The sequence below is a fragment of the Nicotiana tabacum genome, chromosome 3, assembly GCF_000715075.1.
Source record: "Nicotiana tabacum cultivar K326 chromosome 3, ASM71507v2, whole genome shotgun sequence".
Taxonomy (NCBI): domain Eukaryota; kingdom Viridiplantae; phylum Streptophyta; class Magnoliopsida; order Solanales; family Solanaceae; genus Nicotiana; species Nicotiana tabacum.
The window spans coordinates 161,722,614-161,793,835 of NC_134082.1; the positions used below are offsets into that span (position 1 = coordinate 161,722,614).

Below are 71,222 nucleotides of genomic sequence, written 5' to 3' on the forward strand. Positions count from 1 at the left end.
CTAACACATGTGGATATGGGTTGTAACACCCTCTCCCCTTAGGAACATTCGTCCTCGAATGTAAGGGTTCATGGGGAGTTTAAATCATCGTGGATTCCAATGGAAATTTCTGATCAATTTTCCCCTATAAAATGGTCACTAGCAAAACTTGCAAGCAATTAAGCCCAACATATGGCTTCACAAGGCTACACAAAGCATTATGGATATTTACATTATCTACATATCACCATTTTGTATTAAGGAGGAGTATTCTCAAATTATTGCTTACCTCATAGAGCCGTTTCACCTTCCAATGTATCATGTCTTCCACCAGCATCCTTGTTATCTTCATTTTGGAATAGGTAAGGGTATTTAGACTCCATCTCCTCTTCTGCTTCCCATGTCATTTCTTCCATATTTTTGTTCCTCCACAATACTTTGACGGAAGCTACATCTTTTGTTCTCAACTTGCGGACTTGTCGATCTAATATCGCCACTGGCACTTCTTCATATGATAGGTCCTCTGTAACTTGTACATATTTGATAGGGACGACTCGAGAAGGGTCTCCAATACATTTCCTCAACATAGATACATGGAATACCGGGTGGACAAATTCCAATTCGGATGGCAATTCTAACTCATAAGCAACCTGTCCAATTCGTCGAAGAATTTTATACGGCCCGATATACCTTGGACTCAACTTACCTTTCTTCCCAAAACGCATAATACCCTTCATTGGTGAGATCCTCAGGAATACCCAATCACCAACCTCAAACTCTAGATCACGACGTCGGACATCGGAATAGGATTTTTGCCTGCTTTGTGCCGTCCTCAATTGCTCCTGTATCACTTTCACCTTCTCAATAGCTTGGTGAATCAAATCTGGCCCATATAATTCTGTTTCACCGACTTCGAACCATCCAACTGGTGATCTACATCTCCTCCCGTATAGTGCCTCGTATGGGGCCATTTTAATACTGGAATGGTAGCTATTATTGTAGGCGAATTCTATGAGTGGAAGATGGTCATCCCAATTCCCCTTAAAATCTAGAACACATGCTCGTAGCATATCTTCCAGTGTCTGAATGGTACGTTCAGCCTGTCCGTCAGTCTGCGGATGAAATGCAGTGCTAAGATTTACTTGCGTGCCTAAACCCTTTTGGAAAGACCTCCAAAAGTTAGCCGTAAATTGAGCTCCTCAGTCTGATAATAGATATTGGCACACCATGAAGCCTAACAATCTCCTTGATATACAACTTCGCATAATCTTCAGCCGTGTAAGTTGTCTTAACTGGCAGGAAATGGGCACATTTTGTAAGTCGATCAATTATCACCCAGATGGAGTCAAACTTATGATAAGAGCGAGGTAATCCAATAATGAAGTCCATATTAATCACCTCCCACTTCCAGGTCGGAATCTCTATATTCTGAAGCAATCCACCGGGTTTCTGATGTTCTATCTTTACTTGTTGACAATTGGGACACTGGGCTACAAATTCTGCAATAGACTTCTTCATATTATCCCACCAATACTGCTCCTTGACATCATGATACATCTTTGTCGAGCTGGGATGGATGGAATATCGGGATTGATGAATCTCATTCATAATCTTCTCTCGCAACCCTGCCACATTAGGCACACACAATCGGCTCTGGCTCAGTGCCCCATCTTTTCCGATCTCAAAAGCCGTACTTTTACACTGTTGAATGCTTTCTCTTAATCGTACTAAGATAGGATCTTCATATTGCCGTGCTTTTACCTCGGCTACCAAAGATGATTCTGATGTATTCTGTACAGTAACACCTCCGTCATCAGAGTCTAACAATCTGATTCTCATATTGGCTAGCTGATGAAGCTCTTTAGTCAACCCCCATCTACCTGCCTCAATATGTACTAAGCTTCTCATTGATTTACAGCTGAGAGCGTCTGCCACAACATTGGCTTTACCGGGATGATACAATATCTCGACGTCGTAGTCTTTCAATAATTCAAGCCACCTACGCTGCCTCAAATTCAACTCTTTCTGCTTGAAAATGTATTGTAAACTCTTGTGATCTGTGTAGATGTCAACATGGACGCCATATAAGTAGTGTTGCCATATCTTCAAAGCATATATTACTGCAGCCAACTCCAAATAATGGGTTGGATAATTCTTTTCATGCTTCTTTAATTGTCTTGATGCATAAGCAATCATCTTCCCACGCTGCATCAATACACACCCCAAACCTATACTTGAGGCATCACAATATACCACATAACCTTTTGTTCCTTCAGGAAGAGTGAGCACTGGTGCGGATGTCAATCGATTCTTCAGATCCTGAAAACTACGTTCACAAGTGTCAGACCACTGGAACTTGGTAGCTTTCTATGTTAACTTAGTCAATGGTGATGATATAGAGGAAAACCCTTCCACAAACCGCCTATAATATCCTGCTAGCCTTAGGAAGCTGCAGACTTCTGATGGGGTTGTAGGTTTCGGCCAATTCTTTACTGCATCGATCTTCTGAGTGTCGACACTAATACCCTTATCAAATATCACATGGCCAAGGAATGCTACTGAGTTCAGCCAGAATTCACATTTAGAGAGCTTAGCATATAACTTACGATCCTGAAGCGTATGTAATACTATCCGCAAGTGGCCCGCATATTCCGCCTCCAAACGAGCATATACTAGAATGTCATCAATGAATACAATCACGAACACATCAAGATAGAGCCTAAATATAGTATTCATGAGATCCATAAAAGCTGTTGGGGCATTTGTTAGCCCGAACGACATCACTAAGAACTCAAAGTGCCCGTATCTTGTCCGGAAGGCCGTCTTTGGAATATCCTTCTCCTTAACCCTCACCTGATGATACCCTGAACATAAATTAATCTTGGAGAAATACTTGGCACCCTGGAGTTGGTCAAACAGGTCATCAATTCTTGGATGTGGATACTTGTTCTTTATAGTAGACTTATTCAACTGTCGATAGTCGATACACATCCATAACGACCCGTCTTTCTTCTGAACGAATAGGACTGGCGCACCCCAAAGTGAGGTGCTAGGCCTAATGAAGCCCTTATCCAGCAAGTCCTTCAACTGCACCTTCAACTCTCGCAACTCTGCTGGGGCCATTCTATATGGAGGGATAGAGATCGGTTGAGTGTCAGGCAACACATCAATGCTAAACTCAATCTCCTTTTCAGGAGGAAGGCCTAAGAGTTCATCTGGGAAAACATCTGGAAATTTGTTGACCACGGGGATTGATTGTAGAGTAGGCGGTTTCGCCTCCGTATCCCTAACGTGAACGAGATGATAAATGTAACCTTTTGAGATCATTTTCCTTGCCTTAAGATAGGAAATAAACCTACCTTTCGATGTAGCAATGTTCCCTTTCCATTCAATGACGGGTTCACCCGGAAATTGGAACCTAACCATCTTCGTACGGCAGTCAACATTTGCATAGCATGAGGCCAACCAGTCCATTCCCATTATCACATCAAAATCAACCATTTCTAACTCAAATAAATTTGTCGAGGTTTGACGACTACAAATCATCACAGTGCAACCTCTATATACCCTTCTAGCAATCACAGAATCTCCTATTGGAGTAGATACCGCAAGGGGTTTACTTATCAATTCAGGTTCAATGCCAAACTTATTAGCCACAAAGGGTGTAACATATGATAATGTAGATCCCAGATCAATCAGCGCATATACATCATAAGAAAACACATATATAATACCTGTAACAACATCTGGAGACGACTCGAGATCCTGTCGACCTACTAGAGCATAGGTTCGATTTTGAGCACCACTCGAACTCGGCACTGCACCTCTACCCCTACCACGACATGTCGATTGCTGAAAACCCCGTGCTGGAGGTCGAACTGATGAGGAAGAACCAGACACAGATCCAGTCGGCTGAGCCATACCATCACCTCCTCTGTTAGGACAATCCCGCATCATATGGTCAGGCTGTCCGTACGAATAGCACGCATCAGAACCTCGACGGCACAGTCCAAAGTGGGCCTTGCCGCACTGATCACAATGTGGTGTTGGGGGCCTCATCTGACTAGTATCCCTGTGATGTTGCGAGCCAGATGCCCGCGAACTCTGACCTGGACCAGAATAGGATCGATCATATTGAGGCCTCTGGAACTGTGGAGGAGCACTAGCTACAGGTGGCGCCGAACTCCTCAAAAATTGTGGCCTGACGCTGCCTCTAAAGTCATCAGAATACCCTGCAAATCTCGCCCTCTTATGCTGGCCCCTATCCTGCTCCCTAACTGCCCTCTGCTGGCGCTTACGATCCTCTAGGGTCTGGGCATAAGCTTGAATACGGGAAATATCCATGCCCTCCACCAAGGAGGCTATCGTACACTCATTTATCAGATGTGGTCCCAACCCATTCACGAACATATGCACCCTATCACTCATCTCGGCCACCATATGGGGAGCATACCTTGCCAAAGAATCAAACTGCATACTGTACTCTCGCACACTCATATTACCTTGTCTAAGGTTCAAGAACTTATCAGCTCTAGCTCGTCGTATCTCAACTAGCAAGTAGTGACGAAGAAAGGCCTCAGAAAATTCCTTCCACACAGCTGGAGGAGGGTTCGGACCCCTGGATCTCTCCCAACTATCATACCAGAGAACCGCTAAATCCCGTAGCCGATAAGAATCCAACTCTACTGCCTCTGTATCACTAACATGCATAACCCGAAGTGTACGATGAACCTGGTCAATAAAAGTTTGCGAGTCCTCTTTGGGGTCTGATCCGGTAAACACTGGAGGGTCTAAATCAATAAAATCACGAACTCTCGTACTAACTGGTTTCTTAGCAGCACCTGTATTCTGCCTTTGAGCCTGAGCAGCTACCAAGCTAGTCAATAACTGCAAAACACTCCGCATATCCTGGTCTGTAGTGCCAGACGGAGGAACTGGAGGTGTTGGGTGCCTCCTAATATCCTCTGAAGGAGACGGGGTAGATGAGGTATGAGACGGCATCTCACTATGAGCCTCACTTTGGCCTGCTCTGGCTTGGGGCACCTGACTGGTACCCTCTCCCGCAGCTGTATCAAGCCGTCTACTAATTGTTTGCTTCCTATTCGAAGGCATCGCTGAAAGAAAACAAGGTGAATATTATAGACAAACACTTACGACTCAACTCTACGCACGATCTAGATTCAGGAAGAAGGTAACAACCCTAGATGTCATGTAGCCTCCTGATTATAAATGTGGCGCGTTACACATCCATAATCAAGACTCTACTAGACATGGCTCATAGACAATCCCTAGGACAGACTTGCTCTGATACCAAGTTTGTCACGACCCAAACTGGAGGGCCATGACTAGCACCCGACCATACTTGCCGAGCACCAACGTACATTTCATCTAACCTTCATTATTATCTTTTAGGGTTGTCGAGATCAATATAAATAGTAGACCTGGATCATGGACAACCAGCAATAAAATATGACGGCATGAACATACATAGCAGGGGATGACCAGACAATCAAGAAACTACATATAAGGTATGAGCTACCACGCTACCATGAAAGACTATATAACAAAAACCAGCCGACAAGGCATACTAAACTATACATGAGTCGACACTTGTCTATGAGCCTCTAAATGAACATAAGTGCTAAAACATAGCCAAAACAGGGCCCCGACATACCCATAATGTCTATAACAAAAATGCATACCAAGATCAAGGCAAGTCCGGAGAAAGGATCTCGCCAATCACCACTGAACTGGACAACCTACTGTGGTGGGGGAGCTGCACTTACCTGTCTATCAGGACCTGCAGCACGACATGCAGCGTCCACAAATAAAAGGAAGTTAGTACAAATAAAGTACTGAGTATGTAAGGCAGGGAACCATAAATACGATCAGTAATGTAAGCAAGGATAGAGAATATACAACCTGTAACATCTTAGTACCTCTGAGGGCTACTGACATGAAATGCATAATACATATGTATAAATACATAAACCTTTAAAACATTCGCCTCTGTGGGCATCATCATCATCATATCGTACCCGGCCATAATAGGCTCGGTAAAAAAATGTACCCGGCCATCATAAGGCTCGGTAGAATCGTACCCGGCCATGTGGAGCTCGGTAAAACCCAACTGATCAGTGGTTGCACAATAGGTGTTGTACCCGGCCAACTATAGCGTAGCTCGGTAGAGTAAAATAGATACATATATATAATGCATGCTCGACTCATGGAATCACATTCTAAACCTTTCGGAGTGACGTAAGGTCGGTATCCTCTGTACACGTTATTAGGACTAACTCTTTACTATGAACCTTATAAGAATCAGGAAGTACCAACAACATTGATAACATAAGAATAAGAGAAGCAACATTAACATCAATCGTTCCATAAGAGGGAAAACAATGTAAGTACTGCTAGCTTCTAAGAGTAGAGTATCTTGGAAGCTCGTTCATTACATTATGTACAATCGGAGTCGTGCAAAATAAGGAAAGGGATAACCTCACATACCTTGTATATACTACCCCAATCTCAAGCTATGCAATTGTCAAAACTCCTTAGTCTACAATAAGAGAAACGATACTATCGTTATCATTTAAGCGTCATAACTATTATGTATCGACCACAACCTATTTTACGATGAAACGAACAGCACCTCCCCTATATATATGACTTCACACCATTTAAAACAATCACCAAATAGACCAAACAACATCAATAATAAACATATTGAGCCTCCCAAAATAGTCCACGCACAACCTAATCACTCCATACATACGACGACCACCGTAGTCGTGTCAAACGACACGAAAATGTTATGAATAACTATCATCCCACAACCCTACATATATATATATATGGTGTTTCTCCACACCCTTCCTCCTCCAAAACTCCACAAAACAGTAGTAAAATACGCAGCCCAACAGCAACACAAAACAGTCCACAAAACAATAACATTACTACCAAGCCTTTCGATATATATTTCACAAGTTCTAGTTTCAATGGCTTAGCCGCAACTTGGATAATATTAAATACATATAGAGTAAGAGGTTACTTACCTTTATACAGAAAGAACAACTCCAATTTGACCTTAAATTTCCATGAAATATTCCTCCAATGTTGCCACAACAACAAAAAAGCGAAACTAACGATCAATTAGTATTTTTCGGCACTAGAATCACTTTAGAAGGCTTGAAATCACCTAGGATTGATATTAAGAACATGAGGGAGTATTTACAGAACATAAACCCTTTAAAACAACCTCCCACACGAGCTGGAACGACACAAAAATGAGCAACAACAAGAAGAACAAGAGACTTACTAGCGCCACGGAATTCCCGACACTTGATTTGTGTTGTTTGCCCTTTTTGGGTCTTGAATCTTGAGAGAACCTTGAGAGGATGTTCCTAGGGTTCTAAAGTTTGAAAATAGTGAGAAGAAATGACTTAAAATGGGTTGGAGGCATCCTATATAGGTCCAAATATCTTAAACCGCCTTAGTGGGCCCCATAGAGAGGTGCTTGGCGCAGTCTCGCAAAAATGCGAATATCTCTCTACTCTGAGATCGTATCGATAAAAAGTTTAATGCGTTGGAACTAGACTCATAGATCTTTAATTTGGTTGGTAGATCACCCCGTAATTCCTCGTAAATTAGGAGAAAAGATTAGAAACATTTGACCTAATGTTTAAGTAAAATTATGAACCTAAGTTGTGACAACTTTTGTCGACTTTTGTTTCATAACTCGTTTGACTTCAAGACTTATGATACAGATATTATATGATTAAAATACCTTAATACATGACCTCTTGAGTGTATTAAGCACCGCTAGATTTACCTGAAAATACGAGTTACAACATCCTTGATTCATTTAACTTCTAATACTTGTTAATCACCCTTATACACTCTTGTATCACTTAAGACCAATAGGATTGACTTCTTATCATCTCAAAGATAATTCCTTATTGGATTTATGTTAACTAATATATGGCATGAACTAACACATGTGGATATGGGTTGTAACAATCTGGTTGTTCTTTAAGTATTTCAATTGAGTTCTTTTTTTTCCTGTTTTATTCTACTTGTGAATCTAGCATGTTGCTAGTCTAGAAAGGCATGTTTAGTTGACTTAATTGCCTATTTGCTTAAATTGCTTGAATTGCATTACATGAAGCATGTTAGGCTAGAAGTAAGTGTTTACTCGGTACGAAATTAACATTTAATTTAATATTCTTGTGTTGTTGCTCTATATTTAAAATTGGGACTACGGGACGGTATCCCGGGAGATCCCCTGTTCGTATTGATGACTTGGACTGAGATGCGGGATACCAAGAGATCCCTAGCACGTAAATTGAGGATACCGAGAGATCCTCGGGATACCAAGAGATCCCTGGCATATATTGAGGATACCGAGAGATCCTCGGGATACCAAGAGATCCCTGGCATATATTAAGGATACCAAGAGATTCTCGGGATACCAAGAGATCCCTAGTACATGTTGAGGATACTAAGAGATCCTCGGGATTCTTAGAGATCCTCGGGATTCTTAGAGATCCCCGGTTACTTCCCTTGTGGTTTGTTTTCATCTCTGTTTCTGTTATTGTACTCTTATTATCCTGTATACATTCTTACTATAGATTCTCAATTGCACTACTTATCTTATCCTGTCATCTTATATTTTATTTAACCTCAGTAGGGCCCCGACCTTCCTCGTCACTACCCAACCGAGGTTAGGCTTGGCACTTACTGAGTACCGCTGTAGTGTACTCATGCCTCTTCTGCGCATGTTTTTCATATGCAGATCCAGGTACCGCGGATCAGGCTTACTACCGTTAAGGGAGGCGACTACTTTAGAGACTCTGAGGTACATCTACCGCGTCCGCAGACCAAGGAGCCCCTTTCTATTTCTGCCTTTAGTCTTTAGCCCTTCTGTATTTTTCTGTTCTTATTAGACATTCCAGAGTTAGAGCTATGTAGTGTTCATCTCAGCTTGTGGATCCGTGAGTTTCCGGGTTTTGGAATAGTGTATCAGAGTATTGAGGAGTTGTGTGTGTGTGTTGAGCGGCATGTAAATATTGTTTCCTTCAATTATTTATGGCTGTTGACTATTTATTCCGCAAGTTTAGTTATTTTCCGCATTGTTAGGCTTACCTAGTCGTAGAGACTAGGTGCCGTCATGATAGTTCACGGAGGGCGAACTGGGGTCGTGACAAGTGTCACGTTCTTAGTCTTAAACTAAGTGCACGTGCGGCACTTAGCAACTCACTCACGATCTTGCATAACTTGCTCACATTCTTGCTATGCCAATTCAGCCCTACTACACTCATGATCGCTAAGAAATGTTAGAACACATGAGAATTGCCAAAAGAAGCTTTTGTATTAGAGAGAACTTGATTGTTTTGCTTGGTTAGTTAGTTTACAAATGAATGCCTCCTATTTATACTAATCACCTAGGGGTTAGTATGTAAATAATAATTATTCTACAAGTCCTTCCATATTTATAAATAAGTCCATTTTCTAGAATATTCTACATGTCTAGAAGATTCCAAAGACTTTCCTAGAAAATCCATAGGATTCTAAGGTCTTCCATGAGAAATCTCCATATTTCTCTAGAACCTTCCTACAAGTGCATAAATATCTAGAGCTTTCCAGGGAAATTCTCCATAGTTCTAGAATATTCTACCAAGATCTAGTCCCAAACTTATGTAACCCTTCCATATGGAAAAAATATATGCCAAGTGCCACCGACGTGGCATGATGGTGTGGCGGGTCATGACACTCTCCCCCACCCAATTTCGTGTCGCCCTCGCCACAAAACATCGACACATATGCGCACACCTCGCCTTGGCGTCGTTAGAGATCTTTGTCCATTAGCCATGATGCCCTATGAAGCGGTTCTCCTTCCCATTTCACAAGGCACTGGCTAGTAACTACCTTTCTTCTTATGCGTTTGTACTTTAGATGGCTAGCAATGCTGGCATCCATCCTCCGGCCCCCTCCTTGCTCTTGGTCTGAATCTTCTCATGAATCAACCAAGTCTAGCAGCTTCTCAAGCATCGAGTCCATGCTTCCACTCCTTATTTGGCTGCCCTCTGTGGTCCAGCCTTACTGGCAAACTTGAACCCTCTGCTTGGTGCATCGTCTGAGTCAAATAGCATGCCATCACTTTGTAACTCGCCATCCTCTTCAACTATGTTCGTCCAACTTTTCTTGCTGCCACCATACTTGCATGATGCCAAGATAGGCTTTGGAATCCCCTACTTTCGGCTTAGATTCCAAGCGCATCCCTCCAATACAGGCGGTTCCCCCTGTGTCATCCTTATGTGCTTGAGCAAAGTTACCTATCATTGTTGCAAGCTTCCTCAGCTCTGAGCATTCACTTGCCAGATGTGATCCTTCACAAAAGTAGTACTCTCTCTTAGGCACGTACTCCCTACCATTTTCCGGCCCCTTGCCGTTTCTCTTGGACCTATTTTCGTTATGGGATTGCCCCTTGCCATTACCCTTGTATACCTCGGCTATTCATTTCCCGTTGTCCTCATCATGATCTCCCTCATCCCTCGGCGTTGCCTTCTTTGGACTTGGCAGGCTCCATCTTGAAGTCAACAAGTGACTAGGCTACTCCGATGGCCCCATTCACGTTGGCTACTTGATGTCTTCTTAACTTCCGCTTCGCCCAATTTTGCAACCATCCATGAAGTATAAGAGGAAATCTTCCTTGGACAATGACGAGATTTGCAACATTAAGGTAGTGAACTCGCGCACATACTCCCGAATTGTGGCTACTGTCGGAGCTCCCTTAGCTTCCGCCAGTTTGCTACCTCGCATACAGCGCGTGCACCACCATACTGCTTTCGCTTAGGGACCTTCGCGTTGATCCCTTCTGCAAGTACCAAGCCCTTGGTAATTCCGGCCATAATTCCTTACAAAATTTCCTTCTAGCAATCTCTCGTATTCTTTCTAACATTCCTTAGTCATAACATGTGCTCTGATACCACGTTGTTACGTCCTTAGTCTTAAACTAAGTGCACGTGCGGCACTTGGCAACTCACGCACGATCTTGCATAACTTGCTCACGTTCTTGCTATACCAAGTCAGCTCTACTACACTCATGATGGTTAAGAAATGTTAGAACACATGAGAATTGCCAAAGGAAGCTTTTGTATTAGAGAGAACTTGATTGTTTTGCTTGGTTGGTTAGTTTACAAATGAATGCCTCCTATTTATACTAATCACCTAGGGGCTAGTATGTAAATAATAATTATTCTACAAGTCCTTCCATATTTACAAATAAGTCTATTTTCTAGAATATTCTGCATGCCTAGAAGATTCCAAGGACTTTCTTAAAAAATCTATAGGATTCTAAGGTCTTCTATGAGAAATCTCCATATTTCTCTAGAATCTTCCTACAAGTGCATAAATATCTAGAGTTTTCCAAGGAAATTTTCCATAGTTCTAGAATATTCTATCAAGATCTAGTCTCAAACTTATATAACCCTTTCATATAGCAAAAATATACGCCAAGTGACACCTACGTGACATGATGATATGACGGGTCATGACATCTGAAAAGTTGACGAGAAAAGAAAAATAGTGATATTGGGCAAATCAAGGACTAGTTAATAAGAGGATGAAAGTCAAGAAATAGTGTCAAAAGAAAGTGTCATCGTGGCATATATAGTCCATGATTAAGATGAGACATAAGTGTCTTTTACATAACAAATGTTTGATAGTTTTCTGTTATCCATAAGAAAACAATTGAAAGTGGAGTTAGATATGTTGTACCAACTGCCAAAGGACAAAGATGGAGACATCATTAAACCGATTCCCTGTGTTGCATGCAATTTTTTGGAATTAAATGTCATAATGTGGACAGTGATGGTTTTTGCAAAGGTTGCTTAACGTGGGTATGATTTGGTCAAACAAACTATGAGAAATTTGAGACAAGCGATAAAATGAAGTGGACAAGTAAGAACTAAAATTACATTTATTGTAGGAAAACCTTTCATGAGTATCAGTGGCCTGTAAGTTTAGTGGTAAAAGTGCCAACTTCTATTAATCACGACGAATAAATTTTTTTACTCTAGTGATAAAGTTATTATTTCGAGAGTTTTTAATTAATTTCTCCGGTTCACAGTAAGTAATTATTTCATCTTTTTATTTTGATCCAAAATAAGTGTCCCTTTACATAATCAAGAAATAATTAATTTTATTTTTCTAAAATTTGCCCTTATTTATATATTCCAATGTGTCAATGTAACAATCAATTAAGGTTAATTAGTGAATACATATTTTTCTCTTTAGAAGTTCGTAGTTCCTTAATGGGTGTGCCAAAATTAAAATAATCACTTATGGTGTACAGGAGGGTGTATAATTTTTTCATGTCTTTTAAATATTTTAACTTATTAATATTTGTAATTTTTCATATTCTTTATATAATTTCTTCACATATATATTCAATTTCAAAATACTATATTTTAATTCATATAAAAAACTAGATATGTGACGATTATGCTCCCAATAATCTCATATAAAATGGGACGAAGGACAATAACAACAATATACGAATATAATCTCACAAGTGAAGTTTGGGGAGAGTAAAGTATATGAAGACCTTACTTGTACCTTGTGGAGATAGAGAGACTATTTTCGATAAATACTTGGCCCACGAAAAGCATAATCACAACAATGTAAGAAATACGATAGTGGAAAAGTCATATAAAAAGGAAGCAGTAACAAAAAAAAAAAAGATAGCCGAAGAAAAAAAACCGCAATAATAATAGAAATTTAAGAACAAAAAAATATAAGAATGATACTAATACTAATGGTTTGAAAAAAATAGGGAAAAAGACCAAATATACCCATCTACTTTCGGATATTGTCTACAATTAACATTCGTTATACTATCCGGGCAAATTTATCCCTATCGTTATATTATTCGGTCAAATTTACCCCAACCATCACCAAACTCTTAAAAAGTATCCCTTGGTCCGTCAGATGACCCAGAATCCCCCAAATCATTTTAGTTAAGTCACTTATCATTCTTCTTGATCCACTATTTTCGAAATAATTGACACTTACATGCTTTTTTAATTGAAAAAAATAAGAAAAAATATTAAAATAATACAACAGTTAGCAAACAAAGTATAGTAAATTGAAGAATCTAAATTAAGTAGCTTGTCTAAATTCCAAAAGTATTTACAACATCTCAACTTTAATGAATTCGTTGCACCAAAGATATGACGACTTTGCAAGTATTAGTGATAGATGAAGGTCCTTGGAGACTTTACATTGTCGAATTCAACTTTGTTTTAATCAAATGTCTACTCATTGTGCACTCTTAAGTTAGTCGATCGAACTATATAATAATCATACAATAACAAAACATATTTAAATATACATGTACATACATGATGATCAGTTGCATATAATACACAATAAATAGACCCACCTAATTCTACGATATGTATGGTTTAAAAATAAATAAAAATTTAAATCAATTCCACACACATAATCACAAGAAGAGAAGTGAGTGCACTGGTAACTAAAAATATTCATGAATAATTTGTATAGTCCAGCTAGTACCTTTAGCATTCACATCAATAGTAATTTTTGAAAACAGTGGAGCAAGAAGAATAACAATTGATTTAATAAAGGAAAGTTAAGAGATTTGGGATTACTTAACAGATTAAGGGGTAAATATAAAAGTCTGCTGATGATAGGGTAATTTTTGCCGAATAATATAACAGCAGGGGTAAATTTGACCGAATAGTATAACGAAGGTTAAATATAGATAATATCCGAAAGTAAAGGGATATATTTGGCCATTTTCCAAAAAAATATGTTCGATTACCTAGTATTTCTATTGAACATAATATCATAAAATACAAATACTATTTTAGTTAAATACAAATATATATATATATATAAACGAAATTTGAATTAAAAGATAAGTTTGAATTTATAGATAAAGTTCTAAAATTTGAATTTAAATTAAAAATAAAATTTATCTTTTTTTAACATGTTATCATACTTAATTCGGTTAATGATCATATGCAATCATGTTATGAACTTTTGTTATTTTTTTCTAATTATTTAAATACTACTTCGTCTCTAAAAAAAAACTACTCCATATAACTATAAAATTCTTTCACATTTAAAATCCTATAAGTATAGTTCTTTGAAACGCTGTAGCTAAATTTGAATAAAATAAAATTCTTTTAAAATAAATGTAATATATAGGGTACACGTCTATGTTTATACAAATAACAAAAAAGAGTTTACAGAACCAAATAAATGTTTACTTACATAAATAATAAAGTAAACATATATGTTGGAGAAAGAAACATCACAAAATCAGTCAATATTAAAAAAAAAGTTATTTCTTTTTTCTTCTTGAAGAATATTTGTTTGAAGAGTCAATTTGCATAAACGGACATCAAACAAATAACAAAATTTTGGCTATACAATTGCTATTATTAATTTCAATTTAGCACATTCAAGGAATTGAAGGGTATAAGCCGAAACCGCTTCATGTAGCTGTAGTCAAGCAAATATTGCAAGGGTATAATATTTTTTTCGTTGAAGAATATTAGTTTTGAATCATTAGATTATGTGAAAGTTTTTTTTTCAAACTCAACAAGAGAGAAATTTGTTTCTAATTGATAGTTTCTATAGTGGCTTTTAAGTGTAACAAAGAGTATATATAAAGAAAAAATTGGTATGACGTGAAATATTTTTTTAAAATGTAAATAAATTATTTCAAAAAAAACTCTTTACTTTTTTAATTCAAAGATAATAAAAATATAAGATATTTTTGAACATTAGTAGAGAGTTTTAAAATTATTATAATAGAATTTATATCATGGATAAACTCAAAAAACCGAAATCTTATGGAATATTTATATAATATCCGGCCATATTTATTGTTTACTTTTTATAGCTAATATAAATAAATGATATACCGACAATATACGATTATACACATATTATATATGAATTATATATAAATTACACATCATTCCATTTTTTAATTTAAGTGGTCGGGTGAGCACCTATTTAGGTTGTGATTAGATAAAGCCAAAAGAAAAATATGGAATAATTTCAACCAAAGACTAAAAATATAATTAAAGTTCATATGTAGAAAGTTTTTATTAAAACTCATCCTTTTATAGTGAAATAAATTAATTTTTATAACAAAAGAAATAATGACATGAAAAATAAGATAAAAGAAAATAAATATTGAAAAAATGTTAGACAGGTATAAAATGAGAAATAAAAGATGACAACAAATTTTTTCTTATGTTCCATCTTTGTCGAGTATAAAAAATTTGAAAGTTAATCTCATCGATTTAATTTTTTTTTTTCAACTCAAATACATAGATTATAAGATAAGAATATCTTAGAATATTTTTTTTAGTTTACATTATATGTCGTTTTAAAAAAATCACTATTACTAACAAACTGATATGATATTTGAATTTGAATTGGAATGCAATTTGAGTAGTTTGCATTGAGGTTAAGCAAAGTATGGTGTCGAAAAATAAACTACTTGATAATTTTAAGACAATATATGCAATATTTTATAATAATAATAATCAACTAATTTAACATTTAAGGATTCAAAGAATAATTTTTTTATATATATAGGGTATTAAAAATTCAAATTCTAGGGCTAGAGATATCGATAAATTTAAAGTAGAGTCATACTGAAATAAATCCGGCCAAAGAATCATTTAAATTTTTAGATAACCGATTAAAGTGAATTTTAAATTAAGGATAATATCTTCACTTGCATCATTATAAAGATAATCATTATTATAATATGTATAAAGTTTTAAAAATTAAAATTTCAAAATAGAAATATTTTTTGAAAGATAAAATCATATCAAATAAGAGTGCAAGTCATAGTATAAGAGTCACGTCGTAATCAAAGAATCGTTTATATCGTGTCAACCTTTGTGTTTTGCCATAAATATGAGTTATTATTTCACTTTATGACTATTTTTAGGTTCCAATGACACCTATGAGAATAGTGCAAAAATAAAATTATCACTACGAGAATTGAGAAAATGTTAGAGTTTTTTCATGTAATGTTTCTTAATTAATATCTGACGATTATCTATAATTATTTATAAGGTTTAAATATTAAGGTTATTTACATATAATTCAAATAACTCAGATATTTAACATGGTTAATGTCAAATATCAAAATGGAGTAAAAATAATTCACTAGCTAAAGAATTATTTATATTTTTAGATAGCCAAATAAAATGATTTTTGAACTAAGAATAATATTTTCAATTACATTATTATAAAAATAATTATTATTGAAAAATAATGTTTTAGAAACTGAAATTTTAAGAAAGAAATATTTTTTAAGTCCTATCCAAAGAGTCATTCATTGTCTCAACATTTGATTGTTTTGCCATAAATATGAATTATTATTTTGCTTCCTGACTATTTTTAGGATCCAATGACACCGACAAGAATGATATCAAAAAAGAAAAATAGAAGAAATAGTTATTTTTTTTTATGTATTTATCTATATTTACTGAGAAAGTGTAAATTTTAAGATTATTTAAATACAATCCAAATAACTTAAATATTTGACATGATTAGTGTCCGCGTATCAACGCGGGTACTAATACTAGTTATTTCAGATATACTAGTTTTATGAGGTAATATTTTTGTCTCACAATTTTGTGGACCCAAAAATATAAAATTGAGGTTCACAAATTTATAAGATAAAAAAGAAATCTCATGTACCTAGTGTTAGTTGTACGAGACACAAAATAAAACTTGTGAATCAAAGGAAAAATATAGGACCCAGTGTGATGTGTACAGACCACACTCTCCCATGCTTCTACACAACACATCACTTCCCAATAAAAAGGACATAACACAATCTTAAAATAACTAGATTTGATAAATCCTTTTCACGTCCACAATGAAAAAAAAGATTCCTAATGCCTTTTTCGCGGGTAAAAGCTCATAATTTACTGACAAATCACGCCAAAAACGCCCTTCATTTCCCGCTATTTCTCCTTCCCCCCCCCCCCCCTCTTTTCTTGCCAAATTTTCTTTTTTTTCCAAAATATTGAAACTTTTAAACAAATAAATAATTATTAAATCTCAAAGAATGGAAGATAAAAATGTTAATTAATTAGTACTTAATATATTTTTCAAGTCTCAAGCATAGATTCAAAACAATGTAACATACCAATTGCACTTTTATATATGAGTCCTTACTTCTCATAGTATTATTTGGATCTAGATCTCTTTAGTTTGAAAAGAAAATGTATGTAATAATAACTCAAGGGTTTTACAAATATAATTTCTTAAATTTCAAATTACTATAATATATAATCTTTTTAATTGTCTCATCTTGATATTTTGTTGGTATAATTTACTTGGAAAAATTGGTTATAAAATTAATTTTTTTTAAATTTAAAATTTGATACTCAAACCCTATTTCTGAAATACAATGCTGTTAATTAGGAACACATTGCAAAAATCATATTGAGAAAGAAAGAATATAAAAATCTTTAAAAAATTATACAAATTTTGAAATAACTACTAGCAAATTGTTAATAAACTAGTTCCAAATTTCTAATTTCAAATTTTCATCTAAAACAATTCTAAAAAGAATATTCAAGTATTAGAAAATCCAAATAAAAATTCCAAAGAATAAAACGAGACATAATTATTGGGGTCTTTATTGAGTTTTCCAACAAAAATGTCCTTTTTAGGGAGAGAAGTTGAGAGTTGTAAGAGAGAGAGAGAGAGAGAGAGAAATTGGAAGAAGACAAATGCTGAGTGTGTCACTGCCATTTCTGGGGGTTTGAGGCTTCTCTTTCATTCATATAATCTCAAAAGCAACACTAGGGTTTTACACTTTTGGTTTTGGACCTTTCTTGAACTTCATTTGTAATGTTATCAAGATTTCTAAAGGGCTAAACACTTTGCTGGTCCATTCCATTTTCTTGTACTTTAATGCAGATTTTGAGTCCACCACTTGAGTGCATTTACAGTGCATTAAACAAGAGGGGAAGTTGGTGAATGCGAACAAATCTGAGGTTTCAACATAACTCAAAAAGGTGTAATCATTGCAAGTAGCTGAATTTATTCAGTAAATCTTTGAAAAAGACTGCTTCTTTTTTGGTTACTGAGCTTTCATTCTTGGTAAAAATGTGTGTTGTTATGTAAGAAAATGCTGAACTTGTTCTGTCTGCACTTTGTTTTTGTTACTCGTTGCCTCCTTTCAGCTACTATTTGTAGAAAAATTGCTCTTCTTGAATCTGTCTTGCATAACTGTTTTTAGACAGAATTTGGTTTTTGGTCCATATATTGTTGGTTGAAGGAGAATTCTTGTGATTTTGGGTTGAAGTTGGGTGCTTTTTGGCTGTTGTTTTACAGTTTTACTGCTTTGAACTGTAATGGTTGTTATTGAGGTTTAGTGGCATGGATATAAGTTTGTGAAAAGTGGTTTTCATATGTTGAGCTTCTACTTATAGTGAACCTCATACTTACAGCTGCCTCCTTTTGGATTTTTTTAAGCTTGGAAGTTTGAAGATTTTCTTGATTTTTGGGTGTGAGTTTGTCACTTTGTTTAGCAGAGCTTCTTCTGGTGTTATAATGAAGCTAATTAGGTACTTGATACTTGTGCTTTGTTTTGGTTCTGCTATGGGGCAGCTTCCTTCTCAGGACATTTTGACCCTTCTTGAGTTCAGGAAGGGTATAAAACATGATCCCACGGGTTATGTACTTCAGTCATGGAATGAGGAGTCGATTGATTTTAACGGTTGCCCTTCATCTTGGAACGGTATAATGTGCAATGGTGGTAATGTTGCAGCTGTTGTCCTTGATAACTTAGGTTTATCTGCTGATGCAGATTTGAGTGTGTTTGCTAACCTCACAATGCTTGTGAAACTCTCTATGGCTAACAATTCAATTGCTGGAAAAATGCCAAACAAAATTGGTGAATTCAAGAGCCTTGAGTATCTGGATATTTCAAACAATCTATTCACCTCCTCTTTACCACCAGAGATTGGAAAAGTAGGAAGCTTAAAGAATCTGTCATTAGCTGGGAACAACTTCTCTGGCCCAATCCCGGATACTATTTCAGAGCTCATGTCAATTGAATCTTTGGATTTGAGCCACAACTTTCTTTCTGGGCCACTTCCTTCATCTTTGACCCAGTTAAATAATTTGGTATACCTCAATCTATCTCTTAATGGATTTACAAAGAAAATCCCAAAAGGATTTGAGCTAATGGCTAACCTTGACGTTCTTGACTTGCATGGAAATATGCTTGATGGTACTTTGGATCCAGAGTTCTTAATGTTTACTACTGCTACTTATGTTGACTTAAGTGGAAATTTACTTGTCAGTTCTACCTCTCAACAGCAGAAATTTCTGCCGGGCATATCGGAGTCGGTAAAATACTTGAGTCTTAGCCATAATCAACTTACTGGGTCACTAGTAAGTGGCGGTGAAGCTCAGGCATTTGGGAACTTGAAAGTTCTGGATTTGAGCTACAATCAGCTGTCGGGGGAATTACCTGGCTTCAATTTTGTTTATGATCTTCAGGTCCTTAAGCTCAGCAACAATAGATTTTCCGGGTTCGTCCCAAATGATCTTTTGAAAGGAGATTCTTTGGTTCTCACAGAAATGGATTTAAGTGGAAACAACCTCACAGGTATATTCCAAACTGCTCTCATTTTGAAATACATGGCAAATATTGTACTAGTAATTCATTAACCTTGTGTTGAACTGAAGTTACAACAAAAAAGTAGTTTATTTGCTATCATTTAGTTAGTGTGCTTTACGCAGCCACTTCATTTTACAGGGTCAATAAGCATGATTACATCAACAACATTGCGTGTCCTTAACTTATCCTCCAATGCTCTTTCCGGTGAACTTCCAATGGTGACAGGAAGTACTGCAGTACTTGATCTCTCAAAGAACCAGTTAGATGGAAATCTAACTAGAATGCAGAAATGGGGGAATGTTGAATTTCTTGACCTCAGCCAAAACCGATTGACTGGAAACATTCCTGAGGTTACAGCACAGTTTCTGCGATTAAATCACCTAAACCTTTCTCACAATACCCTTACTGGAACTCTCCCAAAGGTTATCACACAGTTTCCTAAGATCACAGTCCTTGATCTCAGTTTCAACCAGTTGGATGGGCCTCTTCTCACTTCTCTGCTGACATTACCCACTATTGAAGAACTTCACCTACAAAACAATGCACTTGTTGAAAGTATTGATTTCCCTGCCCCCTCTGCTACTCCCAACCTCCGAGTTCTTGATCTTTCTCATAATCAGCTTGCTGGTTATTTTCCTGATGAGTTTGGCTCGTTGACCGCGCTTCAAGTACTTGATATAGCTGGAAATAATTTCTCTGGATCTCTGCCTACTTCGATTGGTCAAGTTAGTGCACTTACTTCTCTTGACATTTCGCAGAATCATTTTACTGGTCCACTGCCAAAGAATCTGCCTAATGGCCTCCAAAGCTTTAATGCATCACTCAATGACTTATCTGGTGTTGTTCCTGAAAATTTGAGAAAATTTCCGTTATCATCTTTCTATCCTGGAAACTCTGGACTTCAATTTCCAAATCCTCCATCAGGATCTGGCCAAGCTTCAGCAGAAAACCAGAAAACCAGATCACTTAAGACTATCATCAAGGTGGTAATAATAGTTGCTTGTGTAATTGCTCTTATTATTTTGGTGTTACTAGCCATTTTCATTTACTATATACGAGCGTCAAGGAAGCCTCATCCTCAAGTTACTAAAAAGGATGTTCATCACCAATCCCCATCACATCCTTCTGGCTTTAGTAGTAGGGAGGGTACAGGTGGTGTAGTCGTTTCAGCTGAAGACCTTATGACTTCACGAAAAGGATCATCAGAAATAATTAGTCCAGATGAGAAAATGGCTGCTATAACTGGTTTCTCCCCTTCGAAAGGTAGCCATTTCTCATGGTCACCAGAGTCTGGAGATTCGTATATTGCAGAAAACTTTGCAAGGTTAGATGTGAGGTCTCCAGATCGTCTTGCTGGAGAGCTGTACTTCCTTGATGATACAATCTCTTTTACACCCGAGGAACTATCTAGGGCTCCGGCTGAAGTCCTAGGCAGAAGCAGCCATGGTACATCTTACAGGGCAACGCTAGAGAACGGGTTGCTCCTGACTGTGAAATGGTTGAGAGAAGGAGTGGCAAAGCAGCGAAAGGATTTTGCAAAGGAGGCAAAAAAGTTTGCCAATATAAGGCATCCTAATGTAGTAGGATTAAGAGGTTACTACTGGGGTCCCACACAGCATGAGAAGCTCATTCTTTCGGATTATATATCTCCTGGAAGTCTTGCAAGTTTCCTCTATGGTAAGCTTCATGTGTTAGCTCTAAACTCTCATGTAATGTTTTGCTTTAAATCCACAGTAGAGGCTTTATCTCCCTCTTCTTTAATCTAGTCAGTTTTCTTTAGTTCCCATTTCATATTTCATATTTCATATGAGGCAATCTGATTGTGATATATCTGACTGTGATTATGGTTCGTATGTTTTTCCAATGTGCATTATAGTAGAGCATTTAACATTGCTATGTGATCCAGTGGCGGGATTTTACAAAAGAACCTCAAGTATTTAGTCCTTGGTTTGATGTGATAATATTTTAGCACGTCTAGAGCCCAATACATTTGTACTTACCTGTCTTTTGTTCACGTAATTTTTACACCAAGTTGTAATATGCCATATATTCTACTTGATGTTCACTATACAAGCTGTGAGGGATTTGCAATACAGTACTTACTATCTCTAGTAGCTAAATTTTTTGATATTTGAGTTCTTAATGGATCTGAAAAATGTGATGTTTGGCTTTTGTTTCCTGACTCACTTTGTTGGAAATCAGCTAGAATGTGATACATTTTTCTTGTATCATAATCCTTGTGTAGATCTCAATATTTATGTGGTCATTCTTGATATACTTCTCTAATGTGCTGCCCGTTTGTAGATCGACCGGGTAGAAAAGGCCCACCACTAACCTGGCCCCAAAGACTCAAAATATCAGTTGATGTTGCACGTGGTCTGAACTACCTCCATTTTGATCGTGAGGTGCCACATGGAAACCTTAAGGCAACCAACATCTTGTTGGATGGGCCAGACCTTAATGCACGAGTTGCGGATTACTGCCTTCACCGCCTCATGACTCAAGCCGGCACAATAGAACAGATTCTTGATGCTGGAGTGTTGGGTTATCGTGCCCCTGAGTTGGCTTCGTCGAAGAAGCCACTGCCTTCCTTCAAATCAGATGTATATGCTTTTGGAGTTATTTTGCTGGAGCTGCTAAGTGGGAAGTGTGCAGGTGATGTTGTCTCTGGCGAAGATGGTGGAGTAGACTTAACTGACTGGGTAAGGTTGAAGGTGGCAGAAGGTTGTGGCTCGGATTGTTTTGACAGTATGTTGTCGGCCGAGATCGGAAATCCAGCAATGGAGAAGCAAATGAAGGAGGTTCTTGGGATAGCTGTTCGATGCATTCGTTCTGTATCTGAGAGGCCAGGTATCAAGACTATATATGAGGACCTTTCATCTATATAGTTTGTAGTCGTTTTGGTTTTGGTGAACCATATGTTTTGCTCTTCTTTGGGAATCAAAAAGCTCATTGACCTCCCTTTTGAGTAGTAGAATTAGATCCACTTAGTGTGTGAATGGGGCTAGTTTTATTGACGGTTTGCTTGTTGTAAATTGGGGCATACTTAAATGTGTAAACAAACTTTTCTCCCCTTTTGGTCTATGAGCTTTCAGTCTTTGATCAGTTCTTTAGAGTAGATACTCTTACGGACAATTCAAAAGCAGAAAGGCTAAGTACTTTTGGCCTACTTTATTTTTTGAGGAGGACCTACTTTATTGTTAGCAAGATATGCATGTAGATGTACTATAATTTGAGGGTGAGAGTATGCATTGGTAGCTGTTTTCCTTAGTTTCAATTGTATAGTGCTAATTTAAAACTCAGGAGAGAATTATTCTTGAAACTCCCTCTTCTCATATGCCGTGGATGCTTTGCTGGAAATCATTTCCCTTCTTTCAACGCAAAAATTGAAGTAACTCGGATTATTTTCCAAACCTGAAGCACAGATCCTTTCCAAAAGCTCTAATATTCAGCTGACATATATGTTGCCGTGCAAAGCGGCCAGTGAGGCCGAGGACGTCGCCAACTCAGGTGGGGGAGAATGTCATGGGCGGCTTTCCAGCCGTGCCCCATGACCCCTTGGGCGCGCCCCGTGGCGTCCTAGCAAGCCTTCCAATGCCTAGCGCCACGGACGGCCCCGTGGTCTTGGCCGCGCCAAGTGACAAGCGCGCATGTGCCTCTGTCGCCCCACCGATATCCCTTGCCAGCGCCCAACCGCAGGCAGATGCCAACAGCGCCGCGCGTGCAGACCCTGATGCCAAAGAATATGCTGCTGACAACGGACCTGTTCCTGCTTGATAGCAAACTAAGTTTTTTTCATTGTAAATATAGAGTAGTTTTATTCCATGTACTTCCATTATGTTTCTCTAGCTTAATCAAGTCTAGTCTTGTAGCTTTGGATTATTTTTTTAAAGCATTATTAGGGGGATCAAGCAATCAAACTTTCTAGCAAGCAAACAATTCTCTGTACTGGTGTCTCTCCCCCTCGACACCGCGTTGCCTTTCTGTAATAGCTTTCATTAATGCAATCAAGCTTTCTTTCATTCTCAATTCTCATTCATGTTCTCTCAATTGCTCTTGACATTAGTTTTCCCGTACGACACTGTCAATCTAGTCTAGCGTACGGAGGGGACCTCTGTTGGCGGACAACAACTGCACTGACATCAGTTGCTTAGCCTTACGTCGCCCTTCCAAGGAATCTCAGGAAGGCGTCGCGTAACAATTGGTATCAGAGCCTAGGCTCGACATCGGACGAGGGAACGCATTGCCATTACCACCATTTTTGACCATGGTGAATCATGGGGACCGCATTGCGGCCCTTAAACAGACGGTTGATGGATTACTGTCCATCATGGATACGGTGCCTGAACTAAGAACCAACCTAGGGAAAAGGTTGGACGACCTGGACCGCAGGGTGCTCCAGGCCGAAGTTGACATAGAAAACATCAGTCGTGACTCCGAGGGAGACCGGCAAACGGCAGCCACAGAGGCAGCCGAAATTTTTGGCAAATTCGAGGGACTCCAACAGGAGCGTGCCGAGGATTTAGCTTACATGGCACAAGAGGCAGACAAGGTGACTGCCATGCAACAAACTATTGACGACTTGACAGACAAGCTCAATGTTGTCAATGCTGCTTTACAGGGCCTGCTGCGAGGCGGTGGAAACCAGATCGGGGGCGCTGCAAACCCCACTTCCGCGACACAAAAACTGAAAATTCCTGAGCCAAAGCCATATAGTGGAGCTAGGAATGCCAAGGAAGTGGAGAACTTCATCTTTGATGTCGAACAATATTTCGATGCTGTTGGGGGCCTAGAAGAAGCTAAGAAGGTAGCAACTGCTGCCATGTATCTTCAGGGTGATGCTAAACTCTGGTGGCGGGTGAAATACGAAGCCATCAAGGCCGGTGAAGATGCTCTCGAAACATGGGCAGAACTGAAGGCAGCCATACGCCTACAGTTCTTCCCCGAAAATGTTGAATACAATTCAAGGAGAAAGCTACGGGAGCTCCGCCAGACCAAATCCGTGCGGGACTACGTGCGGGAATTCTCCGCGCTCATGCTAAGCATACGCGACATGGGGGACAAAGACAAGCTCTTCACTTTCCTAGAAGGGCTGAAACCTTACGCCCGTATGGAGCTACAAAGACAACGGGTAGATACCCTGCCCAAGGCGATCCAAGCAGCTGAATGCCTTGGGGACTATCAAATGGAAGCTCGGAAGGATAGGCCTCAGCCGCCTGCCCGAGCGGGATTCAAAGGGGGCCAGTCTAGCAATGGTGGCCCTAGCAGAAGTGGGGGAGATCGGGGCTCAACCAAACCTAAGGCTCCCTCCACAGGCAGCAACAGTGCTGCGTCTAACAACAATGATCGGGGGAGGAAGCCTCCTTCAGGATGCCGTCATTGCGGCGGACCACATTGGAACAATGAGTGCCCACATGCACAGATGAATGCCCATCAGACTTTTGATGATGGGACGGATGACGATTCAGACGATGCGGATCAGACTGAACCAGTAGGTGCCTTCAATGCAATTGTTGGCTCCATTTCTGAGGCATTAGCAGAGACTAGTGCTGGTATCCGTAAGAAGAAGGACCCATGTCCAGTCACCAAGAAAGGGAAAAAGAAGGCGGATGATGAGACCCCTCTTAAGCACAAGAGGACCTTAATGTTCGTTGAGATGAAGGTGAATGGCAAGCCCATTCGGGCCATGGTAGACACGGGTGCTACCCACAACTACTTAGCCTCGACTCAGGTGGAGCGCCTTGGTCTAGTTGTAGGGAAAGGTAGAGGCCGTGTCAAGGCTATCAACTCACCTCCCCAGCCAGTGGGTGGAATAGCCAAAGAAGTACCGGTGAAGCTTGGCCCTTACGAAGGAAAATTCAACCTGCGCGTGGTGATCATAGATGACTTCGAGTTGATAGTTGGATTGGAATTCCTGAGGCAAACCAACACCATGCCTGTACCGTATGCTGACATGTTACTGATGATGGGAGCAAACGGGACCAAGCCCTGCATTATCCCTTGCATGCCCATGAAGATGGCCGTTGAAAACATCTCGGCCTTGCAGTTGAAGAAGGGGGTCAAAAGAAATGAACCCACGTTTCTGGCAACCCTCTGCATCGAAGATGTAGAACGCTCCTCGGGTCCCATTCCTGAACCCGTGAAGGAGCTACTACTAGAGTTTGAAGATGTCATGCCACAAGACATGCCAAAGCGACTACCGCCTAGGCGCACTGTGGACCATGAAATTGAGCTGGTGCCGGGCGCGAAGCCACCCACCCGGGCACCTTACAGAATGTCACAACCCGAACTCACCGAGCTTCGGAGACAATTGACGGAAATGCTAGACACAGGGATTATCGTGCCCTCCAAATCCCCATACGGGTCCCCTGTGCTATTCCAAAAGAAACATGATAGTAGTCTACGACTCTGTGTGGACTACCGGGCTCTAAACAAAATTACTGTGAAGAACAAGTACCCTATTCCGCTAATGGCAGACTTGTTCGATAGACTAGGTGGTGCGACAATGTTCACCAAAATAGACCTGAAGACAGGTTATTGGCAAGTTCGGATTGCAGAGGGTGATGAACACAAGACGACCTGTGTGACAAGATATGGGTCGTACGATTTCCTGGTTATGCCATTCGGCTTGACTAACGCCCCAGCTATGTTTTGCACTTTGATGAACCAAGTCTTCCGAGAGTACATTGATGAATTCGTGGTGGTCTACTTGGATGACATTGTGGTATATAGCCAAACATTGGAGGAACACCTGATGCACTTGCGGAAGGTCCTAGCTTGATTGCGGGAGCATGAACTATATGCGAAGCTATCTAAGTGCTCCTTTGCTCAAAAGCAAATTGACTTCCTCGGACATGTCATCGAGGAACGGCGAATCAAGATGGACCAGTAGAAGATTCAGGCAATCACAGATTGGCCGCTGCCTAAGGATATCCACGCCTTGAGGGCGTTCCTTGGTCTATGCAATTTCTATCGGCGATTCGTGAAAGACTACTCCCTCATTGCAGTACCATTGACAGAACTCCTCAAGAAGGTCACACCTTGGGAATGGGGACCCAAGCGAGCGGAGGCCTTCAATGCATTGAAAGCGGCTATGTCTAGTAGCCCCGTCTTGGCCCTTCCTGATCTGGCCAAGCCATTCGAAGTACAAACAGATGCATCTGACTATGCCCTCGGTGGAGTCCTGCTACAAGAAGAGCATCATGTAGCGTACGAGAGTCGGAAGCTAAAAGATGCAGAGCGGCGCTATGCCGCCCATGAGAAAGAATTATTGGTTGTCGTCCACTGCTTGCGCCTCTGAAGGCACTATCTGCTCGGAACCCCGTTCGTGGTCAAGACAGACAACACATCTGTTAGACATTTCATGACCCAGCCGAAGTTGAATGGTCGACAGGCCAGGTGGCAGGTACTCCTAGCTGAATTCCACTTCAACCTGGAGTACCGAAGTGGGAAGACCAATCATGTTGCTGATGCGCTCAGTCGAAGACCTGATCTAGCATCGGTGTGCCTACTCGCCACCCTAAGGGGGAGCGAAGTAGTCACCTCCATCAAGGACCAGATACAGGATTTACTCATCAAAGACCCTGCTGCACAATATTTGGTTGATTTGGTAGGACAGGGCAAGACTCGCCAGTTCTACATGGAAGATGATTTTCTAAAAGTGAAAAGGAACCGACTTTACGTTCCTAAAGGAGGAGATCTATGAAGGACTCTTCTGGCGGAATGTCATGATACTCTGTGGGCCGGCCATCCCGGTGAAGAACGCACCATGGCGTTACTTCGCCGTGCATATTATTGGCCTCAAATGGCCGATGACGTTGCTCAGTATGTGAAGACTTGTCTAGTATGCCAGAAGGACAAGTCAGACCACTTAAAACAGGTGGGACTCTTGGAACCACTAGCTGTCCCAAAGAGACCTTGGGAAAGTGTTTCCCCGGATTTCATCACCGGATTGCCCAAGGTCGGAGATCTAACAACTATCTTGGTAATGGTAGATCGGTTTTCCAAATATGCTACCTTTATTGCTGCCCCACAATATATATCAGTAGAAGATACAGCTCGACTCTTCTTCTCTCATGTCGTCAAATATTGGGGCCTACCCAAAGACATTGTTAGTGATCGTGACTCACGCTTCACTAGCAACTTTTGGACCCAACTCTTTAAGTGCCTTGGGTCGAAGCTGAGTCACAGCTCAAGTTTTCATCCGCAATCTGATGGCCAGACGGAGCGGTTCAATGGTATGTTGGAGGAATATCTCCGTCATTTTGTAACCGGATCGCAGAAGAATTGGGTGAAGCTTCTGGATGCTGCTCAACTGTGTTTCAATTCACAAAAGAGCTCTAGTACAAACAAAAGCGCTTTTGAAATTGTTACCGGACAGCAACCGCTACTCCCACACACAGTCAATGCACCAAATATGTCTAAATCTCCTTGAGCTGCTAGCTTCTCTAAAGAGTGGAAACAAAATTTGGAGATAGTGCGGAGCTATCTTGTCAAGGCTCAAAAGCGGATGAAGAGGCATGCTGATCAGAATCGTCGCTTTGTTGAATACCAAGTAGGAGACAAAGTGATGGTCAAAATTCCAAAGCGTTATTTATTTGCTGGGGTCCATGACCCTCGCCTATTGCAAAAATACATTGGACCCTTGTCCATTGAAAGACGCATTGGGAAAGTTGCATACCGGGTGGATACCCCAGCTTGGTGGAAAATTCATCCTGTCTTCCATGTCAGCCTCCTGAAACCTTTTCGGGAAGACACGGAGGATCCTTCAAGGAGCCAGCTCACAATACCCAGTATTCGAGGGCCCAATTCAACCGGGAAAAGGCGTGTTGAAGCTATCCTTGATGATAGAGTGATTCATGCCTCAAGGAAAGATCACCAAGAGTTCTTGGTGAAATGGCAGGGCTGTGATGCAGAGGAGAACACTTGGGAGAGGGGAACAAACCTCAAAGCCTACAAGAGCCTAATTGAAGATTATCTTGCAAGTAAGGCGCCGAGGACGTCGCCAACTCAGGTGGGGGAGAATGTCATGGGCGGCTTTCCAGCCGTGCCCCATGACCCCTTGGGCGCGCCCCGTGGCGTCCTAGCAAGCCTTCCAATGCCTAGCGCCACGGACGGCCCCGTGGTCTTGGTCGCGCCAAGTGACAAGCGCGCATGTGCCTCTGTCGCCCCACCGATATCCCTCGCCAGTGCCCAACAACAGGCAGATGCCAACAGCGCCGCGCGCGCAGACCCTGATGCCAAAGAATATGCTGCTGACAACGGACCTGTTTCTGCCTGATAGCAAACTAAGTCTTTTTCATTGTAAATATAGAGTAGTTTTATTCCATGTACTTCCATTATGTTTCTCTAGCTTAATCAAGTCTATTCTTGTAGCTTTGGATTATTTTTTTTAAGCATTATTAGGGGGATCAAGCAATCAAACTTTCTAGCAAGCAAACAATTCTCTGTACTGGTGTCTCTCCCCCTCGACACCGCGTTGCCTTTCTGTAATAGCTTTCATTAATGCAATCAAGCTTTCTTTCATTCTCAATTCTCATTCATGTTCTCTCAATTGCTCTTGACATTGGTTTTCCCGTATGACACTGACAATCTAGTCTAGCGTACGGAGGGGACCTCAGTTGGCGGACAACAACTGCACTGACATCAGTTGCTTAGCCTTACGTCGCCCTTCCAAGGAATCTCAGGAAGGCGCCGCGTAACAGATAATATGCTCAAATTGACAATGACAACTTAAATGAAGTAGTGAGTATTCTTATAGCGGATCATAACACGGTTGGGACTGAGGCGTAGTAGTTGTTATAGCTCCCCTATTTTTATTTTTATTTTTTTTTGTTGGTTTTTTTCCTCCTTTTTAAAAATAAATAAATAATAGATGTTCATTGCACTGCTGCATGAGGCAACTAGTAACTTTCAAGACAAGTGAGAATCTAAGATGTTCATTGTAATTGTTGCATGTGACATCTAGTAGCTTTAAAGACAAGTGAGAATCTAATTGTAAATTGTCTCAATTGCCGCATACACAGCCACAAATCATGCTTCAATCTCAAAACGTCACAACATTTGCCTCAAAACTTACAAACCACTGAAAAGCACCTCCAAGGGAACACAAAATAGGGTATTCTTATCAAATGGGGCTCGTATCTTAGGTACTTACTGCCGGATGCCACAATGCACATTGGCTTTTCTTGTTAAAGTAAGTACACTTTTTCCAGAAAAATTCTGTTGCACAGTAATAGCATCATTACGCAAACCTAAGGTGGAAACGGAATGTTACAAGAACCTATGGTTGCCACCAGTTACAATGCTTTTAACTATGCAAGTAGAAGGGTGGGATAGAGGTCTGAATTTAAACAACAGCAACTCTTAAAGTACATGTAAATACATCGCAAGATACACAAATTTTACTGTTGCAACTTTGACATTGTATGTTCGTTCAACCTGAATCCAGCCATCTCTGCCTCCTTGCGGATATCTTCACACTTGGCCAGCCTTCCAGAAGCCATATAAATTTTAATCAAGCTGCAGTATATATCAAATGTTGGACGAAAACCTGCTTCCTTAAGTTTAGAGAAATAGCGTATAGCCCTTGGGACATCGTTCAAACCAACAAAGAGCTTAATCACTACACGATAAGCTGGAAGATCAAAAAGGCAATTTGAAGCCTCCATTTCCCATAGCATGGCTAACGCCTCCCTATATTTGTTTGCTGAATAACGACAGTGAATCAGAGTAGTATACATAACTACACTTGGATTGCCACCAGATTTCCTGAACCAATCATATAGTCCCTCCACAATCTCGAATCTTCCCAGCCTAATGCAAATTTTCATAATAGCTGTACAGTCTTGTGGAGTCAAATCCAGATCATCTCGCACAGCAAGCTCCTCTAACAATGCCAAGACAAGTGTGCTTTTATCAGGATCCTTACCAAGCTCCAATATTAGCTTAGCATACACCCCAGTACCAAGCACTCTATTACATCCCTTAGCTATTGAGAGAAGCTTCAATGCAAGCTTCAGGCTTCCTCCTTTGATGAAACCCCTTAACATTGCTTCATACACACTCCGACTAGCCAAGCCAGTGAACTTATCCAAATCAAAAGGCACTTTTAACTCGTTTGACCCTGCCAAAACTTCAATTGTAGAAGCAAGAACGTGATCATCCGGGAAAAGATGGGGTTGTTTTTTCACCCAACAGAATGTTTGCAGAGCTCTCTCAGGAAGGCCCAAGTAACCCAACTCTCGGATTGTCAACGATAATGATCCTTTTCGAAGAAATGGACCCCACTTACTGAGAACCTTTGATACATTTTCTTCTGTTGAGAGGCTCTGAATTTCTTTGGCCAAACCAATCAAGAAAGTGGGATTCTTGTACACTTGCTTTGATATGGATTGCCTTGAAACATTTGAGAATCTTTTTGGTGTAGGAAGTCCTAAAGGTCGAATCTTGTAAGGAAGGGGCAGAGGCAGAGGCCTTTCTCTATTCAATTTACCGGGTTTCTGAGGGATCCTCCCTTTGAAAAGAGATGAAATTGCTTCCATCTCATCCGACTCCCATATAGTCTCTTCTACTTCCACTTCCAATTCTTCATCAATTTCCTCATCAGCAGTAGTGAAAGTGTCAATAGTTGGCTGCTGGGTAATCTCGTCAGCATCCTCGTACAAGATCCTTTTGAAGCTATAGTCCATGTCAGGTGGAAGCTTGGATCGTCGAGGATTGCTGAGGTTCTTTGGGAGTTTTCTGTGGTTAGTTCTGTTACTACAAACAGCCATAAAAACAACTATTTCCCCTCTTCTTCCAAGACTTGAAGAAGGTGTTCCAGAAGCAGCTGTACTGGTACTACAACTCTGTGAGATGGGATGTGTAGATGAAGACCAAGGAAGGGTCTCATGGGTGGTCGAAAACATGCAACAACTCCGGCTGAGCATTTGGTCGAACAGCTGGTGGACACAGGACTAGTGGAACCTCCAAGAATCACATAAATGTAGCGAAGGATATGCAGAATAAGGGCTGACAAAGTGCCATTCTGTGTATTCTAGCCGGCTTTGATTAACAGATTAGGCGAGCAAATGGAGCACAGTTAAGGACTGAGAAGGCATTGGACGAGGGAGAAAAGACAAGGTTGAGGAAATCTTTTATCGGTGATGTACATTTATCTTCTTGCTGTTTTCTGTTAAAAAGAAAAAGAAGGGAGGAATTTTTTCCCCCTCATTCCAAATTTACACTTGTTAATTGTTTCTGACATGTCTGCCCTTCGGTAGGGGTAAGGTCGGCGTACATATTACCCTCCGAAATTATATTGGGTCGTCGTTGTTGTTTTCACATGAAATGTATGTAGTATATTACATGGAAATTATCAATTATGTCTATTTTTAAGTAGTTTATTACAAAATTGGTCAATCTATAATATATTATTAATGTTAGCCAAATAACTATTTGTGTGAGTTTTACTAGAATAAATTGGGTATATCTTAAGAAGATTGAATCTAAGTTTTGGGATGATTTGGTGGAATTTTGAGGTGATTTGAATTGAAATAATATTGTACTGTGCTTTTGTATTTGATTGGGTGAACCAAATGCCGAAAGAAAAGTTTAATTCGCCAAACTCTAGAGCAATTACTTTTTTAGGCGGGTAGCTACGGGACAACACTACATGATAGCGCTATAGACTAAAATTTACCCAAACGGCCAGACCATAACCTCTCCCTCATTTTCACCCTTCATCTTCCCCCTCAATTTCTAAAATGAATTGGCAATGAATTTGAACTCTTAATAAAGTGATATTATTAGTGGAAGCCAAATATTTTGAAAGATACCAAAAGAATACAAAGGATATCATGTGAGTCGAAGTGAAAAATCAATTCGAAATAAAAGAAAAAATATGTAACTTGATTGCCACTTCTATTTTAACGTCCATTATTTTTGTTACATGAGAGAAGGACATTAAACATCAAATTTACATTTATTGTACGTAAAATTATTCTCTCCTTTTCTTTGGGGGCCAAAGATTATTCAGCTTGAATGCTTGCGTCCCCTATTTTCCATCAAATAACCAATGCAATCATCAATAAGACTTCTATTTCTATTGCTATCTCCAAACAAACCTCTCATTTGTCTTGCATTGGCTCTCAATGTCTCTCCCTCTTCACTCACCACTGCAAACTTGACAGTTTCAGCCACTGATTCACTAGTAAACAATCCATCATTTTCATTTCTTGGTATCTCTACACCAACCCCTTTACCTTGCAACAACCTAGTATTCAAACCTTGGTCATTCATCACTGGAAACATAATCAAAACCCACCCGAAACAAAGCGCTTCTATGACCGAATTCCATCCACAGTGAGTCAAGAATCCCCCTATAGATGAATGACTTAATATCTTTGTCTGTGGAACCCAACCTCTATAAATTACACCTCTGTTTTTAACTCTCTCTTCATAACCATTAGGAAGCATTTGTGACTCTTCTTGATTCATTCTTGGCTGATTCCTTATTACCCAAAAGAAAGGCAATCCACACTTTTCTAACCCTAGAGCTAACTCATTCAGCTCTTTTTGACTCAATGTTGCTTCAGTTCCAAGTGCAACATACACCACAGAATTTTGGTTTTGCATATCTAGCCATTTTTTGATACTTAGCCATGTTGTATCATTGCTGCCGCGGCCCAAATCTTCTATAGATGGAGGAAGAACACCAATTGAGATAACAGGTTTCTGAAAAAGCTCAGAAACTAAGTTGAACCATTCAGGTTCAAACTCAACACAAGTTCTAAACAACACAACATCACTTCCATCTATTGAACCACCAAATCTGGCTCCATCAGATGTACCTGACTCATCAGCTGGTGCTTCAAAGTTCTTCTTTATCTCGTGCAGCCGATATTTAACGTCTGTTTCGAAAGGAATCCAATTCGGAACAATTGTATAATCCTCAGGTATTGACCTTTCATCATTAAGCAAAACCTGAGGAGGTCCAAAAAAGGCCATAGTTGCAGCTGTAAACAGACTAAAGAAAGCACACGAGACGCCTAAGTCGCGTGCACGTTGAGGTAGCCAGTGAGATGCATAGTCATAAACAATCCAATCTGGTTTTGGGTTTGATGAATTTTCAAGAAAAGTGATTAGCGGGGTTTCGAGCAAATCAAAAGCAATTTTCAAGAACTGAGCTTTTTGATAAGGTATGTCCATTGAGGATTCAGCATGATCTGGTAAGTTTTCGACTTTAGGCAAAGGAATGCTAATAATATTTAGCAGGTGAGCAATATCAGAGGGAACCTTATCTAATCTCTCAATGTTTTTTGGAGTGGAAATGAAGGTAACTTTATGGCCTCTTTGTGCTAACCATTTTGATAAATGGAAAAAAGGTATAATATGTCCCATGGCTAACCATGGGAACATAACTACGTGAAGAGGTTTTCTCTCATTCTCCATTGAAGGAATTACAGCACTACTGAAAGAACAAATAACTTAGTAATTTGTGATATTGATATAAAGCAAAGTGTTCAAATATATGGTGCATTGTCCGTGTTTTGACTTTCCATAAACGAGAAGTTTCAACCACTATAGCTAGCCAAAAGCTTATGTATTTTAATATATAGAAGGCAATTATATAGATAAATCTTGCGTGCTACTTTCGGCAGCAACTTCCTGGAATTTTGTAATATTTGGTTAAAGAAATGGGACCATCCAACTTGCCGTTTTTAAAAAAATATATGATTTTCAAAATGCGGGCTGGATCAGCCAATTAAAATATATCTACAACCGACTAATAGCCCGTTTGACCAAACTACAAAAATCAATTTATTTTGAGAAGTATTTTTTTTCAAAAGTGTTTTTCTCAAAAGTACTTTTGGCGAGAAGCAAACAAATTAATTTGAAAAGCACTTCTGAGCAGCAATTAGTGTTTGACCAAGCTTTAAAAAACTGCTTCTAAGTGTATTTTTCTCAAAAGTACTTTTTACTGCTTCTCCTCAAAAACAATTTTTTTCCTCCCAAATCTTGGCCAAACAGAGACAGCAAAACAATACTAGCGCCACCGCAATGTTGGAATTTAGCCCTTTCTTCTCAAAAATTAAGAGAAACGAGAACCATATCGAGCTTTTCTACTGGTTCTTCCTAGCAATCCTCAGCTTGCTCAACTTTGGGAACTATGTCTTTTGGGCCAAGTGGTACAAGTACAAAAAGAATGTTCCTATCGATGAACAGAAACTTTTCCACCCACACGAGTCTGTTACCATGAGTATGAGCTCACAACAGGCCATCTCTACAAGTGAAGGTGAAAGGAAAACCGAACAAAACTAAAACTCAAGCATAAATGTTAAACCATGAGTTAGGAGTACCATATTTTTCTTCTTCAAACAGCTAGTATCATTTTGCACCTAGTAAGTAGATATTTCTGCGCGTTTAGGTAAGGAATACTAAGTATAATTTTCTAGAACAGTCAGCACTTAGTATAAGCAAAAGAAATCATGAGCAAATCTTCCATTTAGAAGGGGGAAAAGAAGAGGTATGAATGGAGGAGCAGACTTCTATAACTTCTGAAATCGACATGACTAGCCAAAAAATGAGTTTGTTAGAGAGCATCTACAGTTAAGATGCAGCAAAAAATGAGTTTGTTAGAAAGCATCTACAGTTAAGATCTTGAATTACTGCTGCTACTCCATTCCCAAATAACATCAAAGTGTTCAGTAAAGTCTGCATTAGCGGGACTGCCATCTTTTCTTCTAAAGACAGCAATTTGGGAGGCAAATCCTGGTTCTTTGTTAGGCTCTCCGCCAACTCCACTGAACTCAACATCATAATTATGCCTTAAAGCTAGCTCAGATGCCCATTGGCAAAATTGCTGTCTAGTCCACTCGAATTTGTGATCGTGATTGCGAAATTTGCAAGATTGCTGCTGGCTCTTCTCATCTGGATCCTCTTCCTGGCATTGAGGAGAAGAATTCTGGAGAATCACATTGTACTCATAATTGGGAGTGGAGACTATAAGAATCTGTGGACAAAATGAACTGAGCACAATATCGCCAAACAAGCACGCTTCATGTTCCTCCATGTGTTCAATCACCTATAGTTGATCAAAATTCCCATCTTTCATGATCAATAGATGATCTAATTTTTACAGATTGTATGGAACAAAGAAAAGACAGATGATGGATATATAACTGCAGAAAAGCAAAGTCTCATTCAACTACCTGAGCTGACAAAATGTATCAACCTAGGATCATCAATAACTGAAGAAACCTATCTAAAAAACTCTATATATATCACGATGGAAAGGCAAGACCACTTAAATGATGGGAATAATAAGAAATAAGTAACAAAAAGAAAAACAAGAAAGGAAAAGGTGCCAAATAATTCATACTTAATTCAGCCAATAAGTGCCAATAAAGAACTGCAGAACCATCATATGCATCACCAGTCTCCCTAGCAGGGCAAAATTCTTTTAACTAAACAGATAATTTGCTAAGTGGATAGACCCTAACATGCAACTTGAAAATATCATTGTCATAGCGTATGATCTAGCAACCCATTACACAAACTCAGTATGAAAAATTATTATTTGCACTCTTACACTCTTTATTAGTGAGTACTGGCACTATGCTCTTCTGGTATGTGAATCACCGTGTCTATCTCTGCAAACTCATGTGAAGGCTACAGAAAAATCAGTCTGACGTCTATTTCAAATCAAATGCATAGAAGTTTCAATATCTCACTTACACCAATCTCCAACTTATATAGTGACAAGCTTCAGAAACTACTTTCTCCCGACCTCAAATACTAATATATGACATCTAACATACTAAACCATCTACAACAGCTCTTTTTTGGTAAGATAACATATTAAACCATTCTACAGCAATCTAGTTGACAGATCCTCTCCAGACACTAAGTTCACTGATCTGCTCAAACGGGGGGGGGGGGGGAGAGCTACGTGGCGGAAGGGGCTTCATCCCTAAACTCCTTTCGCCGGAAAATTACACTATATATATAAGGTTAAAATTGTTTTTATGCATAAATAGTAGATGTTGAATCCCCTTGGCTTGTTCGTGTGTGTACTTTTTAATATTCCGAATCCCCTTGGTAAAAATCCTGGTTCTGCCACTGTGCTCAACTGCTTCAATAAAAAAGAATGATATAACCAGCCATAGACCTCATTTTTGGCATGGATATAAGGTACACAAGCATTTTTACGCAAGTACTTCATGAAACTAAGTGTCCTAAAGCTCAATTTTAAATCCGGAAAGCTGTGTAACCATCACTAGAAGAGGAACCAATTACCTCCAAGCAGGTTGCAATGTCATACCCACATAACCGAGAATCACAAGTCAAAATCGAACCCTCATATAGTATTGCAGACTTGATTCTGTTAGTCAGTTGTTTAGCTTCTATATTTCCATTGAGCTTTGAATGAAGTATCTGGAAATTAAGAAGACTCTTAGTGAACGCATAAATAAGAAAAGTTAAAATTATAATTTGGCACCAGCAACACATGTGGCAGACATTAAATGTTTAGAACTATACTCCGTCAATGCAACAGAAAGAAAAAGTGAACTATGCTAATCAGAAATCTCTTAGCATCTTGAACTAACATATTTGACCTCATTAGTTTACTAGTTCAGAATGTCTAAGAAAAAAAGCTCATGTTGCTATATTCCTGAAGCTTCAAAGTTGCTTGCCATCCTCAAAGAAAGGGATAAACGAGAAAAAGTTTCTTCTTTTTCAGCAGAAACTACTTTTTTTTTTTTGGATTTCTCATGATAGTCCAATACCATAGTTCCCAATTCTAGAATCCTATACCACCACTGACTGAATGGTATCTACTTTGGAGTTTCCGACGCTAGACTAAGGAAATAGAAAATGATATCAGTTGTACAACTACTTGTGAGGGGAGGGGGGGGGTAAAAGGACCTTAACATTTCTCTGTCCAAGTATCTTATATGGAGTCATGTGATTACCTTCTTTTTTTTAGTAACCTTCAAATAGTCATCTGAACTCAAATTAGCTTCAATTCAACAATCATAATCAGAAAATCATATTTGTTATGTATTCAATTTACAATTTTTTAAATCATTTGTGAATTCCCTTGACTTCCCAAGTGATGATTATGCTACCAGCCTTCCCAATAAGTAAATCTTAAACCTTCTAATGGGCATATAACCATCTGGACCATCTTTCTTTCTCTTTTTCTATTTTTATTTTTATTTTTATCTTTGTTGGTGCTGGAGCTACTTCAGCTATTACTTATATCTCTTTGTTTATCAGCCTTTTTTCTTTCTTTTACTGTTTTTACATTTAATGCAATGACATTCTCATTTCAGCAACGTCAAGCTAATATGAAGAACCTACTTTATCCAATTTATTTATCTAACAATTGATAATAAAACTAGAGAGTTTTAAAAAAATTAGATTCTTCTGATCTGGAATGTTAAATTTTTTCCTGAATAAGGAAACATCTCTCTAGCTTTCGCAATCCGAAAATACTGTCATTACCTATGAGATGGATAATGTCACACTGAAAGCATAGGCAAAACTAGATCTAGCTGACGATACAGGATAATATCTAAATATTGGATTGGCACACATTGCAGATCCTGATTTTTCTCACTCGCTCGAATCACAGTTCAGTTTTCAACTTACATAGTTAAGTTAGAGAATGCACAAGCTCTTATTACCATTACTAAGAAAAAGAAATGCAGTAGAAAGAAAAGAAGAAACTGAAGGACAATTACTGAGAGAGATTGTGAAAGTTGGAAAGCAGTATAAAAAGGCTGTGAGTGCATCAGACCTTGGCAGCACGAGCAAGAGCTTTCTGTGAAATATCAACGCCTACTATTTTCTCAAGAGAGGTTTGATAAGCTAATAAAGACTCCAGGAGACTTCCAGAACCACATCCAAAATCAACCTGTGATGGGATAAAGATCAGAATCAAGTCTTTTTATCATCTAAAAAGACAGCAAAATCATTTGAAAAGGCCTATACCAAAGAGGCAGCACAAGATTCTCTAATGTGCTGCAATGCATATTCAACACGTTGTTTTGATAATGGGGGAGTGAATAAGGCCTGTTCCATTCTATCCTCCAGGGGTACTGTCACCCGCAGCAAGGTGACTTCACATTTCATCGTACAAGTACCTGTCTCCAGAGAGGAGAGAAAACTCTAGATTATCGGAATACAACAGAAATTTTATATGGGTTCGACACGACAAATGTCCTGCGGAAAGCATGTTCTAAAATGGAAATCAACACAAATAGAGCCAAAAAAAAATCAGAACAAAAGGAAAGAACTGCCTTACTTACCTGAAGACAATAATGAAAGGACAGTTGTTGAATCACGAGCCACTGCTAGAACAATCTCTTTGGAAGGCAATTCCATAGTAAAACATGCAAACTGATCAATGGACATCTGTGTTACAACTGCTTCGAGAACAGGTGATGTGGCTCCACTGCCAATCTCAAATTCAAACTCTTTAGACCCTTCAAGCTGTTCCTTAATGCCTTCCCTTTCCGTGACTAAATATATGTTGTATGTCACACACACCAAAGAACCATTAGATGGAGTCGTTCCAGAATATTCACCACTTATCCTAACAGATGCTACTTCGTCTTCTAGCGTGTTCTTCTGTACATAAGAGTAGCTAGAACACAGAGAGCTGTCTGCTAGTGTTGCAGTGCTCCACCGATATTTGGGCAAGAATTGACATGATGAGAACTCCTTAACAAACTGTTGAGGATAAATAAGAACATCAAGTCCCTTTGCAGACGATGTCATCTCCTCCACAGACATAGCAACTTTATCAAGAAATCTATCCAACCATAAGAGAACTTTTAAAGCAGCATTATGAATTGCATCAGTCTGTTTCTTATAAGATTCCTTTGGCGAACACAGCAGAATCAAATCCTGGTACTTGGAGTATATCTTCACTGTACATCTATAGACTAGAGTACACCCTCCTTGTGCAGCAGCAGTAGCAGTAGCAGCAAGACCACCTTCATTAATTTCGTCTCCACTTGATGCTGTATCCCTCAATCTTTTACGTCCAGTTAAATCTGGCAGAGGTTCAAAGGAATCGCTGGAAAAGACAGGTTCAGATAATCGATGCTGGCGGCAAAATGTGCAGAGAATATCTCTGGGCAAAGAACCCCTCCAATTGCTCCTTGTTGTGAATGTTGTGGGCAGCTCTGCGGCAAGTATTGCTTCTCTTGACAACTTGTAAATTCCGCTAGGTATCATGTTGGCAAGTATTCTTGAGAGGAAAAAGAGAAAAGAAAATGAACCCCGCTATTATGAGTGAAATAAAAAAGAAGAAAAGTAAAATATTATGCAAATCAATGATAGCAACTGAGTGTCACAGTTAAATAAAGAAATCAAAAGGAAAAACAAAAATAAAAAAGAAAAGAAATTCCTGAAGTACAACACGTGACTTCAGGTCCTGAGTTCGGCACCCTAAACTCATCATGCAAATTCACTGTCTCCATTATTTAGCCCACCACACCCAGATCACAGGGGGGAAACTTACTAGAATGGCTATCATAATTCTGCTATCCTAGATGACAATCCAGTTGTAATTAAGCCAGACTCAGTTTTGATTCAGCCAGACTTCGCTGACTAAAAACTCAAAAATGGTGCCAAGGACATACCTGTAATATGCACGCAAGGATAAATCTTCATAAGAAAGATCAGTAGACTTCCAGGTGTATCCTACAGATGCCAAAATTGCATCACCGTATATTTCTTGACCAGATAGGTAGGTCGCAAGGGCATTAAATTCTCTAAATGAACTGGCTAGTTTCATATGTAACTCTGATGATGGGCCAATCGTTATGGATTCTGGAGCACAGAAGTACAACCTCGTTTCTGAGGAAGCTTTGCCAATAGTCCTGTAACAGAAAACAAATGTTCATCATCAAAGATACAGGAAATGCTCAATTAAAATGGAAGCAATTATTTATTTGATCCAGCCTTCTCTAACAAAAACCACAAAACTACCTTACAGCTCACATTGAACCAGCCATGAACTAACTTCCAACATCCATCCATAACCAGTTTATGATGAAGGGTGTCAGCTTTCGTCATACAAGATTAATTTTGTCTTACTTAAAAATAAATATCAAGATGCATCAAGTATATATCATACCAGCATGGAAGAAGGAACAATACAACCTATCAGAAAACTCTAGATAGAATCAAAGGCGGATCTGGCATTTAAATTTGATGGTTTAAACCTTCAAAGCTATTAGCATTAAATTCATTGTACTTCTGATCTTTTTCTTTTTTTTGACAACAGAGAAATCCCCGAGGGCCAATGGTGCACGGTTCAAAACTCGGTGAGTAATGGGGCCCGTCTCTCTACCCTTCTCTGCTTAAATACCAGGCTTTTGTCTGCAGCAAATTTCAAACCTGTGACATGCACCTAACCTACACATCACGCATTGTGTTCTCACCACTAGACCAAAGCCCAATGGCAATTGTACTTTGAAATTGTGCGCAGATTTAATATTTGTTGAGCTTTTAGTGATTCTTTAAACTTTGTATTGAGAATACTGGGTAGAACTCGCAGCATAAAGGCTGCATCCATCACTGGATAGGAGCTCCTTCATATACTTCTTACCATACTGCATTAAAACCGACTTCTGATTGTTACAAGTCAAGCTCACAACATTTTACCAGTCAAACAAAGTACTAGTTCAATGCTCTGTATATATTCTTTCTCACCTAGAAATCAGAACCTTAGAAGCATCCTTAACCCCTAGCTCCTTTGCAATGGCATCCAGGTAATAATTGCCAAAAGAGGCATCAAGTATTGAAGGTTCCACAATCTTCTCTGCTGAAGATGGAATACGTACTGCTTCAATTGAAATGCTCTCTGGGAAACTAGATTCATTCTTTAGTAAAGACTGTATAATCTCAGGAGGGTGTGGATTTAGCCTCTGCAATGAAAGCTTCTCCTCAGAGAACAAAAGCGTATTCGCTAACCTCTTAGCAGCTTCAATAATAAGTGACATCACCAAAATGTGATTCGACTCCACTTCAGGATTTATATATTTACATAAGCTATTAATCTTAGCATCAAACGCAGCAATAGCTGCTACAGGAATAAATCCACTAAGGTGACCTCCTCTCTGCAATGCTGCTCTGAAGTGACCGCTAAGCGGATGAATTGAAGGCAAGAACTTTCATCAACAACCGGAAACGAAAAAAGTGAACCGTAAATAACATTAAGTCAGGTAGTTCATTAGCTGCAGGAAAAAATACATTACATAACTACATCCAATTAGTGAATCCGTTTACATCATGTTATCCTACAAACAAAAAACTCAGTAATTATTATCTACTGAAGCTGGACTTAATGAAAATATAAAAAATATTAATGAACCTTTATGAGCATTAAATATCTCACAAACTCAATAGAACTATTTATAAGAACATGCCACAAATATATGATGAAACCATAGGAAATTTTATATTTTCTAATGAAACCTTGGGCAAGTTTCAATAAAGCATAAAAACATCATATTTCAGACTCTACAAACAATCAAATAGCACTGAAAGACTTTTAAATTGCAAAAAAAAAAAAAACTCCAAAGCTGAGATATTACTAAAAATGACGTATTTGGTATAGTGTTTGCTGTTTTATAGAAAATAAATTTCACGACAAAGTGACAATACCCTGTATAACCAGCTTCACCATCGAGTTATTATAATTTATTAAAAACTTTCTTATGCAGACAAACATGTATATAAGTCAAAGTTCTCACTTAATCTCGATGGCTAGTGAAACTTTGTAACCTTGCAGCTGACTCCAAGAAGAATTGCATCATCACGTTAACACCAACACAGTTACATACCTCAATTGAAAATAAATATGATAGTCGACCAGCCAGTTCATCCCACGCTTGCTCCACAGTGAGATTATCTTCTTTAGGCTGGATGCCTAACTGCAGATAAACAACAACCATGAGTCATTAATGCATTAGCATTTCACATTTGAAAAACTAAGTTCAAATCTGAGAGAAAAATTGAAACTTGTCCACTTCATCTGTTAAAACTGATCACCAAAGCATGCAGATAAACGACAATCATGAGGTAATGATGAACTTTTCATGGACAATTTAGATCTATGCGACAACCTGAGAGAGATAAAATTATCAACTGCCCACTACATTTACAGCACCCATTATAAGAGCATGCTTAGCAAAGATAAACTTTAAGTGAAATGGATGGTTTATGATTAAGAGTTGGAGTCTACCACCTGAGTCAGCAAAAAAGGGAAAGTAAAAAAGTTGTTTCCTTGAGACCCAATTTACCAAGTGTTAGTTTTTTTCTTTTGTACTAGGCTATTCTCCTTCAAATATTTAAATAGCTCCTACAGTAAAGCCTCGCTCTTCTCCTTCAAATATTTAAATAGCTCAAGAACAGAGAAAAAGGCAAAACCTTTTGTATAGCCTTCTCAGCAGCAGATTGCTCAGCATCCTTCTTTCTTTTGAAGGTTTCAGAGACTACAGAAAAATCTGGAAGTTGGAGCGTACAGCGATAGAGGCAAGGACCTTTCTGAGGGATCACTAAACCAGGACATCCATTTTGTGCAACCTCTTGAACTTCCTCGACCTTATAGCAAGCTTTAGCAGCAAATCTCTGATGTATGATAGCCTTAGGCGTGAAAGGCGATTTCTTTGGACCACTAGCTGGATTTCTTCCAGTTTCCATAGTTTTGCCAGGAAGAATTGAATACTTAGACCAATTCAACTCCTACACTAAAAAGGCGCTTCATTACTGATTTCCATCATGCATCAATTAGAAAGCAAAGTGAGGCCGAGAATAATGGCGGAGCTAAGTTAAAGCTAAATTCAGGTCCAAACACTATTATTTAAATAGAATAGCTAGTAAATCATACAAATATATTGACTGAGCATCCAATCTCGGTAGCATTTTCAGACTAAAATTTGTTGAGCCCCGATGATCTAATAATCATGAGGCCGGCACTGGCCAAGAACACAGTACAATAGTAAATACTAGTAACAATTTCCTAATTTGATTCAAATACTCATTCTGTTGCCAACAATCCAGCAGGACAAATGAATCAATTTCCATCCAATGTTAATACTTTATTCAACAGCTAATAAGGTTTAGAGAAGTCAGTACATGTTTACACTTTCCGACTGCAGCATGTATTGTTCGTTAAACGACAGAAAAGTTACTGCATTTATAATGGGAATGTTATACTAATAGTGAAAATTCTACTTCTAAAGTGCAGATTACATACATAACACATTAAACGATCATTCTTTCACTCCTACATAACAAACCCCAACAACAACAAAAAAAAACAAGTCCAATAACTTACAAGCAAAGAAGTTAGTTTCTGGGTCAGCAAAAAAGCCGACAGAAAAAAGTAAAGCTTGTTTTAGAAATTCGGTACATGTATGGTTGTGGGTTGAGTGCTTATCTTTAAAAAAGAAAAAAGAAGGGAAAAGGGCCACAAGCTTTACTTTACAAGATAGGCAAAAAATAAGAGAGAATCAAGAAGGTTAAGGAGAAGATAGTACCTATTACTGGCGACAGAGGTACAACTAATGTGATTGTGTAAATGCAAATATTGTGAATTGCGATTGTGGGGAAGGTAAGAGAGAAAGAAGGTAATGGAGTCTTGGGAATTTGAAAAGGTTTTAAAGGGTAATGGGGTTTTGGGTTTATGAGAAAAAATTAATGTAGAAATTTGGCCTTTTATTTATTCCCCAAACAAACACTTGGTACTTGGAGGGGAAATGCTTTGCACGAATAACAATAATAATTGTACAAGTCGTTTATCAAATAGGGCGTACCAACTTCAGAAGCAATTCAATTTACTAGTTAGAAACTGCAAAAGCTAGTGCAAAAATGATAACCTAAAAATATATATGTTATATACAAAAATTATATATATTTTTTCAGTTACCAAAGGTAATTAGGTTCCGTGGGGGCTAAAAGTTAAAAAAAAAAAAAAACAATTTATAAACATATTTGAAGGCTAAGTGACTTTGTCATTTGTGCAGTCTTATAACTAGTTTGGCCAGGATTCCTTGTTTGTTTGGGGCTAAAATTACTTTTTTGGCCAAAATTTTTTTTTTTTTCTAAGGTTAAGGTGTTTGATCAATATTTAGAAGGCAGAATAGCTTCCTATCTACTTAAACTTGTAGGGATTTTAAAAACCGATACATGAACTTTAAACTTTTTCATTTGAACACTCGAGCTCATTTTTCCGGTAACTAATAAATACATTTGACCATTAACCATGCGCGTGTGTATTACACATACGTGTCCATCTAGCCAACAAACGACCAATGGATGTCTTATACGTCAAGACCGCGAAAACCTTAACCTAATAGATCGGGATCCCCACTTTTATTCCATAGACGGACCCCCATCCCCTCATTTTAACCTCTCTAACCAAACCCTCTCCTGTTATACCTAGGTTACCAATGGACTAACAATAACTCACCCTATTACAAAATCGATCATAATCGCTCACCTATTTTTTTTATTTTCGTTTATTATATGTGAATCTTGTTTTGATCGAGTTTCATTTGGTTCGTGCTTTCGATTTCAGTGACGTTATATTATCTAAAGGTTCGTTTGTCTCTTTTCGATTCCATCATTTTCACGGTCTGAAAAAAGAAGAAAAAAAATAGAAATGGAGCTTTAGATTTTACAAATGGGAGGAATGGAGCTTTAGATTTAACAAAAAATGGAGGAATAGGATATTTTAGAAGGAATGAATAAGAAGATACATACATCTCATTTTGTACCGTTACGCGTTGGGAAGGGGGCTTTCATGCTCCTGTGCGTCATGTTCCTCACACGACCTGCTGATTAGGACCAACTGATGCCATATGGTCATGGTCAATGGTCAAATGTGTTTATTTGTTATCGAAAAAATGAGTTCGAGTATTATAATAGGAGAGCTGAAAGTTCATGTATCGGCTTTTAAAAACCTTACAAGTTTAAGTGGCCAGGAAGTTATTCTGCCTATTTAGAACTAATAAAAAAGTGCTTAAATAGAAGCAGAAAAAGTAGTTTCTCTCTAGAATTAGTTTTTCGAAAAGCACTTTTGAGAGAAAAAATACTAAGAGCCCCTTCGGACATAAGAAATTTTTTCCTTTTTTTCAAAAAAATTTCACTTTTTTTCCGAAATCAGCGTAGATTGGTCATAAAATTTCTAATTTCACTTGAAGATGCATTTTAAGTTTTTCCGAAAATTTAAACAACTCCAAAAAGCTATTTTTCAAAATTTTCACTCAGGTCACTCACAAAAATTTAAAAACAACCCAAAATTATATTCATGTCCAAACACAACTCTAATTTTCAAATACCATTTTCACTTTTAAATTCACTTTTAAAAAAGTTCATTTTTTTTTGTTGGAATTTTACAATTCTTATGTCCAAACGCCCACTAAAAGTGCATTTCAAAAGATTGATCAAATACTAATTATTGTTCAAGAATATTTTTTAAATAAATTAATCAAACACAAACAAACTGCACTTTAGAAAAAAAACTGATTTTAGAAGCTTTGCCAAAATTTAGTACTCATTTTCACCTACTTTGGATAAAAACTAATGTTTCTTTTTCTAAAATACCTAAAGTAATAGGTGAAGATCTTTTCTTCTTTTTATTTTTTATTTTTAATAATGACTGAAGAGTTATCTTGCAAGGGGAAATACTATTAACCTAAAACAACAATTGTATTGTGTGCCATTCACTGCGATTTGTCCCTATACATTTGTAGTAATACAAAAGGTTTGATAAATTATAATTAAGTCCAATGTTTTAAAAAAGAAACAGGGTGAATTATTTGGCAAGGCAATGCAATATATGATTCAGTAAGATCTGTTAAGTTATACTCTTGTACATATCAGAGATAATACAAAACCCCTAAGCTAAGTGGTTAATCAAATGTTGAACTTGACTATTCTAGTTAGATTTTTTGAGCAAAACTTGTTTGCTTTCACTTGACAATCATTGAACTTATTTTCTTTCTCAACTTGTTTGAAAGAAATTTCTTCATCTTGGATTTATGAGATTTCTTTTTCTTGGATTCCAACAATTCACTCCTCAATTCCACTTCTTTTCCCTCTGAGTCCATTCCTTCATCTCCCTACTTGACTCATAAGTTTTCTCCTTAACACACTGACCAGCCATATAAGAGCAAGGAAGATTTGCTAACTCTTTTTGCGCCTTAAAAACACAATCATCATCATCTTCTTCTTCTTCTTATAACTCAAACATTTTGCCTCCAATAAATCTCCAAACCCACTCTACTGTCAAAAGAATCCTCCTTTGAGGTCTTGCACAAGGCATGAGCCATCTATACAAATATTCCAAGAAACACAACAATATAGCTGACATGGTTATCCCCATAACAAAGTTCTTTGCTGCTAAAACTAAAACCACCACCAGAAAGATCTTCACAAGTGCTATTAACACCTGATTTGTATCAACATCAAATCTTTCACCTTTTTCCTGGCAACCCTTTAACTGAGACCCCTTATTAATTGTATAAGTGGCTGGTGAAGTTGGAGCCATAGGAAAAGGCAAATGCAAAGTACTCAGAGAAGAAGGAGAGCTCAAAGTACCTTTTTCTTGGAAGCTTTCATTAACCTCTGGCGATTTTTGACAAAAAAATCTACAAGGGAAGTAGGGAAACCAGTTTCTACTATAAGAGGAGATCCACCATTCCTGTGAGAACGAATATGGTCCTTCACCAACTTGTCTTCTTCAACTTCTTCCATGGAAAAGACATGCTTGCAAACTCCAATTCAACAAAAAAGATCTAATTTGTTTTCTAAAGTTTTAGTATCTGAGGAATTTTAATGGAGGAAATCCAGAGCAAAAATCCAATACAAAGGACGAGACTTTATAGTTTTGGACTGTTGGGACATGCAATGATCTTGGACAATAATAATATAGAGGGAGAGAAGTTATGTCTGGTCACGGGTATATATTTGAAAATAAAGAATAGAGTTATGGAAGAAGCAGAGAAGGAGTGTTTAAAGAAATGTGGTTCAAAACCGTATGTATGCTTAAGTTTTAGATTAGTGGAGGAAGGTGTCGTGAAGGAGAAAGTAGAAACACTTATTATTAAAGGAAGAAAAAGTTCCTATTATGGTGCCTTTCCTTTACTACTTTTCACTTCAAAGTATCTACAACTTTATGTCTGGACACAATAATTTGGGCTTTCATAGTCTTTGTTTATTTGTGTTCTTTTGCAAGATTAATTGTGATTGGGGAGAGGAGACAGGTGTTTAGGTAAGAAAATCAATATTAGGTCTCATGATACAAAAGCCTAATATATACTAGTACTAGTATTAAAAAGGAAAAACCATACCACTCAATATTCTAAAAAGGCACATTTATAGAGAGTGAGGCTCTAAATGCACATGTTTCATGTGGAGAATGTTGGGAGTCAGGAGAGCTGTTGTAGTTGCTGTTCTTCACCGCGTACGCTATTGCATATGGGGAAATGAATTGTGCAATTTTTCACTATAATAATTTGGTCATGTTATGTACCATAACTAATATGGTTCTCAACGTAGGGATAGCGAGCGGTGTTGTGCGGTGCGGGCCGAGTTTTATCTTAACACGTAAAATTTCAACCCGCCCGCCCTGTCCCGCATAGCTCTTTCAATCCACCCGCCCCACATTTTTTTTTCCGTTGTCTTATTTTTAGTTTTGCTTCTTAATTATAAGCATACATAAGCTAAACAATAACCATTTAAATTTAGAATCAAGCATTCAAAATGAGTACTGAGCACCATAATTTAACTACGACATTGTCAATCTCATTCTATTTTAGGTGAGAAAAATGAGGGCTAACATGAGAAATTCCTTGGTCAGATTTTAGATTTTATATCCTCAAATGCCAAATACCTAATCTTTTCACCGGTTATATTTTGAAAAAGTATAATTTTATAAAGAAAAAAATATACAATAGCAAATAGCAACCGATGAAGCATGTAGTAAGGCAAAAAAGCCAATATTTCCATATCATTGAGTAGAATCAAATATTTAAGCTAAAAGTTTGCCACTGAGATGCGATACACATCCCAATCTTCAATTCAAAAACTAACACTGATATACCATGTCTATTACTTCCAAAACCTGTGCAGAAGGGAGATACTAACACCAAATTACAAAAGCTATTTACTAAAAGGTCAACTTGTCAAAAAAGATTAAAGCATTTTGTTCATATTTGTAAAGATCCTATTAATTTATCCATCACAGATGAAGGAAAAGTGAAAATAAATTCCATAACAACAACCACAAGAACTTGAAAAACTATATTTCGTCAAAAAATTTAAACCTGCACCCACAAAAAAATAAATTTCTTTTATTTTAACCTGCCCCCACCCACATATGTACAAACCTGGACCACCCGGCATATCTCTAAACACGCCCTGCCCCGCCCCACACCTGCCCCATTGCCATCCCTACCTCCACTCAACTAGCTCAAACGGCAACAAAAATAATGCTATATAGTCAGTGTACTTCCATTTCTGCTAATTAGTCTCAGGGTATCAATGAGTATAATTTTTTGAAATTATACAAATATTATTAATTAATGTGTTTGATTTATTAAATATAAACTAAAAATAGTATAAAAGTTTCTCAAAATGATATATATCAATTCTATTTAGGTGGCTAGCCATTTGAGTTGGTATAACTATTAATAATTATTTTTATAAAATATAGGCAAAAAAATATGAACTAATAAGATCCTTAATTGAGATGAGTTAGAACACCTTGCAAAAAAGGAAATTTAGATATCGTATATATTTACAAAGCAAAAAACTTAGAGTTTGAGAACCTAAATATCCTTAAATATTGAGAGAGTGTCGCCTACTATTACCGACTTTAATAACAGTTAGTTCTCACTTATTCTTTGTGGACTTTGCCGTTTAATTTTAGATTATTTTTATATTTTACTAAAAAATTAGATTACATAATTCAAATAAGAAAGAGTTTTATACAAGGTATTTAATATGAGAGTCTTTTATATATTCAGCTAATGAAGAACTTAATACGCAAAATTTAGTTGATTTAAACTCCTAAAGTATTAGAAAAAAGCTTAAGCACAAGCAATCATATTCAAAAGAAAATAGAATAAGTAGATCTAAGTTGTTATCCCCTTTTTTTTTTGTGAAATAAAGTATTGAAAAGAAATATTAATAGTTTAAAAGATCTAAGAAATTTACAACACTATTTTTAACTTAATAATGGCAATAGAGTACAACTAATGCGATAGTGTACATGCATATATTGTGAATTTTGATTGTGGGGAAAGTAAGAGAGAAAGAAGGTTATGTGGTTTTGGGAGTTTGAAAAGGTTTTAAAGGGTATGTTTATGAGAATAATATAGTGTGTATGTGTGAAAGAAAAAATTAAATATAGAAATTTGCACTTTTATTTATTCCCGAAAGAAAGGTGGGGCTTTGCCGCTTTGGGCAAAAGTAATTTTGTACGCAACAACAACAAGTGGGGTCTGAGGAGGGTAATATGTACGCAGACCTTACCTCTACCCCAAGGGGCAGAGAGGCTGTTTCCAGGAGACCCTCGGCTCGAAGAGGCAACAAGAGACACTATATTAGTACTATCAATATACTCATAATAAAACAACATAAAATACCATAAAAACCATAACATAACATAAATACCATAAAAAACAAAGTAACAGCAATATAAGAGATATAGGAAATACGAGAAAGATGTAAGGTATTAATACACAGAAGATAAAGCACATCATCAGTAGTTGATCAATAGCATTCTAAGACTAATTTCTAACTGGCTAGTCTCACTCTAGTGCGCTGTAAAAAACACATCACAATTTCCCCTAACCTACAACCTTAATGCTCGATCTCCACAATTCCCTGTTTAGGGCCATGTCCTCAGTAACCCTAAGTCGCGCCATATCCTGTCTAATCACCTCTCCCCAATATTTCTTAGGTCTCCCTCTACCTCTCCTCGTACCCACCACCGCCAGTCGTTCACACCTTCTCACCGGTGCATCAGTGTTCCTCCTCTGAATGTGCCCGAACCATCTGAGTCTTGCTTCCCGCATCTTGTCCTCCATGGGGGCCACCCCCACCTTCTCTCGAATATCTTCATTTCTAATCTTATCCTTCCTTGTATGCCCGCACATCCACCTCAACATCCTCATCTCTGCAACTTTCATCCTCTGGATGTGTGAGATCTTCACCGGCCAACACTCGGTCCCATACAACATAGCAGGCCTAACCACTGCCCTATAAAATTTACCTTTCAGTAACAGTGGCACTTTCTTGTCACACAGGACTCCCGTCGCTAACCTCCATTTCATCCACCCAACCCCTATACGGTGTGTGACATCCTCGTCGATCTCCCCGGACCCCTGAATAAACGACCCCAGGTACTTGAAACTACCCCTCTTAGGGATGACTTGAGAATCAAGCCTCACTTCCACTCCCGCTTCCGTCGGCTCTGCCCCAAATTTGCACTCAAGGTATTCCGTCTTCGTCCTGCTCAACCTGAAACCTTTGGACTCAAGGGTATGTCTCCAAACCTCTAACCTCTCGTTGACGCCGCGTCGTGTCTCGTCGATTAGGACTATGTCATCAGCAAATAGCATGCACCATGGCACCTCCCCCTGAATATGATGCGTTATAGCATCCATCACCAGGGCAAATAGGAAAGGGCTGAATGCAGACCCTTGGTGCAACCCCGTAATAACCGGAAAATAATCTGAATCGCCTCCTGCTGTCCTAACCCGAGTCTTAGCTCCATCATACATGTCCTTAATCGCCCTAATGTAGGCAACCGGGACCCCTTTAGCCTCTAAGCATCTCCATAAGACCTCCCTAGGAACCCTGTCGTACGCTTTCTCTAGATCGATAAACACCATGTGGAGATCCTTCTTCTTATCCCTGTTTTTGTTGTTTGTGCACCCGTTTGGGCAAGCTTTTTTTTTTTTTTTCTTTTTTACTAAAAGTTTTTTTTTTTAAAGCTGGCCAAATTTTTAGAAGTAAAAAAGAGCAGAAGCAGTTTTAGAGAATTAAAAAAAAAATAGCTTCTCCCCGAGAGCACTTTTTCAAAAAGCATTTTTGAGAAAAAAAATACATTTAAAAGCATATTTCAATAGCTTGGTCAAATACTAATTAATGTTCAAAAGTATTTTTCAAATAAATTAGCAAAACACAAATAAATTGCTTCTCACCAAAAGTATTCTTTTATTTAAAAATACTTTTTAGAAAAGCATTTTTCAGAAAAAATCTAATATAGCATGTTTGGTGAAGCTTTTCCGGGACCAAAATTTCAAAGTTGAAGTCTTTGATCAAGCTTTTCGAAGAAAAAAATACTTGGTAAGCAAACTATTAGTACCCGTTTTCACCTCCTTCGGGATGAAAACTAATGTTTCTTTTTCTAAAATACCTAAAGTATTAGGTGAAGTAGTCATGATCATTCTAAATCCCTATATATATATAACTGGGTTCTAGGGTTTACACTTTACACATGATTAAAGACATTTTTTTTGGGTCTGTTTTTTAATATATTTTATTATGAGAAGATGCTCACAAGCTGAAGAGTTTTCTTGCAAGAGGAAAATACTTTTAACCTAAAACAACTTAATCTTGTATGTATCAGAGATTTAAAAAATATACTCCTAATACAAAACCTCTAAGTTAAGTGGTTAACCAAATGTTGATCATTCTACCAAGGCTTAATCAGCACTTCATAAGAAGCAAACTAAACTATCTAAATATCTGCAATTCACAGCTTTCTTGGAATAAGTTGAACTATTCTAGTTAGATTTTTTGAGCAAAACTTGTTTACTTTCACTTGACAATCATTGAACTTATCTTCTTTCTCAACTTGTTTGAAAGAAATTTCTTCATCTTGGATTTCATATTAGATTTATGAGATTTCTTTTTCTTGGATTCCAACAATTCACTCCTCAATTCCTCTTCTTTCCTCTCTGAGTCCATTCCTTCATCCAGTTTTCTATCCCTACTTGACTCATAAGTTTTCTCCTTGACACCTTGATTAGCCAACTCTGATGGTGCTTTAAAAACACAGTCATCTTTTTCTAACTCAATCATTTTGCCTCCAATGAATGTCCAAACCCACTGTACCATAAAAAGAATCCTCCTTTTTGCTCCTGAACAAGGAATGAGCCATCTATACGAATATTCCAAGAAACACAACAATATAGCTGACATGGTTATCCCCATAACAAAGTTCTTTGCTCCTAAAACTAAAACCACCACCAGAAAGATCTTCACAAGTGCTATTAACACCTGATTTGTATCAACATCAAATCTTTCACCTTTTTCCTGGCAACCCTTTAACTGAGACCCCTTATTGATTGTGTAAGTGGCTGGTGCCATAGGAGAAGCCAAATGCAAACTCAGAGAAGAAGGAGAGCTGAAAGTGGACTTAGCTACCTTTTTCTTGGAAGGTTTAATGAACCTTTGGCGATTCTTGACAAAAAGATCTATAAGGGAAGTAGGGAAACCAGTTTCTACTATAAGAGGAGATCCACCATTCCTGTGAGAACGAATATGTTCCTTCTCCTTCACCAACTTGTCTTCTTCAACTTCTTCCATGGAAAAGACATGCTTGCAAACTCCAATTCAACAAAAAAGATCTAATTTGTTTTCTAAAGTTTTAGTATCTGAGGAATTTTAATGGAGGAAATCCAGAGCAAAAATCCAATACAAAGGACGAGACTTTATAGTTTTGGACTGTTGGGACATGTCATGATCTTGGACAATAATAATATAGAGAGAACTTATGTCTGGTCACGGGTATTTATTTGAAAATAAAGAATAGAGCTTGGGAAGTAGCAGAGAAGGAGAGGATGATTTAAATAAATCAAAAGAATTGTGTTTCAAAACCGTATGCTTAAGTTTTAGATTAGTGGAGGAAGTTGTCGTGAAGGAGAAAGTAGAAACACTCATTATTAAAGGGAGACAAAGGTTCTATTATAGTGCCTTTCCTTTACTCTTTTTCTTTTCAAAGTATCTACAACTTTATGTAGCCACAATAATTTTGGCTTTCATAGTCTTTGTTTATTTGTGTTCTTTTCTCATGTGGCAATTGCAAGATTGTGATTGGGGAGAGGAGACAGGTGGTTAGGTGAAAATCAACACTAGGCCTCATGATACACAAGCTTAATATAAAGAAAAAAGATACTGCACTCAAGATTCCCCAGTGTAATGCAAAAAAGTAAAAAAGGCACACTTATAGAGAGTGGGGCTCTCTAAATGCAGATGTTTCATGTGAAGAATGTTGGGAGTCAAGGACGCTGAGTTGCTGTTCTTCACCGCGTACACTATTGCATATGGTAGTAATCAACAAGGGGGAAATGAATAGTGCAATTTTCACTATAATTTGATCATGTTATGTACCACGACTAATATGGTTCTCAAACCTCCATTCAACTTGCTCAAATGAAAACAAAAATAATGCTATTTAGTCAGCGTACTTCTTCCATTAACGATAATTCCAGAAACTCATCATGCATAGTATCTTCCAAACTATAGTACCAAAAATATTCGAATAGATTTCGAAGAATTAGAGGGATATTTGCCTATGCAAGTTGACTAATGAATGACTACATCTCCTTCACTTAATTCACACTGGATAGCTGCATAGACACCTCTTCCATACAATAGGAGGTTTCATCCTTGCATGACTATGTGCATTGCCATTAGATGCAACTGCTGACACAAATAGTGGTACTTTTTAAATAAGTCAATGTTGTAGATTGAAGGGTCAAGTCAGTCAAGTTAGTCCACAGGAAAAAGAAAAAATTGCTATGCATTAACCAGATTGTTCCAATTGCCAAACTAGAACAAGATACAATAATTGGTCAATATACAGCCTAATGATGAAGATAAATACAACCTGGATGGACTGATTAACACAATGTTTTGCAGCAAGGTTATGTAACCCTTACACAAGTTGTCACAAGGCTGAGATGCAAATTTTCCGATTAAACTGTGACATGAACATAATGGCAGATGAAAAAATGGAACTAGATTTCAAAGAATAACATTCTAAACCCTTCTAATAGATATCACTTAGTACTGTAATTCTCCTCCCCAAAAGGGAATCATCTGTTCTTGGCTGATGTTGAATGTGGTAGTGTTCCAAATACCTTGTCCCAGAAAGAGGAGGTAATGCCAAAACCTTTGTTCTGGATACGAAAATGATGATTCAAGTGATATTTCTGTGAAAGGGGCAAAAAAAATCACCAGTTAGGTTCATTGAACAGGTTAAGAACACCTTTTTGAGATTCACAGATTGAGATGAAACTCTCGCTTCGAATCAACCCCCACCCCACCCCCAAAAAAAACCTAAACCCACGCCACAGCCCTTCCTTAGAGTACTAAAGAAGGGATTGGGCCACATACTAAAACCTGAAATTAACAGTTTCAATTCTCAAGTACCACAAATGATTATAAAATAATTTGCTATGCTATCATAAAATCTCTGGTTAGTAGTTGGATAAAATAGATTAAATAAAAACCAGCAGGGATGTAAAAACAACTCCCCAAAACTGACAAGTCTTACACCTAAAAGGAGACATCTCGGAAAACTAAATAAACAAACAGCCACATGGAAGTCGTAGAGAGGTATCCACAAACATATTCATCCTCTTACCTTAAGACTTTTAGGCACTTCATTTGTCGGTTGTCCGTGATGCAAGTAGTAGTGGGTTACATCATACATAACGTAGCCCAATAGACCGCCTCCAAACAAAGCAGGAGCAGTAGAGGGAGTCGCCAGGAATTTGATCAAGTTCCAGAACTGCAATTACAAAGCACTGTATCACAAGCTGTGGGAAAGGTAGATAGTCGTAGCCAGGGGCGGATCTACCATGTAAAACATGGTTCACGTGAACCTGTGGTCCTCGGGTTAAAGTATAGATATGATGTACATAATTTGGCAAAAATAGATATATATATTTGATGGAACCCATGGTCAAAAGAGGCCAAATGGTGCACTGGTTTTGGTCTCTTATTTCCAATAGCCTAAGGTTAGGGGATCAAATCCCCTACCAACCTTTTTGTTTAATTTTAAAAAAAATAATAATAATAGTGCACCCATCCTTCGAAAATCCTAGATCCGCCTCTGGTTATAATGATCACAAGTATACTAAATGCTTAGTTGTGTGAATATGCTGAAGAGCTACGACCAGAGGCGGATCTAGGATTTCCGGAGGATGGGTGCACTATTATTATTTTTTTTTTAAAAATTAAACAAAAAGGTTGGTAGGGGATTTGATCCCCTAACCTTAGGCTATTGGAAATAAGAGACCAAAACCAGTGCACCATTTGGCCTCTTTTGACCATAGGTTCCATCAAATATATATATCTATTTTTGCCAAATTATGTACATCATATCTATACTTTAACCCGAGGACCACGGGTTCACGTGAACCATGTTTTACATGGTAGATCCGCCCCTGATTATCACTTACAAGAAGCAAATAATAACATAGTAGTTTTCAACTTGCTACATTTTATATATAAACTACCAACTTTTACTAGCTGTTGAAGTAGGCTGGCATTTATATTCCCTGAGTCACTTTGGTCTTGTTGAAGTTTTTTCAAAATCAAACTGGATTTTGTCCAATGGTTTTCCATGCAGATTCATGTAATATTTGATGTATACGCTCTAAAATTCTAATTACTTCGACCTTTTTTTTTTCACTTTAAAGGCAGAATAAGATGCCGTTGCCAAGGCGTAGTTTGACCTCTGAGAACAGAATGAAGCAACAATCAAGGAATGGAGGGAGTATTATCTTTTCATTTCGCTAATGGCGCTTTCAACCATTAGAAATTGGGATCTTTACATTTGTGTGAAAATATTTAAGGGAAAAAACAGGGTTCGCAGCTAAAATAAAATGAGGCTATGATATGAAATCCACCATACAGGTATGCAAAGAACAGCCGTTGCAGCAGGTGGAAAAACAAGCCGTAGACCATCCATGGGATGCTTATGATGACAGCCATGAAGAAGATAATGAGCAGTGTTTCCCCTGTAAAACACAAGGGTTTAAGAACATAGGAATAAAGAACCAGAAGCAGCGGGAAACCTCAGGCAGAACTGCAGAAATGATACATTCCCATTTCAGGTTACCCAAAAAGAACAGAGAGAGCACTGACCAATAGCTCGTTGTATTAATGTGGAAAAGAAAACGATGAAGAGTGTATTCCATCAGTGTCCAGATGAAAATGCCAAAAGCCACCATCAATGCCACCTCCGGGACAGTATGACCCATACGGATAGACGTGAAGATACTATAGCATACAACTGGAAGCCATATGGTTGGAATTGCCCACCAAACTGTGCGAGTCAGAAACTGCTCCACAAATAAAAGTTATCAATACCTTCTGTAATCTGTATATAGTGAGATGATGTAAAAATGAGTTATCTCACGTGACGTGGAAAATTTGTATGGATGCATGCTAGCAAGTTTTATAGCATACTTGTCTTACATAAGCCGTATGACAAATGAAATTTCAAGCTAATGAAGAAAATGAATTCTAACGGTAACATTACCTCCCAAAAATCACTTTCAAAAAATCGCGGACCTTCCTTGCTGACAATGGGCTGGTGAATCCACTCTTGGTAAGCTTCTCCAAGGTGGCCAACCTGAGAGCACATTTCAGAAGTCAAAACATATAAGAAAAAGTATTAATGGAATAAGTATTTCGAGGACAGCTTATTTACTACTAATTTTAGCTGGAGATAGAGGGGTTTGGTCTAAGGAACATGTTAGACATGACCAAAGACATCGCAAAAACTACTAAACAAAAACAAAAAGAAGGCGGCGAAGAGGAGCTTGCAACATTAAAACCATAAATAGTTTCCAATCTGAAAGATCTTGTGAAGGAAATACATCACCACATTTTATTCCTTTCTGCCTTTTTTGTCATTCCTTCTATTTTTCTGAACAAAGAAATGCAGATCTCAAGAATGCCATAGAGTGAAAAAATTGAAATGATAAGGCAAGCGTATCGACCCTTGATAGGAGGGTGTGGACGTCGAGAATCAGAATAATAGGTTAGTAGGTACTAGGTAGTGGAGCATCTTTCTTTTACCTGTAATACTAGTATTATTCTCGTATTTTCTTATTCTTAGATTTCAATTACTATATGTCGTCTCTTTTGATGTAGTTTTCTTATTATCTTGGTATTGTTACTGCTTCTTTTCCATCGCTTCTCCACTACCGTATTTCTTTTCAACACTGCTATGATTATATGCTTTTCTTGAGCCGAGGGTCTATCAAAAGGTCTGTGTACACACTATCCTCCCCAAACACCACTAGTGGGATTACCCTGAGTTTGTTGTTGTTGTTGTTGATAAGGCAAGCATCTCTGCTAATTCATACTGGAATAATCTTAATTACTAAGGAAAACCCTTATATGATTGGCAGCAAAGAGGATCAAGGGACAGGAACTGTAAGATAAACTTAAAGAGATGTGTGCAGATCTTTAAAAAAAAGATACATCCCTTGGATTTTGTTAGCTCCCTGATCTTACGATAGGAATCTCTTATGTAATGGAGCTAACATTCTCTTTTGTACCTACTGCAACTTCTTGATGCCATCAACGAACTTACTTAGTTTACCAAAAATAAGAATAAAAATAGCAGATACATCCTCCATCCCGAAAGAATAACAAAGTTTAAAGTATGAGAATCAAATGTTCTACTTTCGGCAGACATTTGGATATCGCTTCCTCAATTTTATAAATTATTTCGAACCTACACAGAATACTCCCTCCATCACACTTTAAGTGAATGTGCTTGCTTGACTGGACATAGAGTTTAGGACGTGAATTTCACCTATTGTATTATTTCAATCAGAGTGAAAGAAAATAGTAAAGTAGTGACAAACGAGTTCATAGAGATAACATCATATCAAAGTTTCGGAGCTAAATCTTTAATGAGTTTGAAATTCTTTACAATTGTAAGAAAAAAATGTATAGGATAATACTATTAGTTGCACGGCATCAAATATTTTGAAATGTCCCAAAATGTTAGTGTCATGTAACTTTGAGTGAAGGGAGTACTATAAATTACAATTTTTTACAATTAAAAATATTTTTAAAATGTTTGAAGAAAATGTAGTAAAAGAAACATCAACTTCCCAAATGATAAAGTAACATATACAATAGGGCAGAAGAAAAAATGTAAAGGTGTACAGTTTTACCTGGAATACAAGCGCTTTATTTAAATCTACATTGAAGCCCTGTGCAACCATTGTGGGACTCGGCAGCTAATTGATATATAAAGCAAAGAAAACAGAAAGTAGTCAGAAGGTTGCAAGGATATAGTTCTTCATGAAAAGTTCAAGAGCAACTGCTGAGATGAGAACAGCTCCAATAAAGAAAGTAGAAGACAAACCATATTGCCATCTGCAAGGTGCTACTTGACGACTTTTTTACCTTCTTATCAGTACTGTATTACATTTTTTACTTCCAGTCCATCTTGGCACTTATAGTTGATAGTGAAGCATTCTATTCCTTTGGGCATTTAAGTTAAACTAATTAAGTAACTCAAAAGATTGAGTCCGAATAAGATTTCATGTCATATTTCAGGGTGCTCACGAGTTTGGGAGAACTATTAACTCAAACAAAAAAAAAATAGCTTGACCTATTCCATTTGCAACTTGTCTTCAAGGGACATTATGGCAAATTGTGCAAGCGTGCATATCTCCTTTTTATGAGACACTTTTATTTGATCAAGCAAACATCGTGTATGTATGATGTCAAATGTTATCGCAAGAATTAGGAAAAAAAACTGATAAGCCTCATATGATCGTTTAGCATTTGTCTTAACCCAAGGAGCAACCTTTTGAGAATTTAAAGGCGGATTTTTTTTCTTTCAATTAATCAGGTAAAAGAAACATCCAAAGATTTATATTTTTCCACAAAAATCTGAACTTTACTCCATGAAAGAACTTTACCCTCAACTTTGCACAAAATCATTAATCTATCCATCTATTTACTTTTCAGAAACCACTGACCTTTGCTCCATAGCACCTTTCACCTTAAATTACTACCAGCAAGACAAATTTACACATTAACAAAAATCTACCAAGCTACCCCATTTTACTGAGAGTGCATCTGATCTAACTAATGAAAACCAAACAAAAATCCACAATTTACATTTAAAGAATCAGTTTTCTCACAAACTGTCAGCCTAATCCACAATGCCAAATCACCCATCACTTAATTCACACCCACACACAAGACACAAAATCTCAAAATCCCGCATACTCTAACAACAGAGATCTATTTCATAAAATAACAAAGAAAAGACTTACAAAGAACAATGCAGACCTAGCTTGTGAGTTTCAGCAGAGATTTTCTCAATTGAGTGGATCCCAATGGTTCAGCAAAAAGGTCTCTCTCTCTCCCTAAGCAGACCACAAAACCTACAAGTGAATACTAGTACTACACTGCTGGCATATGATGTGATATTTTTAAGAGTTGTTTACTTTACCTTTTCTGTTTTTAATTACTAATTTTTCCTATCTTCTTGTCAATTAGTATTGGGTTAGTGGAAGATCTTGGCCGCAAGAATTGGTAACAATTTATTTGGGGGAAAAGACGACAATCTAAGCAGTTTCTCTCTGGCCTGGATTGCCAGTCTGGCCAGTCACGGGTACAACTCACCCGTGTCAAACCCATTGTGTATGTGCGTGAAATAGGAGCAATTTGGATTTTGTCAATTGTAAAATAGTAGTGTTGATATTCTTTTATTAATAAATCTATATATAAATGTAAAGCTGATGATGTGATACTTCCTGTGATCAGCATTTGTATTTATTTATTTTTTTTCTTTTTCCTGCATTTTTTTCTTTATTCTGCTATAGAACGAAAAAAACTAGCTCGGAAAAAGACAAATGGGTTTTGCTTCCGAAGGGTCACGTTAGTAACGTAAAACGCTAATCTGGAAGGTCACATTGGTAACGTAAAATGCTAACGATTATGCTTCTGAAAAGGCAAACTCAAATTAATTGCATTTAATTTAGGCTTCCAAATATAATGGCTAGGTCTTTCACCTACTTTCTTCTTTCTCCAATATCTACCCATGGAAAGTGCATCAATTCTAAACACACCGCAGTACAGGTATGGCTCCTTATTCTGTCTTGCAATATCGCTCTTCTTCATTTTATGAAATTATTAACAATGATATGATTGCTTGAATTAAAGTATTGCTATTCTTCTTTGTATGTAATTTTAGTTTTGCAGAAAAAATGAGAGATGTGCCCACTGCCCACCACCAGAAGTAAAATCTTAGTTTTCCATTCTCATGACTATCTTGTCGTCTGTAAATAGATGCGATCATGTACACATATCATTCCACTTGATAATTCAACTATTGAAGGAAAAAGTAATAGAAACAAGAGTGTGCAGCTTCATTCTTTGTCTTCAATATGTTTTATGGGATTTTTTGACATAAGATCAATACGTCAGACAACCACATGATAGATAATATCCCTCTTTCCTTTTTTAACTTTTAGTTTTTTCGTTTATTTTCTTCCTGACAAAAAGAAGGTGTGACAACCACTTTAATTTCTTGATCTGCAACCCTTTATCTTCCTCAATTTCTGCCACGTTATAATATATGATTAACTAAAGGTGTTATTTAAAGAAAATTATGTTCTAAAGGACTAAATAAGTTATCCAGAATGACAATTGTCCGCCTCATTCTGTAGGAACCATGGGCGGATTTACGCTTATCGAAGCGGTGTCACTCAACACCGCTTCGTCGAAAATGTTTATTAAATATATGTATTAATATTGTACGAAAACTATTAAACAGAAAAAAATGACACCACTTGACATAAATTGTTGTTGGTAATGTGTTTGATTTTTCTATAATAGGTTAAAGGTTCAAACCTCAACTAAGACATTTTTCTTTTGTAAATATTTGCTTAAGACTCAATAAAATCAATAGATTAAGACTATTTCTTGTCTAAAAGTATGACAATCAAAGTTATATTTTAGTTTTTTTTTTATAAATTTCGACACCGCTTACAAAAATTTCTGCGTACGCCCCTGGTAGGAACAATTGATAAAAAAGAAGTCATAGAAGTTGAAGAAAAAAATTGTGAAGTTAGTGGTATATATGCGGATATAAAATTCACTTGGCAATTGGATTCAAAAAGAGATCTCTCCAATTCTCTCTCTCTCCTACCTTATTTTGCTTTTCTTGGATAAGAGTTATAGTAAACTGAGTTTTATTTTTTATTGATGCATTCACTCAATTACTAGGCGGATTTAATAAATTATTCTGTGACCATTATATTTTCAAAGTATTCATATTTTTTTTTTTTGCAATTTAATAAAATTTTATACATGAATTTATGCTCTGAATTGAAAATATTGAGTTTAAGTGATCCCGATATCATAACACTAGATCCACCCATAATAGGTAGAGTGGCAGTTGGAGAACATGGAATATGAGATATATTGGTAAAATGCTATATACTTCATTAAAGTTTGTTCTCTTCTTTTTCTCAATGTGAATTGAATAATTTTTAACGTTCTTCACTTTTTATTCTATAGTTTTAATGTTGTATATTTTCGAGCAAAAAACAGTACATAGATAATGTATTAGTTATGACAGTCGAGCCAAAAATAAATAAGTTTTTGCTTTACTTGTGCGAGATTGAACACATCGGAATTCAGAAACGTCGGTAGCTTAACTTTTGTACACTTCGTGAAAATTATATTTGATTTTAATTTTTTCGTTGGAATGAATCAATCATAAAAGTTCAATTTAACAAATTAGAACTAAAACATATAATTATTATCTCTTTTATTTATTTTTATGAGATGGACTCATATAGGGTGTGATAAAAATTTCTGGCTAGATCATAATTAGGGGTTAAGGTATGTTGTATGTTATAAGATTTCCATATCTCTTTCGTTCATGATTAGATAATTGAACGAAGTGAGATACTACATGTTTGCCAGGTGTATTCATTAATGAAAATTAAACTTTGAAACTTATCTTTATGAAATTGTATTGTATTCACTAATTTTCAGTTAATACATTTGTGAATAAATTAAATATTTATTGATAACGGGGAAGCCAACAAAGACTTCTTCTTGATCCTCCAAATTATGGTGATTGCTGGGATATATATATATATATATGGGTGCCGACAGAAAAGGTGCTTTAGTTTTTGCATCTAAAATTTTTTAGCTCATGAAATGAATATATGTTAATGAATAAAGCATACGACCAATCAAGTTTCTGAACTGTATCGGCTCATTAATGCTTCGAATCCCTTTATTTGCGTGCTATTGTTATGCTTTGGGGTCTCTTAATTATTTTAAGCATAAAAGAAGAAAAGAAAAGAAAGACTTGGAAAAAGCAAAATATCCTCATATGATGAATTAAAGAAATAAGTTAAAATAAGTGTTAGTAATAAGATGAATTAAAACATGAAATCTACTCCATATTTGGACTTAAGGAACAAATGCTTTTTAATACTCAGATATTAGGAATAAATTATTTTAGTTTTATTTTTACGATTGCGCGAAGCGCGAACAAGTAAATATAAATTTATATCGGCTTATATGGGTTTAAGATGGATTTAATTGATATTTGGAACAACATGATTGCTAAGAATTCATGCAGCCAACTTCAAAATATGTTAATGAGATGTTAATGGTTAATTTATATTCATTTAGTAAAATTTATAAACAAAATTAGATCAAACTTAGTCAGTTTCTATAGGTTTTGATTTTTATACGTTATCTTTTCAGTATTCTACAACAACAACAACAACGACCCAGTATAATCCCACAAGTGGGGTTTGGGGAGGGTTGTATGTACGCAGACCTTACCCCTACTCCGAAAGGTAGAGAGGCTGTTTCCAGGAGACCCTCGGCTCAAAAGAAGCAATAGGAGATGATACATTAGTTATGTAAAAATGCGTAATAAAACAGCAACAATATATAAGAGATATGAAATATGAAATACAGGATACGACAACGAAAATACGAAATAGATGGCTGGTATAGTACAACTAGAAGGTAAAGTCCTGCATCAATAGACGCCTAATGACATTCCTAGTCTAACTCCTAACTGGATAGTCTCCCTCTATTGTGCTGTAGAAATATTCACACTCTCCCCTAACCTACAACCCTAATGCTCGACCTCCATAAATCCCTATCAAGGGTCATGTCCTCAGTAATCCTAAGTCGTGCCATGTCATCTCTGATCACCTCTTCCCAATACTTCTTAGGTCTCCCTCTACCTCTCCGCGTGCCCACTACAGCCAGTCGCTCACACCTCCTCACCGGTGCATCAGTGCTCCTCCTCTGTATGTGCCCGAACCATCTGAGTCTCACTTCCCGCATCTTGTCCTCCATGGGGGCCACACCCACCTTCTCTCGAATATCTTCATTCCTAATCTTATCCATCCTTGTATGCCCGCACATCCACCTCAACATCCTCATCTCTGCTACTTTCATCTTCTGGGTGTGTGAGTTCTTTACCGGCCAACATTCAGTTCCATACAACATGGCAGGCCTAACCACTGCTCTATAAAACTTTCCTTTTAGTAACGGTGGCACTTTCTTGTCACACAAGACTCCCGACGCTAACCTCCACTTCATCCACCCCACCCCTATACGGTATGTGACATCCTCGTCAATCTCCCCGATCCCCTGAATAACCGATCCAAGGTACTTGAAACTACCTTTTCAGTATTCTCTTATCAAAAAATAATTTGAGTATGCTCTTATCAAAAAATAGCTTAAGTATGTTGGGATATACTATTAATTAGGGGAGGCAAACGGTCGGGTCGGATCGGGTATGAGCGGATCAAAACGGGTAATTAAAAAAAAATCAGATAAATTATCCGACCCGACCCATATTTGAGACGGATAAAAAATGAGTTTATCCGGCGGATAATATGGATATCCATATTATCCATGGCTTCTTAAATATGATCAGTTATGAGAGAATTCCTAGTCTGCCAAACTTGAGGAACTCCAATTTGGGGCTTTACACACATTAGTTATCCATTTGGTTAACCATTTTCTAAGTGAATAATATGGTTCTTTATCCATATTCGACCCATTTTTAAATGGTTCATTATCCAACCCATTTTTTTTATGGATAATATGGGTGGATAACTGTTTTCTTTTAACCATTTTGCCACATATAGTATTAACCATGAGGTTTAACTATAATATTATATTTTATTCTTTACGGTACAATTGTTTATTCAATTTATTCAATTCAATAAAGTATTATTTTAAATAAATCATTTATTATATGTGTATCCTTTAGTTATGTAATAGACGCCTTAGTGTATGGAGTCATAGCTCATGCACATAAGATTAAATTATTAGTTCTCATAATTAATAAACTATGTTCATAATCGAAGATATTGTTGGGCAAGATATCTTGATGATTGTAGCACAATATTAAAGTATAATTTATCTTGATTATGGATTTACTCCAATTTCTTGTGCTAGTATACTTAGCGTATATTGAACGGACCAAGTAGAGAAAAGATATGTTTGTATTAAATATATATAAAACATTTACTCCGATTCATTGAATGAGCTTATACTTCTATTCTTGATATAATTATTATGATCAATATGATTTGTTTATTCTTTTGATTTATCGAAAGGTACAACTCTATTCAGAGTTAGCATATGCCTAATAGATTGGAAAATAACGAATAATGTGAAATAATAATTAGTTGATAGAATTCGTGACTCGACCTTGAGTTTGATAATACCTCTTTATGTAAGCTTATAAGTTTTTATGTGAAAACCCGACCGGTGGATTTTGTATCCGTCACATGAAATAGTTTAAGTGGAATTACAAAGGATTTTATTAGTTAATTAAATTAAATTTTCGATGATTTAGTTTAATTAACTAGTATTTATAATCTTAATATGAGAAGCTAAAATAAGTGTTGGTGAATTTCGAAATTCATATTGAGGAGTTCAATTGCAGTTTTTTAGTGGAATAAACTGTGATTAAATATAGTAGGATTTAATTCATTCGAATTTTGAATTAATACTATAATTGGTAGCCTTTTATTATTTATGTGATCCATGCTATATCTAGTAAAAACATTGACAGGCTTGGGTAAAAAATGACTTGGAAGAAAAGTTATCTGTTTGAGTTGGACTAGGATTCTACTACACTAGCATAATCCTACACGATTTTTGGAATGTTCTTTGGCTTAATTTTGGGTCTACAAATGGAAGACTAGTTTCACCTAATAACTCACTTTTTAGAGTAGTATTATTTGTCCATACAAATAATTTCGTCCAAGGATATACGAGGAGCATAGTAGAAAATTACAAACCTGGATTCTTGCTTTGTGAATGATTTATGCAACAATTTCGAGATGTTAGTATTTCTAATCTCTATAATTAAATCATTATCTAATTTACATGTTTGTGATACATGTGTTTATGCTTGCTTCCGTTGCGCATGTCCAAACAAAGTACTATCTTATCAAAATATAGCTTGAGTACTCTCTTAGCAAAAAATAGTTTGATATAGTCTTATCAAAAATATACTTTTGAATATTCTAGTTTGGATTTGATTTCAAAATGACACCCATTTTGGTTTGTGAAATTGAACTTAGGAAGAGATTAGAGAAGCATAGGAACATTTGTTCATTCACCTTTTAACAATTTTTGTCCCTTTTTACTTTCCAAAAGAATCTCTCTCTCTCTTAAATTTAAATAAATTACTTTTAAAAAAAAAATCAAATTTGTCCCGTTTTCTTTTGGAGAGTTAACTTCTACCAATTTTTGTAGTTGAATTGGAATTACTTTGCTTCTTGAAATAAATTTAGATGGAACTATTGGGAAAATCTATGACGTGCAATTTCTCCTATTCCAAAGTAATTACGTAAATAATAAGAGTACACACAAAGGTCACTTTTTTGGCATTTGGTTTTTGGTAAATTTGTTGCAAAGACGAGAAGGTAAATCTTCATCCATATTGTTCCTGGGTTTGGTTCAATGATTGAAGGTGGGTAGTATCAGTGGCGAATGTAGGAATTTTCCCTAGATATTTAAATTTGAAAGAAGCGAAAAAAGCTTTCCGATAAAGGGTGATTTTTCTAAGAAGGGCCTTTATAACCATGTCACTTCGCTACTGAGTAGTATACTGTCGAATATGTGACACACGTCGCTAGTTCTAATTTTGGTGTGAATTATGTCCGGTAATTGGGTGGAGAAAGGGTAGAGGGACGGATATATGTGATTTCCCGGTTATCCAAAAAAAAAAATCATCATTCTTATTTTGGAGAAATTGAGAATATGGCCTCACAAAGGTCTCTCATTTTGAGATAGACTGTCTGTAGTAGCAAGCTTGGATTTTATACACTGAGCCTTTAATTTCTTTATTTGAATATTTACGTGTTCTTTAATTATAAATGCTAATTCTGAGAAATCATTCTTATGGCTTGCTGAAAGCTGACGTTCTCTTTTTATTGCCTAGTGTGTGTGCTACGTGTTTGTCGAGAGGACTTTGTCAATGCTTATTGTTTACTGTAATTTGTTACTTAAAAAACGTTACGTGGATTTTGAAAATGGTTGATCATACCTTGATGTTCCCTACCATTTGAATTTTGGTTTATTGTGGTTCTTTGTCATTCTCCTTCTTGCAAATTCATGCACACGACTGCCCGGATGTTCTCTTTACTGATAAGATTATCCTGCAATGCAGGTTTCTGACTTAAACTTTAAGAGCAAACAGCCTGGATTGGGACTTTGTCACTCTTCATTTGAAAAATAATTTTGTAAAGTTATGTGCTTTTGGGTCTGATTATCCCTTCAAGCAAAAGATAGAAGGTACTCTACCAGTGCTTCCAATATGTGGCAGGAACGACCCTGGATCGATATCAGGTATTAATTCTAATTTGGAGCCTCTACTTAGATTGTAATATCTGAGTGTTTGGCTATTTTAGCATAGGCAATTTTGATCCATCTAGCAACACAGGCTAGAGCAGAAGGGCATCCAGATACCATCCTGTGTAAAAGCTCGTGGGGTAGAAATGCAACTCGAGCTATGAAAAGGCAGTATTTTCTCTCAATCTTTCTACTTCAGCATTTTGATTTCATATATTAATTTTCATTCTTAGAATGCAGGACTGACAAGTAATCTTTTGCATGACTTACATTTATGACTGCTTGAACTGAAAGTAGTTTTTGTATTGGCAAATATGCTCTTCAAGCAGTGACCATTTTCATAGTTCTCAGTGATTTTCTAGTTAACTTTAGAGGGAGTTGAACAGTTCTATTTTGTTTTTTAGCTGAACGATAAGATGTAAACTGTTATAGGGAAACTGGGAACTCACATTAGTTTTAGGTTTCCTTTGTACTAACAAGAAAGAGGAGGAATACTTTGTTCATTTGTGAAAAAGTCGCTTGGATCAATCTGATGCTTAGCTCTTACCAATCTTGGAAAGTTACCTTTGAAGTACTTCGTACCCCAAGTCAGAGCTTGTCGATAACTTGAGTAATTTCCCTGCTGATTTATTCCCAAATCAAGATCCCTATAATTGATATAAGCAGTTCTTGGTGACTTGGACACATATGGTTCCATGTATTTGTAAAGCCTTTGCATCCAATACAAGGGCTGTTGGGATGCCAACATATCATTTGAATCCCATTTCACTATGTATTGTATGTTGTATAGGTTCCCTTTCCTATGAGGAAATGGTATTTCAGATTCAGAAATTTCATCCATTTTCCCACCTAAAGGATCCAATATCATGAAAGCCAACTTTTGGTGGAAAAACCTCTCTGAGATCCCCTGGAAAACACCTTCTGGGATTGGTTCAACGACGAAATCTGACTTTCCCTTGAAGTTGCTCTTGTATTGTGTTTTCCTATCCAACAGGACTTCTAATGGCTCCCCTTTTTCGTAGCCTGTGAAGTAGAGAACAGACTTTATCCAGCTCATCTCCGCGCAATCTTCCATTTTCAAGCCCAATTCAGGGAAACTCTTGTTCATGATAGAAACCAGGTCAGTTTTCAGTCCTAAAAAGAGGGAATTGAACAAGAGTTCCACTGGCTTCGCGTTTCCATGACTATCAGGTCCATCGATTTGTTGAATAATGACTCGAATGAAGAGATTCTCGGGTAGTTTACTAGCTAAATGTTGCCATTTATGGACAAGTTTGAAACCTTCTTGGTTTAAACTCTTGTGAATTGTGAAAACTGTGACAAGGGGTGGAACGTGAACCAGCTTCACTTTCCAGGCTGTTATTACTCCAAAACTAGCTCCTCCACCACCTCTAATTGCCCAAAATACATCATCTCCCATTGTTTCTCTATTAAGGATTCTACCATTGGCATCAACCAGATTGGCATCTATTATATTATCAGCAGAGAGCCCATATTTTCTCATCATAGTGCCAATGCCACCTCCACTAAAGAGCCCACCAACACCAACACTTGGACATAGGCCAGAAGGAAATCCAAGAATGTCACTTTTCTTGGGTATGTTATAGTAAAATTCTCCAATTGTTGCACCAGCTTGAATCCAAGCAGTTTCATTTTCTAAGTTGATGCTAATCGATCGAAAATTGACTAAATCAAGAATTACAAAAGGGGTTTTGCAAAGAAAAGATAGGCCTTCATAATCATGACCTCCACTCTTTATTCTAACTTGTAAACCATGCTTCTTGCTACAACGAATGGCTAATTGGATTTCATTTTGTGTCTTTGGTGTTACTATGTATGATGGCTTAAGTAGTGATGTTGAGTTTAGCCATCTTGGATTTTGTTCAGCTGCTTGTAGAAGATATATATATGAAAGAGATCCTTGGGAGTGAACACTTGAAATAGAGTGAAGAGTCATGCATGTAGCAAAGTCTTGAAAATTGCCATGACATGGTGTTGTAAGAAGAAATAAAACTAGTAATACAATGGAAACCATTGTTTTGATATCATCAAAGAACGAGCATTTTATGGTTTATATGTATTGGATTTTTGGCACTCTAAATTGTAATAGTCCAAACGTCTTAGATATACCACCGAGCAATTTCATTGGACCAAAGTAATATTTTGAGAATTTACATTCTCCGTTCCATTTCATGTGACGTTGTTTGACTGGATACGAAGTATAAGAAAGAAATAAATGATTTTTGAAACTTGTGAACTTAAATATATCATGACATTCGTGTGACTATATATAAAAGCATGTCATTAAGGGAAAGATAAAAAGTTTGCAGTTAATTTATTTTCAAATATAAAAATATGAAGATAATTTTGACAATATCCAACCTTTTTTTTCCAATGCAGGGAACGTCGTTAAGATCAATGAAGATCATCTAGAAGTGGTTGGGGGCTTGTAGTTTGTCTTGTTGCAATTCAATCGTCTAATTTATTTTTTGAACTTTAACCGTTTGCAAATTCTTAGGAGAAGAATGCAACATTGAAATGTGTTGTTATACACTTTAAAAGAAATAAAAAGAAAGGAGAGGGAAACACGTTGCCGATTGTCAGTTGTAGATAAAGAATTCTTGGATTATGTAGTCAAATTGATTGTAGATCATTTGCTCCTGCATTGCATATAGGACATTGATCTGCAAATATAAAAGATGATGCTTCAATGATATTGCCTTCTCTATATAAAATTTCACCGAGATAGTTTATCGTGAAGTATAGGAGTGGAGCACATGACAATGCACGTGTGATTGTGAGTTGTTATTTTCGAGCAATTTACACAATATTAATTTCAATATTTTGTGTACATGTTTGTATTCAACTTACATACATTAGTACCCCAGTAGTTTTTGTTAGATTTAGAATTTTAATGATGATTAATTACTGTTGGACCAGAATCTGAAACCTTAGCCCCTAAATCAAAAGCTGGTCGACACAAGAAGGCACAGTCGAAGAAGACGAAGAAAGAAAGAGATAAGAAATGTATCAAATGACCTAAAAAGCAGAAGACCAACATATTATGATTTAGGTATCAATTGGCCATAAGCTTTAGGCCAATAGTATCAATTGGCCCAACACACAACTCAAAAGCCCAAAATACAAGCTAAGGTCTAGACCTTTTGTTTAAAGATTCAGTCCACTTCTTTAATGTAGCACAATGAATACAGTTGGAAAGCATACTTATCCCTTCCAGATTTAAGAATCCAAATGTAATGTATAGTTGTACATATCATAGTGCAAATATGAATAGGACAACAATTAAGAATTAGACACTTGTATTTTTGTATAGCTGTAAATTGTACCTGGTTTATTCTCAAATTACTGTATAAAATAGGCATTATGTACGACATATCATTTATTCAATAAAAGAGAAGAATTCTCCTAAATTTCTACATAGTATCAGAGCAATAGCTATCTAAACCCTAGCCTACATTTCTTCTTCTCTTAAATTGTCTTCTCTACTCTTCTTTTGAAATGGCACCAAACTCCATAGATGATTCTTCATATGTTTCTGCAGCTGGAACAGTTACTCAACCAGCTGTTATGGTCATCG

At 37.4% G+C, this 71,222-nt stretch overlaps 7 protein-coding genes across 14 annotated transcripts; 1 reads left to right on the top strand and 6 right to left on the bottom strand.

Annotated features, from left to right (window-relative positions):
* The first annotated feature begins 17,721 nt into the window (after positions 1-17,721).
* LOC107768653 (LRR receptor-like serine/threonine-protein kinase GHR1) lies at positions 17,722-22,788 on the top strand. Its single transcript, XM_016587782.2, has 3 exons — positions 17,722-19,672; positions 19,823-21,361; positions 21,989-22,788. The coding sequence occupies exons 1-3, from the start codon at positions 18,610-18,612 to the stop codon at positions 22,570-22,572; spliced, it is 3,186 nt and encodes a 1,061-aa protein (XP_016443268.2). The 5' UTR covers positions 17,722-18,609; the 3' UTR covers positions 22,573-22,788.
* Positions 22,789-29,959: 7,171 nt separating this feature from the next.
* LOC107768654 (pentatricopeptide repeat-containing protein At2g01860-like) lies at positions 29,960-32,027 on the bottom strand. Its single transcript, XM_016587783.2, has one exon. The coding sequence runs from the start codon at positions 31,612-31,614 to the stop codon at positions 30,088-30,090; it is 1,527 nt and encodes a 508-aa protein (XP_016443269.2). The 5' UTR covers positions 31,615-32,027; the 3' UTR covers positions 29,960-30,087.
* Positions 32,028-32,526: 499 nt separating this feature from the next.
* Positions 32,527-34,245, bottom strand: LOC107768655 (UDP-glycosyltransferase 91C1-like). Its single transcript, XM_016587784.2, has one exon. It carries the CDS (start codon positions 34,115-34,117, stop codon positions 32,699-32,701), a length of 1,419 nt encoding a protein of 472 aa, XP_016443270.1. The 5' UTR covers positions 34,118-34,245; the 3' UTR covers positions 32,527-32,698.
* A 967-nt stretch (positions 34,246-35,212) lies between these two features.
* On the bottom strand, positions 35,213-44,466 carry LOC107768656 (small RNA 2'-O-methyltransferase-like). 6 transcript variants are annotated; one of them, XM_016587785.2, is made up of 10 exons: positions 44,230-44,466; positions 43,118-43,432; positions 42,532-42,621; positions 41,399-41,856; positions 40,324-40,563; positions 38,983-39,929; positions 38,666-38,817; positions 38,472-38,588; positions 36,965-37,102; positions 35,213-35,750 (listed from the first exon to the last, which is right to left on the bottom strand). In XM_016587785.2, exons 2-10 carry the CDS (start codon positions 43,388-43,390, stop codon positions 35,319-35,321), a joined length of 2,847 nt encoding a protein of 948 aa, XP_016443271.2. In that variant the 5' UTR covers positions 43,391-43,432; positions 44,230-44,466; the 3' UTR covers positions 35,213-35,318. The 6 variants fall into 6 exon arrangements, with proteins under 6 accessions (XP_016443271.2, XP_016443273.2, XP_016443272.2 ...); XM_016587787.2 differs by having other exon boundaries at positions 43,118-43,437; positions 44,230-44,463; XM_016587786.2 differs by having other exon boundaries at positions 43,118-43,456; positions 44,230-44,362.
* Positions 44,467-52,295: 7,829 nt separating this feature from the next.
* On the bottom strand, positions 52,296-53,296 carry LOC107768659 (uncharacterized). The gene has a single exon (XM_016587794.2). It carries the CDS (start codon positions 53,294-53,296, stop codon positions 52,526-52,528), a length of 771 nt encoding a protein of 256 aa, XP_016443280.2. The 3' UTR covers positions 52,296-52,525.
* Positions 53,297-54,512: 1,216 nt separating this feature from the next.
* Positions 54,513-60,265, bottom strand: LOC107768658 (dihydroceramide fatty acyl 2-hydroxylase FAH1). 3 transcript variants are annotated; one of them, XM_016587791.2, is made up of 8 exons: positions 60,213-60,265; positions 60,034-60,126; positions 58,918-58,983; positions 57,264-57,356; positions 56,867-57,063; positions 56,634-56,739; positions 55,359-55,505; positions 54,513-54,924 (listed from the first exon to the last, which is right to left on the bottom strand). In XM_016587791.2, the coding sequence occupies exons 3-8, from the start codon at positions 58,966-58,968 to the stop codon at positions 54,808-54,810; spliced, it is 711 nt and encodes a 236-aa protein (XP_016443277.1). In that variant the 5' UTR covers positions 58,969-58,983; positions 60,034-60,126; positions 60,213-60,265; the 3' UTR covers positions 54,513-54,807. The 3 variants fall into 3 exon arrangements, with proteins under 3 accessions (XP_016443277.1, XP_016443278.1, XP_016443276.1); XM_016587792.2 differs by lacking the exon at positions 60,213-60,265 and having other exon boundaries at positions 60,050-60,178; XM_016587790.2 differs by lacking the exon at positions 60,213-60,265 and having other exon boundaries at positions 60,034-60,175.
* Positions 60,266-67,960: 7,695 nt separating this feature from the next.
* LOC107768660 (berberine bridge enzyme-like 22) lies at positions 67,961-69,759 on the bottom strand. Its single transcript, XM_016587795.2, has one exon. It carries the CDS (start codon positions 69,657-69,659, stop codon positions 68,097-68,099), a length of 1,563 nt encoding a protein of 520 aa, XP_016443281.1. The 5' UTR covers positions 69,660-69,759; the 3' UTR covers positions 67,961-68,096.
* Between the last annotated feature and the right edge of the window lie 1,463 nt (positions 69,760-71,222).

What these genes read in the sequence shown, in the direction of transcription:
- LOC107768653 (XM_016587782.2), top strand. Translation starts at nt 18,610, where the DNA reads ATGAAGCTAATTAGGTACTTGATACTTGTGCTTTGTTTTGGTTCTGCT. An exon ending in AAGTGGAAACAACCTCACAG is followed by an intron (nt 19,673 to 19,822) that starts GTATATTCCAAA and finishes TTCATTTTACAG; the next exon opens with GGTCAATAAGCATGATTACA. An exon ending in TCTTGCAAGTTTCCTCTATG is followed by an intron (nt 21,362 to 21,988) that starts GTAAGCTTCATG and finishes GCCCGTTTGTAG; the next exon opens with ATCGACCGGGTAGAAAAGGC.
- LOC107768654 (XM_016587783.2), bottom strand. Translation starts at nt 31,614, where the DNA reads ATGCTCAGCCGGAGTTGTTGCATGTTTTCGACCACCCATGAGACCCTT.
- LOC107768655 (XM_016587784.2), bottom strand. Translation starts at nt 34,117, where the DNA reads ATGGAGAATGAGAGAAAACCTCTTCACGTAGTTATGTTCCCATGGTTA.
- LOC107768656 (XM_016587785.2), bottom strand. Translation starts at nt 43,390, where the DNA reads ATGGAAACTGGAAGAAATCCAGCTAGTGGTCCAAAGAAATCGCCTTTC. An exon ending in TCTAAGGTTCTGATTTCTAG is followed by an intron (nt 40,564 to 41,398) that starts GTGAGAAAGAAT and finishes TTTCTGTTACAG; the next exon opens with GACTATTGGCAAAGCTTCCT. An exon ending in AATCTTGTGCTGCCTCTTTG is followed by an intron (nt 38,589 to 38,665) that starts GTATAGGCCTTT and finishes ATCCCATCACAG; the next exon opens with GTTGATTTTGGATGTGGTTC.
- LOC107768659 (XM_016587794.2), bottom strand. Translation starts at nt 53,296, where the DNA reads ATGGAAGAAGTTGAAGAAGACAAGTTGGTGAAGGAGAAGGAACATATT.
- LOC107768658 (XM_016587791.2), bottom strand. Translation starts at nt 58,968, where the DNA reads ATGGTTGCACAGGGCTTCAATGTAGATTTAAATAAAGCGCTTGTATTC. An exon ending in TTGAAAGTGATTTTTGGGAG is followed by an intron (nt 57,064 to 57,263) that starts GTAATGTTACCG and finishes TTTGTGGAGCAG; the next exon opens with TTTCTGACTCGCACAGTTTG. An exon ending in CGGCTGTTCTTTGCATACCT is followed by an intron (nt 55,506 to 56,633) that starts GTATGGTGGATT and finishes TTGTAATTGCAG; the next exon opens with TTCTGGAACTTGATCAAATT.
- LOC107768660 (XM_016587795.2), bottom strand. Translation starts at nt 69,659, where the DNA reads ATGGTTTCCATTGTATTACTAGTTTTATTTCTTCTTACAACACCATGT.